This window comes from Nicotiana tomentosiformis, chromosome 6, assembly GCF_000390325.3.
Source record: "Nicotiana tomentosiformis chromosome 6, ASM39032v3, whole genome shotgun sequence".
NCBI lineage: Eukaryota > Viridiplantae > Streptophyta > Magnoliopsida > Solanales > Solanaceae > Nicotiana > Nicotiana tomentosiformis.
In genome coordinates, this window is record NC_090817.1 from 117,192,808 (window position 1) to 117,264,896 (window position 72,089).

Genomic DNA, 72,089 nt, shown 5'->3' on the forward strand with positions numbered 1-72,089 from the left:
ATAGAAACCCTAGTTAGAAAGTGCGAGCGGTTAGCCTCGGTGGGCAGCATGAGGGGTAGAGGTAGGCCTACGAAGTCTTGGGGAAAAGTTATCAGGCGGGACATGGCACAGCTGGAGCTGACTGAAGACATGGCCCTAGACAGGAGAGTGTGGAGGTCAAAGATTAGGGTAGAAGATTCGTAGTAGTCGAGCGTTTCTCTTTGTCTTACTCAGTTCGCTAGCATTAGTGTTAGTATGATATCTTTTATTCATAGATGGCTATTATTACCTATAGTTTGACTGCATTCTTAAATTCGATCTTATTTCATCTTGCTGCTATTCCTACTTGTTGCAATTACCTTTTCTTTTTCCGTCGTTCTCTACTCGAGGGTCTATCGGAAACAGCATTTGCTCTTCCAGGGATAGGGGTAAGGCTGCGTACATCTTACCCTTCCCAGACCCCACTTGTGGGAAACTACTGGGTTTGTTGTTGTTGTTGTTATAATAAAAGCATGAAAGTCTTTAGCGAAATGTCGTTCGTCTTTTTTACCCTTTTAAAATAGAGTTCACACTAAACCAAATAGTCATTTAATTATTATCCTAATATTTTAAAAGAAACTAAAATTTCATTATTGGATTTTTCCAAGTACGAAATCCTAATATTAAGAACTTTAAAATATATATTATTTAAGAGAAATAAGAGTATTACATTTCTTTTCCTTATATATCCTCACGGTAATTTTCATAGAAATATGTTCACATTGATTCTTCTTATTAGGGAACCTATAATTCTAACAAAATGTTTCTATATATTGTTACTACTAAAGCAAGAGATTTTATACCTAATTAAATATTTATTCTAATTATTAAATATAGTTTTCAATATTACATAAACCGATAAAGAGATTAATAGTATGCTCGAGTAGGAGAAAAGGTCGAAAATAATTTGTTTCTTCTATACTATCATAAAAACATGAAATCTCAGCAAATAATTAAATCTTTGAATTAATAAAGCAGCAAAAAAGTCGATTTAATTCTATTTCAAAATTATTATTTAAGTAAACTTAGTTTCCAAGTTGATAAAACTCTTAAGGTACACAAATTATTTTATACAATAAGAGCATTTGCCATGAAAGAAATAAGAAAATAGAGAAAAATTTATTATAATATAGTATTAAAAGTTAAATGGCTAAAAATTCCTAACATAAGAAAAACGATATTCAGAAAAAGTTTCCATTATCATTTTTCTTTCTTTTATATTCATTTCAATAAATGATAGCTTCCTATATTTTTCATGTTGTATTATATTATTTTTTGTAATTTATTATTAGCTATTTAAGACTTTATATTGTTATTTATTAATATTTATCTAGGAGCAATATAGTTCTATCTCTTCACTCACAAATTTTTAAAAAGGCCAAAAGATTCAAATTCTTCAATTTGTTTTATTATCTTTGAATAATTATTGTAAAGTATTTTTTTCTTTTATTTGTTTATAGTATTTGGTAATAAAGATAACAATAATTTTTATAAGATATATATTCCATGTCTCATAAAGCATAATCTAACATATAAAGACTTATGTGGAGTATGATTTCTTCATTTAATGACTTAGTGAAATTAACATTCATTATTTTTAGAAACTTATATTTTTTTCTTTGATATTTTTTCAGTAACTCAAATACATTATTTAATAATATTTATATAATTATTAAAAATTACATATTTATTAATATAGGTACACGCACAAAGCGCGTACCCCAAAACTAGTCATGTAAAAAGTATCAATAAAGATTTACTCTCAATCCAAATATGGCTTCACGGGAGAGAGAATATACTAGAATTGTCAATTACTCCTCTAATTTCTTATATATATATATATATATATATATATATATATATATATATATATATATATATATATATATATATATATAACGATTATTATTTGAAAATCAAACAATATTTTCTTTGATTATAACTCTTTTAAATATTTTTAATTGTTTGACCAGAAAATATTTTAAATTGTTTGAAATTAGAATATATTCTATTTTTTGAGCTCTACTAAAGTACCTACTATCCCCTTCTTTTCACGTGATATAAGGTAATTAGGGGTCATTTGGTAGGGTGCATAAGAATAATGTTGAATAAGGTGTATTAGTAATGTTGGTATTAGTTATGCTGACATATTACTTATCCATTGTTTGTTTTGATGTATTAAAGCATTGCACAATTTTTAAAAGAATTGTTTGTTTACAAAAATACCCTCATAACCAGTCCAACACTTTATATTTTTTTAAAAAAACATATGTTGACCAATGTTTTCATATGAAAATAATTTTAAAAAATGTATTTGATTTGTCAATCTATTTTGTAGTATAGAACTAGATATTTATTTATAAAAAAGAAAATATGCTAAGTATTTATTTATCTACTAGGGATATAATTTTATTTCTCACTTTCTTGAATTATTAGGCAAAGAAGTTTGTATTAAAAAACAAAAATAAAAATTAGTTGATTATAAGTGCATTCCAGTACGTAGTAGTAGAGTATAAATTTATAAATTTACAATGAAGAAATTAGTAGAGTATAGATATAAGTAGCGGGAGCAACTTCAGTATCAAACTTTACAAACTTGCACTAAAATAATAGCATATTTTAATCAAGCATAAATTTTGAAGGGCTATTTTATCTTTAACTAAGTTAATGCATGTATTATATCCCATTGCATTGTTAATACCCTATTAATATCAAATATGGTGTATAATTAATGCTTTCATAACTAATGCATCTGTTCAAAGGTACCAAACATGGTATTATTACAAAGCTAATGTATGCATTATTTTATAATGTATCCTACCAAACAACCCATTAAAGTATTTGTATATCTCAATCTAACGAAAACATCTGAAATAATGTAAAGAATGACGGTGTCATGTAAATGAAATGCGATGGATCAAAATTATTATTTGAGGAGTTAATTTTTTTTTGAGAGAGACTTACACAAATATACAAACCAACACACTATATTGCACTTACCTAACTATATTCTTAGTTTTTATTTGCACAGCTAATATGTTTTTTTTGTAACAAGATTTATAAATCTTTATAAATTATTATACAATATTATACACTTATTATTAATAATGTATCAACCTTATCTAAAAATATATATTATTATATAAAAGGTATTTATATACACGATTATGAAATGCAGTATAGGGTACTAGACTTCACTTTTAAAAGTTCCAAACTCCAGCATCGTGTATTGGGATTTTATATATAGAAATTTTTGAACTGCAGGAACAAATCAAGAGGTTTGAACTGATAAGTGTTCAAATCAATAGTCATTCCTGGAGTTTTTCCATGTTTTACTTAGAGGTATTTTGTCAAAATTTTATTTTCGTATTAAAGAATGACTACTTTACCAATACAATTTAAAAGCTAGCCAAACTCAAATAAATGACCCAAAAAGTGGTCATCCTAGCTAATTATACCCTGGACATTGCGTGAAAACAAAAAATATATACAATTCCCAGATAACACGCATTAAAGGAAAAAAATTCCACTTTCTTGCAATGATGAAATAATATTATTTTTTTGTTAATATAAGCTGCAAATTCAAAAAGAGGTATCCCGCATACTGTAATCGGCGAGCCATATCTTCGTTAAATTGGGTTGTTTTTTCACAAGTTAATTTACCTAGACGAAGGGTGTGTTTGGTATAACGAAAAATATTTTTCGTGAAAAATATTTTCCAAGAAAATATTTTCTTGAAAAACAAGTAGTAATCTTATTCATTTTTCGGTGTTTGGTACGCAAATTAAGGAAAATATTTTCTCAAGAGTATTCATAAATAATTTAGATACAATAAACAACAACAACAACAACCCAGTAAAATCTCACTAATGGGGTCTGGGGAGGGTAGTGTGTACGCAGACCTTACCCCTACCCCGAAGGAGTAGAGAGGCTGTTTCCGAAAGACCCTCGGCTCAAAAAAAAAATAAAAAAATAAAATGACAAAAAGGAGACAATATTAGTATCACAACAACAATCATAGGATAAATAGGATCACCATGAAATCCAGAAGGGTAATAAACAATGAAACCATAAACTTTCGAACCAACAACCTTCCGAACCCACAAATTTCATAAACTTCTGAATCGCTAAACTGTCGAAATCGTAAAATTTCGAACCCGTAAGCTTCCAAATACATAAACCTCCAAACTCATAACTTTGGAACTCGTAAAATTTCGAACATGTAAATCGAAAGATAAAAAAATTAAACTGAAAATATATATAAAAAAATATTTTTTTTCCGGGGGTGGAGGGTGTAGAAAAACGAAAAACAAAAATTTGAAAATACTAAAAAAAAAAAAATGAGGGAGGTGGATGGGGTAGTAGGGTGGGTGGTAACGGGAAAAAAAAAATTGGAGAGAGGGCATGGGGTGGGGTTAGGTGGGTGGGTTTGTGAGGGGATAGAAGATTGAGATGGAATTTTGGAAAATATTTTCCCTTCTCTTGATAATGAAAATATTTTCCTCTAATTAGAGGAAAATAATATCATAAGACAAATGTTTTTCAAAACATTTAAAATTTTAAACCAACCATACATAAAAAAAAAATTAAAAAATATTTTCATTCGTACCAAACACACCCGAAGCGCCAAATTCCTTTTTTCTTCGTGCTTTACCTAATGAAGAGGAAACCAAAAGAAAGAAAGAGACAAGAAACTGTCCTGCCACTAATTTGATGCAGACGCTTGCTTTATTCAAAGAAAAAGAAAATGAAATAATACTAGGTGAAGTACTCTTCATTTGGCACAACGAAGATTAGTTTTCAAAAAATGTTTTCCATGATCATATTCTTACAAGAAAATGATGTTTCCATATCAAAAGTTTTATAATTTCCTCCCTTATAAACAAAAGGCATATAACTTCTTAAAATATTTAAATTCATATTACTTGCTGCAACTAATACTTACAACTGTTAATCCTTATTAATACAAGATTTTATGCAAATATTAAACTATTTACTAATATTATTAATAATCTTCCATGTAGATTCTTTCCGAAAAATATTCACTCACCAACCAATTAGAAAATAATTTTGCCGGAAATAGGGGTGGCTCGAGGGGAGGCTAGTAAAGCAAACTTTAGGCCCCCTAAATGTTGGGCCCCAAAATATTTTTAGTTGTGGATTTACTATCTTATTTTCGTTTAGACAATATTGAAATTTATAGAAAAAAAAAATACTAAATCCTTATAAAGAAAGACTGTTTATTTTTTAACAATAAAAATATTTAGAACTTTGAATTAAGATACTCAAATCTTCATATTGATAAATAACATTATTTTACAGTAAGATCAAACGTAACCAATTGTAAATACGTGGCTAACATCTTATTAACTTAAATTTTCTTACCAATGTGAATATTAATATTATATTTTATAAAATAACTACACTATAGACAAAAAGAAATAAAGAAAAAAAGAAACCAATGTAATATTACATACTATATTTTACAAGATAATTATACTATTAAAAAAAATCAAGGCCCTTAATTAAAGTTTGACTTTAGGCCACGCGTTTTATTGAGACGCTTTTGGCTGGAAAATATTATTCACATACAAAATGAGCCACACCGTACTTATTATAGAAAAAGATCAATTTCCTCAAGTTATCAAAACATCACCTAAAAGTAATATTTACAAAATTAGGAAATTGAAAAATTATTCAACTTTAAAATAATAATAAGGCAGAATACATAATTTGCCTCGAAAGCTTGAGACCAAATCTCTTTGACAGAATTCTAAAACAAAAGTACAAAACAAAATAAAAGAACCTCTTATACACCAAGATGTCTAATAAGCAGCTCGTCTGTGCTCGACTACTTTTTCTTAGAAATTGTATCACACACCAATTAATAGTCACTCGCTTCTTCTATTCTTGATTTATATTTTTCTTTTGGAAAGGGAGTACATAATTATATGCGCATAATAATTACACATCCCAAATCAATGGAGTGTTGACCCAAACTCCTATGCAGGGTTCGGCACGTGATCCGTTTCATATAATTCTCTCTGGTTTTTACACATTGACATATCACTAGTACATGATTCACTTTTTCACTTGCAAATAAATAAATAAATAAATAAAAAGATCGAGATTCACATGTAAACTGTAAAATCGTTTGTGCAGAGTTCACATATATATCTTTCCTTCTTGTTTGTTGAGCCAAATGTAGTTTGTGAGCAAATCTATGCTCATTCACAGGGCATCTCCGATCCTTGCATTATTGTTTTTACATCAAAATGATGTAAACACCAAAATGGTGAAAGTTAACTCCGACCCATTACACTATTTTTTATATCAAAAAGAAATATTATTTTTATATTTTTCTCCCTCTTCTATATTATATTATTTTCTTTATAAAACAAATCCTTTTTGTGAGAACCTAATTTTTGCCCTAATATAAAATTACTCCTAAAAATTCAAAAAATAGCTTTAAATTATTTTTCTATATTTTTACTTAATTTGCTTTGTACGTATTCATGTTTGATGCATTTTTTTATGCTTTAAGTTGCATTTTAAATCCTAAAGAAAATACAAAAATATTTTGAATCTTTACATTTTTTTATAATTTTGATTGCATAATTAATTGCATTTGTAAAACACTAAAATACCAAAAATACATTAGTAACATTGCATGCATTATTAGTTAATTAAATTAATTAATTAAAATAAAAAAAAAGGGTCATTAGGTTAATTCTGCAAATCAGTTGGAATTAGAAGTGTTCCATAAATTGGCTATTTTTGAAATTAAAAGAAAGAAGAAAGGAGAAGCTTGTTTGGAAAATTGGACTCAAAACAATTTTCATAACCCAACAGCCCTCATCCCAATTCTCCTTCAGCATAGCCCAATTTCACCCCATATACCCGGTCCAATTTCACTACCCGAAACGACGTAGTTTGGCACTGAAACTACGTCGTTTCCTAGCCTCTCCCTCATCTCCAACTGTCACGATCCAATTTCACTTATAGGTCGTGATGGCGCCCAACACTACGGTTAGACAAGCCAACTTAATAAATTAAGTATTCATTGACAAAATTTAAAACCAATATAAATAATAAAACCCAAATTCTGCCAATGTATGTGCCAAGACCTGGTGTCATAAGTGTATGAGCATCTAGTAGATTATACAAAACCTCAAATACTGTCTGAAATAAAAATAGACAGAATAAAAGAAATACAAAGAGAGACACTAGTAGCTGCAGAACGGATCAGAGAAACAGCTCACCACTATGCCCCTGGATAACGTGGGTGTAAGACGATAGGTCCTCCACTAGTACTTGCCTCAGTTCCTGCACAAAAAGTGCAGCAAGTGTAGTATGAGTACGTAAACAACGTGTACCCATTAAGTATCAAGCATAATCTCGAAGTGGTAGAGATGAGATGGCCGACTTTGACACTCACTATGAGTCAATAATAATAATTGAAATACAACTAGGATATTTAAATCAGCATGATTTATAGAATTTAAAATAATTTATTTAATCAGCGGAAATAATCAAATTTCTTCAAATACAACAATTCTCAATATATTAATTAAATTCCTTCAATTCAAATAATTTTTAATTTATCAATTAAATATCATTTACAGAAATAACAATTAATTCTTTAACAAGCAAGAATAATAATTCATTAAATTCCAAGGATTTTCCAATTTATCAATTAGCTTCGCAAGCTGAAATAAGCTATTAAAGTATCGTATAATTATTATTATTATTAAGCATGATTTCTGCCGAGGACGTACGACCCGATCCAGAGTGTCGTGTACATTGCCGAGGGACGTGCGGCGCGATCCATAGATGCATCTATCCTGCCGAGGCGTTCGGTCCGGTCTACAAGAAAGGAGGACATTTTCTTATGTATCTCCGGAAGGAGAGTATATTTATTATGAGATAAATTCGGGAGGAAGAATAATTTTTTTTTAATAATTAATTGATTTAAACAGAAAATCAAGCATATGAGATTTTAATCCTTTAATATCTCTATCTAACAATTCACAATATATTCATATATATCAATTTGATATTAATAAATCAGGGAATACAGTTTACACAAGTAATTCATGCTTTGAGTCCTAAACTACCCGGACTTTAGCATTTATAGTAGCTACGCATGGACTCTCGTCACCTCGTGCGTACGTAACCCCCGCAATTAGCAATAATTATTCAATTTAATCCCTATGGGGTAATTTTTCCCTCACAAGATTAGACAAGAGACTTACCTCGTCTCAAAATCCACTTTCCGATTATTGCGTCGCGTAAAATTCTTGATCCAATGCCGAAAAACCCGAAACTATCCAAAAGTTATATAAAATAATTAATATATGTTCAATAATTTGAAATTCATCTATTAAATAAATTGCCCTATCCAAAATGGTAAAATTTCTAAAATTTACCTGGGCCCACGTGCTCGGATTCTGGAAATTTTCGGATAAAAACGTTACCCATAATCTCAAAAACTCAAATATATAATTTCTATCCAATTTCATAACCATTTTTGTGGTTAAAATCTCATTTTTATAAAAATCTAGGGTTTTCACCTAAACCCTTGATTTCTAAGATTTACTAGTTATAATCTACCCATAATCTATGTATTTAACTTAAAGGGTGTAGAATTAACTTACCTCCAAGTTGTTAGTTGAAAACTCCTCACAAAGAGCTCCAAAATCGCCCAAGTATGGAAGAAAATGAGCAAAAATGGTGAATTCCCGTACTTTTAAGCTTTCTGCCAAACAGGTCTTTTGCACCTGCGGAAGTTGGAACGCACCTGCAGCTCCGCACCTGCGAAAAAATCCCCGCAGGTGCGAGTTTCACTTGCCTGGCCAATTCTCGCATTTGCACACAAAGCTTCGCACCTGTGCGTTCGCAGGTGCGCAAATCGTCCGCATCTGCGGTGGATTGCCCCTTCCCTTTTCCGCTTCTGCGCTCAAAATCTCGCATATGCGAGTGCCGCGCCTGCGAGCTTTTGTCGCACCTGCGACTGGCCAAGCGCAGGTGAGATTCTAACAGTAGCTGGGAGCTTCAGTTTTGGCTCCCAACTTCCAACTTGGTCCGAGCCTCGTCTGATTGACACTTGGGGTCCCCGGGACCCTACCCGAACATACCAACAGGTTTGAAATCATAAAACGGGCTTGATCGAACTCTCGGAATGTGTAAAACATCATCAAATCTAAGAATCATACCCTAAACCAAATTGATTCAAACTTAAGAATTTCAAGTTCTTCAATTTACTTCCAATGCGCCGAAATATACTTAAACTACTCGGAATGACACGAAATTTTGCATGCAAGTCTTAAATCATTATATGGAACTATTCCCAAACCCGAAATTACAAACGGACTTCAATTACTCAAAATCCTACTCCAAACCAAATTTAAAGAATTTTAAATCTTCAAATAGTTAATTTTTACTATTAAGCGTCAAAACGCTCTCGGGTTATCAAAAACCCGATTCGGACATACGCCCAAGTCCAAAATTATCATACGAACCTATTGAAACCATCAAATCCCGATTCCGGGGTCGTTTTCTCAAAATATTGACCGAAGTCAAACTTGGCCTTTTAAGGCTAATTTAAGGAACCAAGTGTTCCGATTTCAACCCAAACGCTTCCAAATCCCAAACCAACTATCCCCGCAAGTCAATAATCATCAAAAGCACATACGGGAAATTTTATTTTCGGGAACGAGGTTCTAAAAGTTAAAATGACCGATTGGGTCATTACATTCTTCACCTCTTAAACAAATATTTGTCCTCGAACGGGTTTAGAATAATACCTGGAGTGCTAAATAAGTGTGGATATTTGCTCCGCATGTCCTCCTCAGCCTCGCAAGTCACTTCCTCGACTGGTTGGCCCCTCCACTGGACCTTTACTGCAGAAATCCTCTTGGACCTCAACTGGCGAACTTGTTTATCAACAATGGCAAATGACTCTTCTTCATAACCCAAACTCTGATCTAGCTAAATTGTGCTGAAGTCCAACACATGTGATAGGTCAGCATGATACTTCCGGAGCATAGATACATGGAAAGCCGGATGAACTCCCGATAGTCTGGGAGGCAATGCAAGCTCATAAGTAACCTCCCCAACTCGTCTCAACACCTCAAATGGGCCTATAAATCTTGGGCTCAACTTTCCCTTCTTCCCGAATCTCATAATTCCCTTCATCGGCGAAACCTTCAAGAGAACTTCTTCACCTACCATAAATGATATATCACGCGCTTTCTGATACGCGTAACTCTTCTGTCTGGACTGTACTGTACGAAGTCGCTCCTGAATCAACTTTACCTTTTCCAAGGCATCCCTCACCAAATCAGTACCATATAACTTAGCCTCACCGAGCTCAAAACATCCGATAGGTGAATGGCATCGACGGCCATATAAAGCCTCAAATGGAGCCATCTCGATGTTGGATTGGTAACTGTTATTATAAGCAAACTCGTCCAAAGGCAAGAAACGATCCCACTGACCTCCAAAGTCAATCACACTTGCCCTGAGCATATCCTCTAAAATCTGAATTGTCCGCTCTGACTTCCCGTCGGTCTGCGGATGAAAGGCTGTGCTGAGCTCTACACGGGTCCCCAACTCACTCTGTACTGCTCTCCAGAAATGTGAAGTAAACTGAGGACCTCAATCTGATATGATAAAAATTGGCACACCGTGCAACCGAACTATCTCTTGAATATAAATCTGGGCCAACCTCTCTGAAGTATACGTAGTCACAACAGGAATAAAATGTGTCGACTTGGTCAACCTGTCAACAATCACCCAAACTGCATCAAACTTCCTCAAGGTCCGCGGCAACCCAACTACAAAGTCCATAGTGATGCGTTCCCATTTCCATTCTGGTATAGTCATCTGCTGAAGTAGGCCACCTGGCCTCTGGTGCTCATATTTAACCTGCTGGCATTTTAGACACCTAGCTACATACTTAACTATGTCCTTTTTCATTCGTCGCCACCAATAATGCTGCCTCAAGTCACAATACATCTTCGTAGGATCTGGATGAATAGAATACCGAGAACTGTGTGCCCCCTCCAGGATTTTTTTCCTCAGTTCATCCACATTAGGAACACACAGACGATCTTGGAGTCGCAGAACACCATCTGCACCAATAGTGACTTAGTACCACCTCGTAGTACCGTTTCTCGAAGAACCATTAAATGTGGGTCATCATACCGGCGATCCTTGATCTGATCAAATAGTGAAAACTGAGCTACGACACATGCAAGAACTCGGTTGGGCTATGAGATATCTAGTCGCACAAGTCTGTTGGCCAAGGACTGGATATCTAAAGCTAATGGCCTCTCTTCTGTTGAAATGAAAGCCAAACTACCCATACTCTCCGCCTTTCTACTCAAGGCATCTGCAACTATATTTGCTTTACCTAGATGATATAAGATAGTAATATCATAATCTTTTAGTAATTCCAGCCATTTGCGCTGCCTTAAATTTAAGTCCCTCTGCTTGAACAAATGCTGCAAACTGTGATGATCAATAAAAACTTTACAGGACATCCCATAAGGGCGTGAACAATCGCAGCTAACTCCAAATCATCTACCGGATAATTTTGCTCGTGGGGCTTCAACTGACGTAAAGCATATGCAATAACTCGCCCTTCCTGCATTAATACATAACCCAAACCAACGCGTGAAGCATCACAATACACCGTATACAACCCCGGACCGGAAGGTAACATTAACATTGGTGTTGTAGTCAATGTTGTCTTGAGTTTCTGAAATCTTGACTCACAATCATCGGACCATCGGAACTGAACACCCTTCTGGGTTAATTTGGTCAAAGGTGCTGCAATAGATGAAAACCTTCCACGAACCTACGGTAATAACTTACTAAACCCAGAAAACTGCTGATCTCAGTCGCTGAAGTGGGACGATGCCAATTCTGAACTGCCTCAATCTTTTTGGGATCAACTTTAATACCTTCGCCCGATACAATATGTCCCAAAAATGCTACAGACTCAAGCCAAAACTCACATTTAGAGAAATTAGCATATAGCTTTTGTTCCAGCAATGTCTGAAGCACTACTCTTATATGCTGCTCATGTTCCTCCTTGTTGCGCGAGTAGATCAAAATGTCAACAATGAAGACAATGACAAACGAATCAATATATGGCCTATATACCCTGTTCATCAGATCCAGAAACGCTGCCGGGACATTAGTTAAACTGAAAGACATTACCAGAAACTCATAATGACCATATCTAGTACGAAAAGCAGTTTTCGGAATATCCGAATCTCGAATCTTCAATTGATGATACCCCGACCTCAAGTCGATCTTAGAGAACACCCTAGCACCGTGCAACTGGTCAAATAGATCATCAATACGTGGCAACGGGTACTTGTTCTTAATAGTAACGTTGTTCAATTGGCAATAATCAATACACATTCGCATTGTTCAATCCTTCTTTTACACAAATAATACCGGTGCATCCCACGGCGATACACTCGGTCTGACGAACCCTTTGGCTAGTAACTCTTCAAGTTGTTCTTTCAATTCTTTCAATTCTTTCGGAGCCATGCGATACGGTGGGATAGATATAGGCTGAGTATCTGGAGCCAAGTCAATACAGAAATCAATATCACGATCAGGTGGCATACCTAAAAGATCTGAAGGAAATACATCGGAGAACTCCCGAACTACTGGCACTGAATCAATAGTCGGAGTCTCTGTAGTAGTATCCCGAACATAGGCTAGATAAGCCAAACAACCCTTCTCAACCATGTGTTGAGTCTTTATAAAAGAAATAACCGATTAAATGAACTAACCGACGAACCCTTCCACTTCAGCCTAGGCAAAGATGGAATAGCCAAGGTAACAGTTTTGGCATGACAATCTAGAATAACATAATATGGAGATAACCAGTCTATACCCAGAATAATTTCAAAATTGATCATCTCGAGCAATAAGAGATCTGCTCTAGTTTCATAACCATAGAATGTAATAATATAGGACCAATAGATCCGGTTCACAATAACAGAATCGCCTACAGGAGTGGACACATAAACAAGAGTACTCAAGGACTCACAAGAAACACTGAGGAATGGAGCAAATAGAGACGACACATATGAATACGTGGATCCTGGATCAAATAATACTGAGGCATCTTTGCCGCAAACAGAAATAATACCTTTAATCACAGCATCCGAGGCCTCTGCATCTGGTCTAGCCGGAAAAGCATAGAACCGAGCTGGAGCGCCAACTGGCTGGTCTCCGCATGGCTGACCTCCACCTCTAGGACGACCCCTACCCACCTGTCCTCCACCTCTTGGTGGTCGGACTACTGGTGGAGAAACTGGTCAGGTAAGCATAGGCTGCTGACCCTGCTGTACTAGTCTACCCCGAAGCCTCGGGAAAAACCTTTGCATGTGACTGGGATCCCCGCACTCGTAATAACTCTTCGGTGCGATAGGCTGCTGACTAAGTGTTTGGCCCTGGGGAACTGAATACCCACTGGGAGGACCCTGAATAGCTGGTAGGCGGTAGGAACTCTCTGGTATAGCACTGAGATAAGGTCGCACTGGAGCACCTCGAGGAGGTGGTGGCGCTGGAAATGGGGGTTTGCTGGACTGCCCCCTCACGAACTGACCTCTGCCCCCAGACGGAGCACCTCTGAACTCTCCAGAGTACCTAAACCGCTTATCTCTCATAATCTGCTCTCGGCTCCACTGACGCACACCCTCAATCCTCCGGGCTATCTCCACAACTCGCTCATAAGAAGTACCCATCTCAACCTCCCGAGCCATAGTAGCCTGAATACCAGCATGTAAATCGGCTACAAACCTCTGCACTCTCTCCGCCTCAGTATGGAGTATCATAAGTGCATGGCGAGATAATTCAAAAAACCTCGCCTCATAATCAGTCACTGACATCTGACCCTGCTGGAGCTGCTCAAACTGAAACCGCAACTCTTCCCTCTGAGAGGGTGGAATACACCTGTCCAGGAAGATACAAATGAACCTGTCCCAAGTCATGGGAGGAGAATCTGTTGGTCTGCCAAGAACATAAGACTGCCACCATCTACGGGCTCTGTCCTCTAGCTGAAAAGTAGCAAAGTCTACCCCATGAGACTCCAATATCCTCATGTTGTACAGTTTATCCTTGTACCGATCAATGAAATCCTGGGGATCCTCATGTCGCTCACCCCCAAAGACAGGAGGATGTAGTCTAGTCCATCTGTCCAATAGTTTTTGAGGATCGGTGGCTACAGCTGGCCTGGGCTCAGGTGTAGCTGCTACCATTGGCTGGGCTCCACCCACGGTTAGTGCACCCTGGGACTGATATACAGCACCAACAAAAACAACCCTAATTCCCTAAAAAGAGATTAGATGAAGAGGACCCCTCCCACAAAAAAAGAAACCTAGCCGCCAGAGAACGGACTCCCCTCCCTGGCCGTTTCCACCATCTCCAGATTGGACCCTTCCCCCTTACTTAAAAAAAGGGAGAATTACACAAAAAATACAGTCCACCCACATACATTGCAATAGAATAACCCAGTTACAACTTTGCAAATTTGTAGCCCATTAACAATAGGCCAAAGTTCGAAAAATGAGCATTTTTCTTCTTATTTTTTTTTTTATTAAATGGATCTTCAAGCACGAAAATTGGGTGATTTTTTATTCTTCTTCCCCAAGTTTGTATATATTCCTATTCCATCTACAAAAAAGCAAATTAATATATAATACAACTCGAGAACCCTAAATTTTCTTCTTCTCCAAGTTCCAAATAGCAGAAATAAAAAATAAAAATTGAAAAATTATTGCACATGATTTGGGAGATAAATCAACAAGAAAAGTTATTTTATACATAGATTGTTCGAGAAAAAAATAAAAATTAAACATATGAAAATTTCAATTTTAGATTTAGCTACACATGTGCATTACATGTATAATTATGTATAACTTTGTATAAACTTGTATATACAATCTCTAATAATGTATACCAAAAAAATAAGACAAAGAAGAAAAAAAGAAGAAAGTGTCAAACTTCCATGGATGCATATTATACACGTACAATGTATATACACACTTACACATGTGCATTACATGTTTAATTATATATAACTTTGTATAAACTTGTATATACAATCTTTAATAATGTATACCAGAAAAATAAGACAAAGAAGAAAAAGAAAAGAAAGTGTCAAACTTCCATTGATGCCTATTATACACGTATAATGTATATACACACTTATACATTAAAAATATAGATAATTTGTATAACATTGTACGCATATATACACACTTATACATCTTTGTACAATATCGTATAAGTGTGTATAAATATTATCCATACAATATTTACATTAGAAAACACCTTATGTCCATCACTACATTATAGTTTTGGGTGGTTACTGGTGTTGAATTTTCCCGGCGAGGTTTTAGCATTCAAATCTGGGCTTTACCAGTAGCAAAGGATGATACAAAAACTGAGAAAAATAAGAAAATACGAGACGAGATCATCGGAGATGCTCTTTTAGGCAATGTCTGATAGTTTTAGGCAAGATCTAATAGTTTTTGGACTGATAGGCTAAATTTATTGTGGTTACTTAACCTCTTGTCATCAATTAACTCAAAATTTAAAACCTAATTGACATTGAATATGAGGATTAAAGAGCCCTTGTGCTAAAAAATAATTAACACGAGTGTGTACAAAATAATTCTGTAATTTTTAGGGAGAAAGAAGAGAGAGGCGAGTGGAGAGAGATTGAGTATTTTGGGAAAGAAGAAAGAAGAAAAGAAAAAAAAACTAAAGGGTGTCTTTAATAATGGGCTAAAGGCCGAAAAGTTTCCTTCAAATTTTATACAATCGGACTAAACCGCATAAGGACTTCAAAGCTAGGCCATTAGGTTGGGCTCTTGGGCCAACTGACAAGAGCTGTAATTCTTCCAAAAAAAAAAAAACTGGCAACCATTGTCTTCTTCTTCTTCACCTAGCTAGAAGTCGCCACCCCCATAATCCTACCTCCCTCTTTTAGAACATGCATCTGTAGACACACACTCATTCAGAGAACGAAGAAGCACATTTTGCTAGCATTTGGTGTCGATTTTTTCTGGTTTTGCTGAAGAAATTGTGTTGCTGTTATCCTCTGCTGAAAGCTTGAAGTTTGGCTCCTATTTCCAGCTCTTGTTTGGTCATTTAGCACAGTTTTACTGCGTTTAGGTATGTATATATTCGTCTATTTTTCATTTTAAATCTATGAATGAAGATTTGAGTTACTCAAGCCATATTTCCTGATTGATTTCGAAGATGTGTCACTGAATCCGATCATATTTTCATCTATTTTAGTTTGTCGCTCACTTTGGCTTGAATGCTAAAACTGGAATTATTCTCTGTTTAAGTGTAGTTTTGCTATATGTTTTATTATGCTTGGTTTCTCGTGAATTTATCACCGGATTTGCCTTGTCGTTTCTATCTTAGCTATTTCTTCGACTGATTATTTTAACTGATTACTTGAGCTGAAATTAGTCATTGATTATTAGATATGAATTGTAGGATTTTGAAGCCAAATGATTTTGTGTCTGTTTCAAACAATTGAAAAGTGAAAAGTGGTGAAATTGTTGTGTATTGAATATGAATATATAGAATCTAGTTTTGAGCAAAACAATTACTGGAGATTTCTTTGTCAGCAACCTTATCCAAACTCAATTTGTATAAGGATAGTTTATAGGTTGTTATTAAAAATTTTGAGCTATAATTTTGTGTAATGAGTTTTCAACTTGGTCGAATCATGTGTTAACGTCTAGAGTAATATGCTTTAAAGACAACTTTGAAATCAGGTTAAAATTCAGTTTAGTGCACTATTGGGCTTTTGTGCCCATGAGTTCTCTGGCCAAAACTCATAAATGACTAGCTGGGCCGAATCTTGTCAATAGATAGAATAGTAAGAACTTTAAAGTTGTAAATAATTTCTAGTGATTAAACTTATCTTTTTCCCACAATGTTACTTTCATAAATCATGACCTTACAACAAATCTCAAAGTTAGCTTAGGCAAATAAGTAATGAACATCGTAGCTTGCTTTAGGCGTGATTAATAAATCATCGTGGCTATGGGTACGGTTCCCGTGACATGGTCACGATACGTAAACCCAATTCGGGTGTGCATTTCATGTGACCCGATCACAACTTCGAATAATAATAATAAATATGTTGTAAATCACGGGTTTGTTTCACGTGGCACAGTTTGCAATGTGTACCCAAACAAACGAGTGCGCGACATCGCGACTTGTTCAAATTAATTTCATAAATATTAAAAGTAGTTAGAAAGTTAAAAATGCACAATAGGTTTCAAATATGTATAAATCAGATAATTAAGCCAATTATTAATAGTTAAGCGACCGTGCTAAAATCACGTAACTAGAGAATGCCTCACACCTTCTCTAGGGTTAACATAATTTCGTACCTGATCTTATGGTTTTCGCAGACTTTAAACAGAGTCAAATTTCCTCGATTTGAGATTTAATATAAAACGGTGACTTGGGATACCATAAATTATTCCAAGTGGCGACTCTGAATAAATAAATAAATCCCATCTTGAATAATATCACTTAAATTGAAAAAAACTCCCTATCCCCTCGGGATAAAGGAGGCGTGACACTTTCTTTTTTTTTACATATTTATCCCATATAATTCATAATTCTTTCTTATATAACCATTTAATATAAAGTTATTTTATACCTTTAATTTTGAATAATATAAATTATAAGTAAATATTATACGTCATACATATTAATGTATAATTCAAATAAAAATGAAATCATTGATAAGATATAATTAAATAAATATTACATTATGGTAAAATTTAATTTAATCTTTACATAAACATCAACTTACAAGATTAGTATATTGTTCCATAAATGCTCTATTAATGCATTATAAAGTAGAAAATGAGCATCTTTGTGCATTACAGTCGCTAATGTATTAAATATTTATTTTTATGATAATTAATGAACATTGTGTTGTTTATCAACAACACATTATATTTCAGATTTTGCACTTTTTATTTTTTTTGATGGTTACATATTTTTATACAATTATAACTTATAATAAAATTAACTTATAATTTTATATAAAAATAAAATATACGAAAATTAGTTTATAAAATTATACACCAAAAGTAAAATATAAATTAATATTATAAAGATATTACATAAAAACTATAAGTAATTAAAAAATTATAATATCTCAATAACTATATTTTCGCAACTTTTTAAAATACGAATAAATATAAGCAGTAGTCTAAAAGAGGAACATTTGCATAAATTAGCCTAGATCACAAGTACGGGACTTGGGCTTCCTAGATGTGGATGGCTTGTATGGATCGTGTGTTGTTTTGGCACGAAATTACACCCAATAACCTTGAAAATGGATAGTATTAATTTTTTAACCCTCGCTTGTCCTATGGTCAAACCTTTAAAATATCAAAAGTTAAAAGTGTTGCCCTTGAACAAAACGAGGGACAACACCGATTAAACTTGAAATTCTACCCATGAATAAGCATGGTCAAAAAATAAGGATCACCCACTTCCAAGGCCATTCTTGTAAATCACCCTTTCTTATTGGACCAGTCTCTATAAGGAAAAATTGTCATCCTATGACAACACATAACATGAATTGGTAATTGTTTAGCATTATATTAGGCTTGGCAAAGATAGCCCCAAACAATTGGCATTATATAGCCAAACGCTAAAAAAACTACTCTCTTATGTATTCTTTCTCAAACATTTGGCTCCAAATCGTCTGCTCTCCCCCCCCCTCTTCGCCGCTCACTTCTCTTCTTGTTCGTTGCATCCCTCCCCCCTTCTCTCCTTGTATTTTTTCTTTTATCTCTTGTCTTTCGCTCTCATAGTTTAGCCAAAATTCTTGTAAATTATGCAAAAAAATGAGTGGGATGAAAAGGTAAGGTTGATCTCACATCAGAGAAAATCAGAAGCAAAAACTAAGAAAGAAAAAAAATACATTTCAACTTTGTTTTTCTTCTCTTTTTTTTGTTTGGATTGAACGAGTGGGTGTGATTGAAATTGGTTGAAAATACCTAAACGAGGCTATATATAAAATTTGAGCAAGATTAGAAGTAATTTATACTGGTTTCAGGTAAAAAAAATCAGATCTAAAAATCCAACTGCGATATGTGTATATTACGTTGTATATCGTGTACATCGGTGTATATCATACACATGTTTTTAATGACGTCTATGTATATCACTTTGTATATCGTGTATACAAAAGTTTTTTATGGACGCCCGTGTATATCACATTATATATCGTATATATAACATAAATTTTCATGGATATATACAGATACATATGATATACATGAGATATCACTGATGTACATAGAGATATACACATGATACAATAGGGGATACACATGTGAAGTCATCTTGAACGTGAGTTTTCAATTTGAAATGTGATACAAAGAAGGAAAATAAAATTTTAATATAATTTTTTTGATATACACATTATTATTATGTTATACACTATAATATACACAATATAATTATTAATGTGTTATATATATATATATATATATATATATATTTGGATATACAGATAAAAAACTAAAAAAATAATTAAAATATATTTCGAAGTTTTTTCCGATATTACCGAAGGAAATGGAACCTAATTTCTAGGACGATGGTTGCTATGAGAGAGATGATTTTAAATATTTTTTACTATTTTTAAGAAAAATAATTTTGATGGGGCTTATTTTTAGGATAATGATTGACCATTAGAAGAGAGATAACTTTAGGTTATTCTTCGTCAAAAAAAAAAAAAAAGAATAACTTTAGAGCATACCATATGCCAAATCCTAAAACCTTAGTTTTTTCATGGCAATTATTGGACTAGTTGTCATGCCATGCCAAATTCCCCTCTCTATAAGTACTCTCACAGGCCCATCACAGCCCAACACATGCAACAACTTCATTCTACTGCAAATGTAACGAAGAGACCTTCCCTATAGCAGACCTTAAACCCTACTATGAAGCATTAAACCCCTAATTTGCCGCTTCTAATCTGCCAGAAATTCGCCGGAAATCGCCAAGCGCCACCAGAAATGGCGTCAATAGTATCAGAAACGGTTCCAAAATTCACCGCTGAAGCACTCAAATCCGCAGCTAAACAATCTGAACGTTGCCATATTGTTCCTCTCCGCCTTCGTAGAGCTATCAAAAAGTACCTCCGAGGTAAAGTTTCAACCCTTTTTATTTTTTATTTTTTATGCACGTTTGTTCAAACATTGATTTCACTAGGATGTGCCTGTTTAGAGTTTTTTTTGCTGAAATAGTCCCTCAATTATTACATTTCATACTCAAAATATCACCGTTGACATATTTATTCCTTCAAGCATGCAAAAGTTGAAATTGGCAAAAGGATTAATTTGTGAAACTCGGTGCATGTGGAGGCAGCAGGTACCATGTGGAGTTAGTCCAGCTTGTGCCCGGACACCATGGTTGTAAAAAAAGATTAATTTGTGACAATGGTGGTTGCTTATTGGTTAGTCAAGTTCTTGCGTTAAGATTTAGAGCTTGGTATTCCCGGTACTAAGAGCTTGATAAGTGTTTGGTTTAACCTTCATTTTTGTCTAGAGTTGTACTGATTTTATTTTAATGTGGAGCGGATATAGAATTCATGCTGAGAATATCTGCGAATAACACGGGCTTAATAGGGATTTGTATTCCAGTGCTAATGAACACCATGTTGGTTGACCCTTTTGTTCTCTCTGAAATTATGGCATATAAGATATCAACGAATAAAAAAGTAGTAATTAGTAACACTCATCGATTCCCTTCACATTAGCAGTCTACTATGTCATATTCAAGTCATTGCCAAGTACAACTATGTTTCTTTTGCTGCCATACCTTTTCTTGGTTTTGCATCAGCCACCACTTTTCATATGCTTCAAAAATTGATACCTTTTTGTGAACAGAATTTATGTTGTTTGAGTTTACTGTGATATTGTATGTCGAAGGAGATGAGAAAGCTTGATTTGGAATTGTGTGTATGTAAGGTACGGGAATGAGACTCTCTTTCAGGACTTATAAGACTTTCAGGAGTTTGAAATTCTATTTGGGGTTGGCTCAATGAGACCCATTATGTAGCAGAGTTTAATCCCATAGGTGTGAAATCAAAAGTTCTCAATTTATGTTTAAAAAGATTTTTTTCTATCAGAGGTGATATTTCGAGGATAAAGTTAAATTAAGAGTGATACTTGTGGGATTATTTTAGGCCAAAACTGTGCCCTTTTCTTCACATCCTACAAATGGCCCCAAAGAAAGCGGAATGGATGAGATGACTTGTATAGCTGACCCTAACTAATTTGAGATTGAGGAATGGTTGAATGATTGATATGCTTTTATTTGCTCTCATCTTAAGTTTTATGCTTGGGTTGGGCCTATCATTGCGTAGTAAGAGGAGAACTCAAATGGTTAGAGATTGCGGGCATAGTTGATTAATGATTGAGTATATGTTTCTATTTCATCTCTCGCTAAAGTTTTGTGTTTGCGCTTGATCTACTTATGTAAGAGCTAGGATGCCCACCCCAACTAGTTTAGGATTGACATGCAGTTGATTGACTGATTGACATGCTTTTGTGTGATCTCACTCTAAAATTTTGTGTTTTGGCTGGGTATACTTATTGTGAAGCAGGAAGAGCCGGCCCCAACTAGTTTGGGGTTGCGGATAGTTGGTTGACTGATTGATGCAATTCTATTAGATCGCTCTCTAAAGTTGTGTTTCGGGTGGATCTAATTTATTGCAGAGCAAGAGGAGCTACATATGAAGAGAAAAGTGTTGAGGTTATCAGAATCATTCAGCCAAATAAAGGAAGTGAATTTGATGCTGCCAACCTCCACATCCAAGGAGCTCGTTGAAGATCCTCTGAAGTCTGTTGAATGTTCACAGCGGTGGAAAATTAAAAGCGCCTATGGTGACATTGGCCTCAAGTATAGGGAGGATGAAACAGTGGCCTATGTGGCGTCCCGTATGCCTGCTGTCTACTCTGCTCTTTATAGAGTGCTTAGTGAGGTAAACAAATATGATATCTCATTGAAATGATTTTTTACATTCCTATTTTGTCCTTTCAGATGAATTTTCCAAAATTTGAGTTTTGAAACATGAATATGAATTTGGTTGCGAAAAGTGATTGCTTTGATATGATTTTACTTTAGGTTCGTAGAAGATTGCCTGGGTTTTCACCAGCTAAGGTGTTGGATTTTGGGGCTGGGACTGGTTCTGCATTTTGGTGAGAAGATTATTGATATTGTATTTAGTTGATTTCTGCTGGTTAATTGTCATACCTATATGTTAATATCTGTTGACCCTTTGGTTTAATAAGTTGTTGAATTGTGTGGTTATGCAGGGCACTTAGAGAAGTGTGGCCACGGTCGTTGAATAGAATTAATTTGGTGGAGCCATCACAGTCCATGCAGCGTGCTGGACAGAGCCTTATAAAAGGTACATTCTGGTGTTCTATGGACTCCTTCAGATCTGGAAAAGTCTGATACTCTTAGGAAGCATTTTTTTGAATCCTAATTATTAGCTATTTACTGCCTCGTTGATCAGCTAGTTAATTTTTCTGAGTCACTGGCTTATGTGGAAGTATGTCTATTGTGCTGTTTTGATGTGAAAGTATATCAAATCTGTTCTTCAGACACAACGTAATACAATTCTATGTGTACATATTTTTATAAAGCTGATGCAACTTGTTCCAGCCTTGCAAATTGTCCTCTTATCAGAGTATAGAATTTGCCAACAAGAAGAAGATTTTGTATGCCTTGAGCTTTTGTCATGTTTATATGAAGGAGATTCGCTGAGATTCACAAGCCGCGACCTAAGATGTCATATCTTGGAGTCATTTGCTGTTATCCGTGGGACTTAATGTGCTGCTTGATATTGTGGCCTGTTACTGTTGTACAATAAAGGAATATCTAGACCTGTGGTTAAGGATTGCTTTCTTGTTTCTCTCTCTCTAGCAGTTTTGAGTGCTTTACTTTTCATGAGTGCGAACCTATAACCCCTTTACATATATTTTTATTACTATTCTACCGCTGTATTTAGAAAAGCTGATAAAGGTGGCAAAATATGTCCTGTAATTGCTGTAGGTCTTAAAAATTTGCCACTCATTCAAAGTTATGGAAGTATTCAAGCACTCTCTCAGGATGTCAAAAAGAGTGACAGACAACATGATCTTGTGATTGCTGTAAGTACAATTTTGTTGTGGTTTGCTCCTTAGATTTTGTGTAGGGGCTTCTCCAAATTATAATACTTTATTACTTCATCAAACTATGAAGTATTTCTTTAATGTGTTTAATCTTGTCATTGTTAAGAATATATGTTGTGCTCTGTTGCATCATGTTTTGATTATGGTGCTGATTAGTCTTAAATTTTGTTTGATTGAAGTCATATGTACTTGGAGAGATTCCATCTCTGAAGGACAGAATCACGGTTGTGCGGCAGCTCTGGGAACTGACAGGAGATGTTCTGGTAGGTTTTGAAGTCCATATTTCAGCAGTCCAAACCCCTTCCCCCATCCGCCTCCTATTCCCCCACCCACCCACCCCAAACAGAAAGCGGGAAGAGCCTGCTATTCCATTTCTCCTACAGACTTATTGTTCGTGCATCCAAGTGGCAGGCTTTTTCATCAAGCTTCAACAGTTAGTCGATTCATTATGTTTGTGTTATCTGAAGTTTCTGATGGTTTAGGGAAGTTCTTCTGATCTTCAAGTACTATATTATATGCTTTTCTTCAAAGTTTTCACATACTATTGATGTTGTTAGTTCTCAATTCGCCAGTTCAAGTTCTATCTGAAACTGATAACTTGATCAAGATCTTGGAATAAGATGATAATTAGTTTGTCTTCTCTCTGTATTAGAAAAAGATAGAGGGGAAACCTCATTTACACGGCTGTAGTTCTACTAAATATCTCCTCCTTATCTCTCTATCAAAAATCTTCTTTTTGTAAGAGAAAAAGCTATTTCCTCTAACAATATACTGTTGAGCAGGTCTTGGTTGAACCAGGAACACCACAAGGATCTAATATTATATCTCAAATGCGATCTCACATTTTATGGATGGAGAAAAGGGTAAAGTTCACTTTTTTGGTTTTTGCTTGGACGGCGGGGAGGGAGCTGGTTTATTCCAAGTTGGGATGTTTATTCTAAATGATCTTTTTCCCTTTGTTCTAAAATGGTAATTTCTAGAGAAGCCGCAAACTAGAAGATGCATCTGGCAAAGAATGTAAAGCATTGACGACACTAAAGAATGGGGCATATATAGTTGCACCAGTAAGCGTAAAGTTTGTAATGAAACTACCTGAATAGATTTGCACTACTTTTCTATCTCAATGAATTTGTTCTTTTGTTTGCAGTGTCCGCATGATGGACGTTGTCCTTTGGATAACACTGGAAAATATTGTCATTTTGTTCAACGCTTGCAGAGGACAACATCACAACGTGCCTACAAGGTTTGCCTCATATTCCTTTTCCCTACAAAATGTGCACTCTGAATTTGATGAAGTCTCCGTTTCCTGTGTAAGCTTGCATTTTCTTTTTCCCAATACATGGGTATTAATCATGTTTCTGATTCCGTTTCTTTCATGGTCTGTTAGCGGTCGAAAGGTGAGCCTCTACGTGGCTTTGAAGATGAAAAGTTTTGCTTTATCGCTTTTAGACGAGGACAACGGCCAAGGCAAGTTGTTCATCAAGAATACAACATGCCATTAGTTAAGTTGTTTTTAGCTTGTTATATCATCACAATTGTGAAATTTCATTGTTTTTGTTTCACTACCTTAAGCTAACCTTTAATTGAACTTATTGTTTCTTTCAATTAGGGAGCCTTGGCCACTGGATGGTATGAAGTTTGAGACTTTGAAGGAGCAGCATGCCAGAAGAAATCCAGAGGATTTAGAGATTGACTATGGTATTTGCTTATCAGTATTTTGATCTTTGATTTGCTTTGCCATCTAAAAACTTTTATATTTATCTAGAACCTGCTGTTAACACATTACAAAATAGTGACACTTTTCCTTTTATGTCAGAGGACCAGTTCATCTCAGAAGATGAGGATGTTCAAGATGAAGATCCAATCTCCTATGATTCCGATGTTACAGAAACAGACGCCATTACTGAAAATGATGATTGGGAGGAAGAAGGCGAAGAAACAGCCCATGCTAATCTTGGTAGTGGTTGGGGAAGAATCATATACAATCCTCTAAGAAGGGGCAAGCGGGTTGAGATGGACATTTGTCGATCAATGGATCGAGAAGGCACTGAAGGCTCGTTTGACCGAATTGTTATTACAAAGAGCAAAAACCCAACATTGCATCATCAGGCTCGAAGATCGGTCTGGGGTGACTTATGGCCCTTTTAGATTTCGTTAGAAAAATGGCCCTCGGGGCTTTGGTCAAGAAGTAAGAGCGCAACGCATCATGTCATGTGTGAATTATGCGCACGTAATGAGTCCAAACCCTGCCGAGCTCTACATGGAGATTCGGTCAAGACTCCATTTGATTTGGGATGTGTTGTTTATTATTAGGCTCATGTGATTATGTACTCCCTTGCCAAAAGAAGAATAGTTTTGTTACTATTTGAAAAGTGATGATTTTTCAATTTACTAATTTAATGAGTTTTCATATTAGGTGACTTTTTGATAATTTGAGGAAATTGATTTTTTTTTCATAATAGGTATGGTATGACTAAAGTCATTTTTTTATGAAAAATATTTGCTAGAAATTATATTTTCCAATGTGAATTATTTTTTGGAAAAATAAACATAATAGATTATTAATAATATTAGTAAATCGTAGGATATTTGCACATAAATTTGTAAGATCTATTTACTTTTGATCGAAACATTTTTGTTTTGAAGTATTTGATCATGGAAAATAATTTTTGAAAATATTCTTTGTTTTACCATCACCCACAACCAAAAAATATAGACCTTTGTGAGTCATTATTTGGAGAGTAGCATGTACTTCACCTAGTATTATTATATCATACTCTATTCGATTCATAATAAGTGATCCTTTGGTCTTTTGGCCTTTTTATTTTTGTTCAAAATAAGTGTTCTTTTATATAATTAAAATAAATTAACTTTACTTTTTAAAATTTGCCCTTATTTACATATATCAATCGGTCAAGTTAATAATACGTAAATTTTAAATAAGAATAATTTAGTTAAAATTCTTATTTATTTTTTAAGAATTACTAGTATTTTATCAAGGGGTCCGTCAAAGACAAGAAAACTCACTTATTATGTTTTTTCTTTGAACAAAAAGAAGCAAGAGTCTGTATCAAATTTAGAGGCAGGACAGTTTTTGGTCTCTTTCCTTGGATATATTTTGTTCCTTTGTACTTGAAGGTAAGCATCCTCCACTTTCAATCAAGAGGTTGTGAGTTTGAGTCACCCCAAGAGCAAGGTGAGGAGTTCTTGGAGGGAAGGATGCCGAGGGTCTATTGAAAACAGTCTCTCTACCCCAGGGTATGGGTAAGGTCTGCGTACACACTACTCTCCCCAGACCCCACTAATGAGATTATACTGGGTTGCTGTTGTTGTACTTTTCAAGGTAAGGAATGCACCAAAAAGGAAATTGATTTATCGAAGATATGAGCTCGCTAATTACAGTATGGGGGGTTCGGATTTCGGAATACAATCAAACCTCTTTATAACAATATCCTTATATAACAGCAATTCGCTATAACATCCACAAATATCTGAAACAAACGAGATTGTTATAGAGATGTTTGACTCTATATTTTTTAATTTTGCAGCTTATTTCAACAGAGGATTTCTTATCAAGTTACAAATCTATCCAAAAAAGAAAATCATCATGTTAAGAAACTAGAATTTTCTTCCTTTATTGTGTGTTATCTCGTTATTTTACTTCTGCTTACGGTCATATTATTTTTGAGTCGAGGGTCTATCAGAAGCAGTCTCTCTACCTTCACAATATAGGAATAAAGTCTGCGTATACACAGCCTTCCTCAAACCCCACTTGTAAAATTACATTGAATATATTGTTGATGTTATTGTGATCAAACTATCCAATTAATGACGGAAAAAATCAAGGAGCATTTTCTCTTGAACGTTACATGGCACGTATTTGAACACTTAGAACTCCAATATGAATATCGAATACTACAACTATAACAACAACAATAACAAATTCAGTATGATCCCACAGATGGAGTTTGGAGAGCGTAGTGTGTACGTAGACCTTATCCCTACCTGAAGAGGTAGAAAAGCTGTTTTCGATAGACTCTCGGCTCAAGAAAAGGTGGCAAGGAAGAAGAAGAAGAAGAAGAAAAAGAAGAAGAAGAAAGAGGGGTAAGAAAGAAAGAAAAGGGAGACAAAAGACAATAAGGAAAAAGGGGAGAAAAAGTAGCATCAAATAGTAACAATGAGAGAACAACAATTTTCAATAAAATGGGAAAAAAAAAGTAACATCAAATAGTAACAATCGCGGAGCAACAATTTCCAGTAGCAATTTTCAGAAAGAAAAAACAAAAAAACAAAAGGACATGGTAGCTAAGTACCAGAAACAATAACAAACTAAAGGAAAGTATCTTTCAACCAACAAGAATACTACTAGTACTACTGGTAAATCTATGAAAAAATCATAACTATCCGTCAACCCATCACCTTAATCCTCGTTCTTTACACATTCTTATCACCGGACGGAAAGAAAACATTAAGGTAAAAAGATAATCACAACTCTTTTGTGTGGTACAGTATGCAGCCTTTTACCGTATGATATCGATTTATTCCGTATGAACACATTAGTTTTGTCTATTCCTTTAAGTTTTAGGAACATCTTGATATTTGAATCAAATTGAGTTAAAGAGCTGATCTTTTACTGTTTTAACCATAAAGTGATTTCCAATGATTTGTGGTCACTGTTGTCCAGTTAACTATGTGGAAAATAATTATCAAAAACTTGACATTTATATTTAAGGTAAAAGTGAAAAAAAAAGTCTTCTGAATTCTTTTTCTTTTGTTTACGAGGACCTAAAATCCAAAAATTGCAGAGAGGCTGCTTATATTGTGTCTGCTTTTATATTTATGCACGTTTTCTTAACACTTCTTTCGCTTCTATTATTGCTTAGCTCGAATTAAATAATTACAAATATTTGTCAATAACTCAATGGTACACTTCTACCCCACATGCTTAGAGCCCGTTTGGAAAATTTTACTTTTTTTCGAAAATTTTACATTTTTTTTCGAAATCAGTTTTTGGCCATAAATTTTCAAATTTTCACTTGAAGATGAATATTGAATTTTTTCGAAAATTTAAAAAACTCCAAAAAACTGTTTTTCAAAATTTTCACTTAAATCACTCACAAAACTTAAAAAATAATCCAAAATTATATTCATGTCCAAACACAACTCTAATTTTTAAATAATATTTTCACTTGAAAAAAAGTTTCACTTTTTTCCTGAATTTTACAATTCTTACGTCCATACGCCCACTTAATATCTTTGGTCCTTCAGTTTTTTTTTTTGGAGTACTTATTTACTATCCTGTGTGTCACTATTTTTTGGAAATTACACTTTAATATGTGTCCCACTGGCCTAGAAACTTTAAGATGTGGTTGAAGTTGTCTTAAAACTATGTCACTTAAATATTTTTCTATAAATAGTTAGTTATTTGAAAAATAAGACAATCAACATCTTATAATATGTTACTCCTTCCGTTCACTTTTATTTGGCAGGTATATTAAAAATAAATTTTTATTTTTACTTGTCACTTTACTCATATTAAGAAAAGATAATTTTTTTTCCTGTTTTACCCTTAATTCATTAACCAACATTTCTTGAATAAATAATGTTCAATTATAGTTTTTCAATGCTCAATATTGAAATTAGAGAGAACTCTTCATTATCCTCTTCATTAAACACAAAAGTCTACTAAAGTCAACTTTTATTCTCTTGTTCTTTGGAGTATTTCTTTTTTCAGATTTTTTTTAAAACTCTCTAGTTAGTCCAAAAAAATCTGTGCACATCTATTTGGTCTAATGAGATTTGATGATTATGCCTTGTATCTATTGTTGTTTGAACTCTCATTACAGTGAAGCATGTTTTATAGAGTAATGTTTTGGTGGGAAAATTTTAATTTCATATACTCCAAAAATTAAAATAATGTTTGCCTCCAAAAAAATTGGGTGAAGGATTTTCTGAATGGTTTGGCTCCTAAATTTACTCAATCGTTTGGCTAAAAAAGAATAAGAAATTCAGGCTTTTTGACTAACGAGATGGTCAAATGGATGTATAAAATGTTGATATCTATAAATATAAAATGTACTTGGAACTTCATAGTGGCTCTTATAAATACGCAGTGAATTTAGGTTCAATTATTGAGTACAAATTAATAGGATTATTGTGATAAAATTATCATGTCAATCATTGTTTCTTAAGGGGCGTGAAAAGTTAAAATCTGCCAAGTAAAAATGAACGGAGCAAGTAAATTATAATGATAAATTAAAAGCTTTTACATCAAGGGTGTGTTAGGTATAACGGAAAATATTTTCCAAGAAAATATTTTCTTGAAAAACAAATAGTAATCTTATTCATTTTTCGGTGTTTGGTACGCAAATTAAGGAAAATAACTTTCAAGAGTATTCATAAATAATTTTGATACAATAAACATGAACCCATAAACTTTCGAACCAACAACCTTCCGAACCCACAAATTTCATAAATTTCTGAACCACTAGACTTTCGAAACCGCGAAATTTCGAACCCGTAAACTTTATAATTTCTAAACCCGTAAATTTCTCAACACATAAACCTCTGAACTCATAATTTTGAAAGTTGTAAAATTTCGAACCTGTAGACCGAAAGATGAATAAACTAAAATTGAAAATATATATAAAAAAAAGATATTTTTTTTCCGCGAGGGGATTGCAGAAAAACGAAAAAACAGAAATTTAAAATGACAAAAAAAAGTTAAGAAAAAAAACCTTTTTTTGTGCGGTGGGGTGAGGGCAGCGGGTTGGAGGAGGGTGGGGGGTGGGGGGGTGGGGGTGGGTGGTGCAGAAAAACGAAAAAATAGAAATTTGAAAAATCCAAGATTTTTTTTTTTTTGTGCGGGATGGGAGTAAGTGGTGCAGAAAAACAAAAAAATAGCATTTTTTTTTTTAAAAAGAAGCCTTTTTGGAGAAAGGGGTGGGGTGAGGGTGTGAGGTGGGTTGGTAAGGGTGGAGAATAGGGTGGGGAAGGTTGAGAAAGAGTTTTGGAAAATATTTTCCCTTCTCTTGATAAGAAATTTTTTTTTCTCTAATTGGAGGAAAATAAGTTCACAAGGAAAATACTTTTCAAAACATTTAAGCCAACAAAATATGAAAAAATAAGAAAATATTTCTTCGTACCAAACACGCCCTAAATGAAGAGCTTTTGACGCATAAAAGCAAGAATATAAGGAACAGGTAATTGAGGCAAAGCCACGTGTCATTGATCTCATTTAATTTTTGTACACACAACAAAATTGAACCAAAGACTAGAAAATAACTGCTTCAGTAGAAACTAAACTAATCTACGTCAGCAAAATCTGAATTAGTCGGACCAATAACTTCCTAAACCTACATTAACACTGATCAGAGACATTTACAGGGGAAATTTTGCTCCTTTTGATGATCATCTTGAAGGTAACAATTTTCAGAAAGAAGTAAAAGATATTCTTCATATACTTTCTCCAACATGCTCTCATTCATTAGCATTGAATGTTTGTTTGAAATGCAGCTGTTTTCTTGAATAAGAAATTCATCTAAATTTCCATCCCCTTCAAGTAATTTACCAAAATTTAAGTCCCTTGGAAAGAATGAAACTTCTTCTAATTTCACCTCTTTTTCCTTGTTTTCAACATCAGCTTCTTCAAAATTACTATTTGAGGAACAAGTAGTACTCAATGTAACATTTTCAAAACTATTGTTCCTTGAAAGTACCTCAGAAGAAATCCTGATGGGTTTTGGGGTAAACACTTGAATTTTCTCAACTTGTACAATTTGACCCTCATTGTTTTTGTTGTTGCTCTTTTTGCCTTGTTTTTTTCTTGATTTCTCTTGTTGGGGTCCTTTTCTTGATTCCTTTTTGGAACATTTGGAGAAATTTTTGTGGGGTTTTCGTTCAATTCCAGCACTTTTGAGCTTCTTGATTAAATGGGTGTTCCAATAATTTTTGATTTCATTATCTGTTCGACCTGGTAATCTTCCAGCAATTAGTGACCAACGATTACCCAAAAGAGAATGTAGTCTCACTATAAGATCTTCTTCATCTTGAGTGAAGTTTCCTCTTTTAATCCCTGGTCTTAAATAGTTCATCCATCTTAGTCTGCAACTTTTTCCACACCTAAGTAGTCCTGCGTTTTTTCCCCCATATTTATACAAAATTAATAATTCGTCACTAACGAGCAAGAAAACGGATACAAGGACCGCCGAGGGCAAGTCTAGAGGTGATAAAATCGATTCACTTTATAGTAACTTGTCCAACTCGCCCAAGTTTAAATAGATTGAGTTATGAACCATTTGTTAACTTAACTCAACGAGTTGAACCCGAAATAACATCAAATTATTGGATCAAAACAAGTCCAAAATGTAACTCCAACTCAAACATACAAAATCTAATTTGGCAATTGAAAATTATGTAAAATTGAAAGGAGTTTATAAGCAATAATTACAACAAAAAACTTGATTTTTTTTCCTAGCAAGCAATATAAGAAGAAAGAGAGAGGAGGTTGGAATTTGAATCATGTTAGGCGGGTTGGATTTTTATGTATTATTTAAACTCAAAGAAACTTTGACAAAAATAGTCACGTGTCACGACCCCTTTACTATTTTGACTCAATCGAGGTTTGAACCAACTCGTCCATTTGTCACCTCAAACCATAACGATAAGAAACAAGAAAAAAATGAAAAAAAATACACACATAATAGAAACCATGAAATGGAGTATTAGCAAAGTTTTTTACCAGCATTCTTAGGCAAAGATCTCCATTGTCCTTCACCATTTTCCTTGATATAATTAGTAAGTAACAAATCTTCTTTAGAAGACCATGGACCTTTTCGTAATCCTTCTTTTGCACAACATGGTTTTCTTCCCATTTCTTAATTTCTTTTTATTTTAGTAAATTTTCAGAGTTTTTAGTAAAGAAGAAAACAGAGAGAACTAAGAAGAAGTGAAGATGAGGTTAAGGGAAAAAGGTGGTGGTCTTTTTGAAGCCACGAGGTTGAAATTTACAAGGCATTAATTAATATAATAATAATAATAATAATAATAATAATAATAATAATAATAATGTTGAGAGAAAAATAATTTAAAGTAAAGGACATTCAGATCTAGTTGTTCCTTATTTAATGGGGAATGAGTTGATTGGTTTGTTATTTATAAATTTTGTATTACCCCATGTGCATGTTTTTCGTGGATCTAATTCTGAAAAGTCATGAAAACTCAGATTCATTATCATGTCGTACACTTTAATTTGTTTTTATAGAGAGCCAATCACGTTGTATAGCCAGGATAGGGTCCAAATTAAGATTGTTTTGTTTCTCAAATTTTCATAGAAATAATTTATGGTCGCAGAAGTCGGATCAAGACTTTGAAAGTGGCGGAGGTATCATTGTCGAATAAAATTTTGAGCAAATGGTGAAGCGAAAATCGAACCAAGTGAGAACACTAACAGTCATAACGTGTCTATGAAAATCGATCAATACAACTGTCTAATCTTTGAGTCTTAAGATGCCAATCAAATATGTACCTGTTATTTAAGATATATATATATATATTACCGGGGTCCAATAATCTCCTACCCAAAGGATAGTTCCGCCTTTGGTTGCAGTCAGACATTTTCTTTTGGAAGCACAATATAATCCGAGCCTATATTACAAATAATAAGTTTAATGACTATCGGTGAAATTAACCAGAGTTTTAAATTATGTTTAGACATATAATTCTCACTAATTATAAAAATTCTCATATGTTCAAGAATCACTCTCGCGTTTCACAAATTAATAATAAATTCACTCGTAAATGTTAAAGTTCGTCTATGTTTATTTAATTCTTTTTCCTTTTTCATGTCAAGTGAGTAAAAAACTAACATGTTGTGTTTTCATTATTTAAATGATAAAATTCCTTTTAGAAAGAGGTATTGACAAATTACAGAAATTCATCCCCGAAGACAACCCGTAGTGTGGCACACATGTCAATTTAACTTAAGTTAGAGTAGTATATTTTTTCAGATCCAATGATACATTTTGAATTTTGGGAGTCGACGAGAGTTTTTTTATATTATAACTTATAATACTTTTTATGTAATTTTTAATTATATAGATTTAATTTTAAAAACTCATGTAATAAAAAAGTAATGAATGATGTCGTATTTTTCATTTATTAAGATGCGGTTCAAATCTTCTCAGAACAGCTTCCCTATTTCCCCCCTTCACCTAATTCTTCGTTTTCGTCTTCATCTTCTTGATTCATACGTATATGGTAAACTACTCTTCCAATTTTTGTTGCTCTTCTGCTCAATAAGGTCTCTTTTTTAAATCCTTCAATTAACGCTTTGATTTAATTGATAATTCTTTTGTGTGTGCTCTGTTTTGGGTTTTAGAAGAGATTAATTTTAGAAAAATAGTTTGATTTCTGTTAATTCAAGTCTCTACTTTTCTTCACACACACACACACACAAAAAAAAAAGAAGAAGATAGAAGCAAATCAAGAACCCTCCGTCGGATTATTCCACCACTAAAAATTACTACTCTACTTTGTTACCTGTTAATTCTGATTTTCTGCTTCGTCTTCCATTGGGGCACTGTCTTTCTTGCTAAAATAAGGAAATTCACAGATTAACAAATTCTGTGGTTGGCTTGGTTTTCACATCTGAATTGCACTTGGCCGGAAAAATAAAGAACCCTCCGTCGGATTCTTACGGTGGAGTTTTCTGTTAATTTCGGGTGATAACGATTTAAGCAAGGTTTCTTTCGTTGTGTTTCTTTGTATTTACGTTTTAGTTCTTTGCGGTGAAATTGGTACTCTGTTTTTTGATACCCTTCTTGCCGAGAAAAGGGTTTGGTTTCTTCTTTTTGGTTAATTCCTCGTTTGAAGGATTCTGGGGATTTGAAGGGATCTCTTACTTAAGTCCAGATTTTGATTGGGTGTTTTACAGACTGGGAGTGAGATTCCGGCGAACGAATTCTCAATTCCGGCGAAGTTGAGATTTTATTTAGCCAGTTGTAAAAGTTCTTGTGTCAAGTTCTGATTATCGAATTGAGATTTTTCGACTGCCGCTGTGATTGCTATATTCCGGCGAATGAACTTCTCAATTCCTTTCTTTAACTACGGCGGCTGTTGCTCTTCCGCCACTTTTTTTTTGTTTTTATACCTTTCCGGTGAAATTGACAAATTGCCGAAACTTTTCTACACACGGGTTCGGGAGGCAGCAACATTCAACGGATTTGGAAGCGCGTCCGGACATCCCCAACTGTGATCCAGGTTCCATCTTTCTTAAATTGTATTTGCGCACATCTATTTACTGTTGCCTTGCCGGCAATTTTAATTGGATTGATTGCTTTTTCTAGCTTTTCTACTAGTGTTTTAAGCTTAAGGTTTCATCTATCCATTTTAATTCTGTGTTTGCATAGGGGTAGTTTTTTAGACGTGGTAGATTCATTGTTCTAGTGCCTGCTTGCGTTACTGTTCTCGTAGTAGCTCCTTTGAGTTGTTTTTAGCTCTCGGGTTCGTAACTTGTAGTCCTTCGTTCCCGCTACTTGTTCTTAGTGGTAGTGTTTACCTAATACCTTTTGCTTATAGTCGCGGTAGTGAACGATGTAAGAGTAAGGTCATGTCCTCGGGTGGGGCTGGGGGTGGGGTCCAGGGGTGGGAAGGGGGGGGGAGGGGGGGTAAGAAAGCCTCTAGACTGAGAGTTGGGTCTTGGAACATTGGGATGTTGACGGGGAAGTCTATAGACTTAGGTAAGATTCTCCAGAAGAGGAGGATCAACATAGCGTATGTTCAGGAGACTAGATGGAAGGGTACTAGGGCACGAGATGTAGAGGAGTTTAAACTATGGTACTCAGGAAGCGCCGGGGGTAATAGGTATTTTAGTTGACAATGACCTCAGGGAGCTCGTGGTCGAGGTTATGAGGGTAAATGATAGGTTGATGAGTATTAAGCTGGTAGTTGGTGGGTTTACTGTAAACGTGATTAGTGCATACGCTCCTCAGGTAGGTTTGGACCAGGAGGTCAAGAAGCAATTCTGGGAGGATTTGGACGAGATGATGCGTAGTATCCCGCACACAGAGAGGTTGTTCATTGGCGGAGATTTCAATCGTCATATTGGGGCTAATGCTAGGGGTTATGATGATGTGCATGGCGGGTTCAGTTTTAGGGATAGGAATGCGGGAGGTAATTCACTGTTGGATTTTGCTAGAGCTTTTGATTTGGTTATAACTAACTCGAGTTTTCCGAAGAGGGAAGAGCACCTGGTCACTTTCCGGAATTCAATGGGCAAGATTCAGATTGATTATCTTCTCTGCAGGAAATGCGATAAAGGTCTGTGCACTGACTGCAAGGTCATCCCAAGTTAGTACCTCACGACCCTACATAGGCTCCTAGTTATGGACCCGGAGATCAAGAAGAGCAGGGGGAAGAGGGCGGGATGCAGGCAACCTAAGATCAAGTGGGGTAACTTGACCAAGGATAAAGCTCATGAGTTAGGGGAGAAGTTGTTGGCTATGAGGGCCTGGATGAGTAGGGGGACGCGTCTAGTATGTGGATCACGATTGCGAATTGCATTAGGGTAGCTGCTAGAGAGGTCTTAGGGGTCACGAATAGCTCTCCTGGGGGCCATAAAGGGGACTGGTGGTGGAATGGAGAGGTTCAAGGTAAAGTGGAAGCTAAGAAAACTGCTTATTTGAAGCTAGTGGAGAGTACAAACGAGGAGGAAAAAAGGACTTATCAGGAGTGTTATAGAAAGGCAAAGAAAGAGGCGAAGTTAGCAGTTACGACGGCTAAGAACGCGGCGTTTGCTCGTTTCTACGAGGAGCTCGGGGGCGAAGGCGGGGACAAGAAGTTGTACCGGTTGGCCAAGGTGAGGGAGAGGAAAGCCTGTGACTTAGACCAAGTCAAGTACATCAAGGACGACGATGGCAAAATGTTTATGGACGAGACACTTATTAGGAGAAGATGGCAGACATACTTCCATAAACTGTTGAACGAGGAGGGGGATAGGCGCATTGTGCTGGGTGAGTTGGAGCACTCCGAGAGTCGGCGGAATTTTGGATACTGTAGGCGGATTATGGTAGAGGAAGTGGAAGGGGCGATGCGTAAGATGTGCAGGGGCAGAGTGACGGGACCAGACGAAATACCGTTGGAATTCTGGAAGAGCTCGGGGCGAGCAGGTTTGGAGTGACTCACTGGGCTATTTAATATTATTTTTTAAACGAAGAAGATGCCCGAAGAATGGAGGTGGAGTACGATGGTTCCGCTTTACAAGAACAAGGGTGATGTCCAAAATTGCAACAATTATAGGGGTATCAAGTTGTTGAGTCACACTATGAAGGTTTGGGAGAGGGTGGTGGAGGCCAGGGTGAGAGGGTGCGTGTTTATTTTCGAGAATCAGTTTGGATTCATGCCGGGGCATTCGACTACGGAAGCGATTCATCTGGTAAGGAGATTAGTGTAGCAGTACAGGTAGAGGAAGAAGGATTTGCATATGGTGTTTATTGACCTTGAGAAAGCGTACGATAAAGTTCCGAGGGAGGTCCTGTGGAGGTGTTTGGAGGTTAGCGGCGTTCCGGTAGCGTACATTAAGGTGATTAAGGATATGTATGATAAAGCTAAGACTCGGGTGAGGACTGTGGGTGGTGACTCAGAGCATTTTCCTGTGGTGATGGGGTTGCACCAGGGATCTGCTCTTAGCCCATTTTATTTGCCTTGGCGATGGATGTAGTGTCGCGACACATCCAATGAGAGGTGCCTTGGTGCATGCTATTTGCCGATGATATAGTGTTGATTGACGAGACGCGTAGCGGAGTTAACGCGAGGTTGGAGGTTTGGAGATAGACCTTGGAGTCTAAAGGTTTCAAACTGAGTAGAACCAAGACAGAATACTTGGAGTGCAAATTCAGTGACGGGACCCATGATGCAGACGTAGAGGTTAAGCTTGATGCTCAAGTTATCCCCAAGAGAGCGAGTTTTAAGTATCTCGGGTCTATTATCCAGGGTAACAGGGAGATTGACGAAAATATCGCACATCGCATCAGAGCGGGATGGATGAAGTGGATGCTCGCTTCCGATGTTTTATGTGATAAGAATGTGCATCAAAGACTTAAGGGTAAGTTTTATCGAGTGGTGGTTCAACCGGCTATGCTGTATGGGGCTGAGTGTTGGCCAGTCAAGAACTCTAACGTGCAGAAGATGAAAGTAGCAGAGATGAGAATGTTGAGATGGATGTGTGGGTGTGTACCAGGAGAGATAGGATTAAGTATGAAGCTATCCGGGACAGAGTCGGAGTAGCTTTCGTGGAGGACAAGATGCTGGAGTCGAGGCTGAGATGGTTCAGACATGTTAAGAGAAGAAGCATTGATGCTCCTGTCAGGAGGTGTGAGAGGTTGGCCATGGAGAGTTTGAGAAGAGGTTGAGGTAGGCATAAGAAGTACTAGGGAGAGGTGATTAGACATGACATGGCGCCGCTTCAGCTCACTGAGGACATGACCCTTGATATGAGGGTGTGAAGGTCGATGATTAAGGTAGAAGGTTAGTGGGTAGTTTTTAGTTGTTCACCGATAGTCTTAGTAGCATGCATGTCCCTTCATATTCTTAGATTTTTATTACGTTATGTGGTTTTGTTCGCCTCAAGTATTGTATTCCCTGTTGCTATTATTTGGTACTACTTATCCTTTATCTCTCCCTTTTTCTTTTCTCTTCCTTCCTTGCTTTTCTCTTCTTCTTCTTACTCTTCCTGAGCCGAGGGTCTATTGGAAACAACCTCTCTACCTGCATTAGGTAGGAATAAGGTCTGCTTATATACTACCCTCCCCAGATCCCACCTGTTGGGATCATACTGGGTATGTTATTGTTGTACTCTTGGTACACCTTTGATTGTTAAGGTGTGTCTACGACAGAAAAATATTCTAATTTAGCAATATAATATATTCCTACTTAATATATTTGAAAATTGAAACTCCCACATGGGAAAAAATTAAAAAGAATAACAGCTCAATCTGAAATGTCTAGGTCTTTTTCGAGGGCGGATCAATCTAGCTCACAGACACTGCTTCGTCAGAAATTTTATTACATAAGCATATACAGATAGTAAGTAAAATAAAAATATTAAAATAAATATAAAAATTGATACCACTTGTCATTATAATAATTTATTTATTTATTTTAAAATGTTAGCAATACAGTTTATGAAAAATCAGGTATTACGTAACTCTTTTAACCTAGTCCCCTGTTTGCTTCTTGACTCTGTTTTGTGGCCCTGTTTGGGGACAGACAAAATTAGTAGTACTACAATGTAGACGTGCCAATGAATCCACTCCACTTAAACGACATTATTAAATTTTAGAGAAAATAAAGAACATTTCAGTAGGAAATTTTTTAATTTATTTTCTTCAGATTAATTAGGTCGATATATTTCAAACATCAATAATTAGGTTAAAAAAGTTTTCAGAGGTTTATGTGCAGATACCAAGTGAAATTATCACAGGTTATGGTAGAATGGTAAATAATTTTTTATCTTTAACAAGAGGTCTCGAGTTCAACCTTTAGTATGTAATCGTCTTTGGTAGAAAATTAAATTCTTACTTTTATAAAAAGGAATTTTTCAGTGCAAATTCGAATTAATCGGCGTAAATATCGGAGACTAAATGAGAAGAAGAATAAAAAAATAAATACCAAATGGAGCCATGATGACACATTATGGACTAACAAAAGTGTGTACTAGGTCAGGGATTTGTGGCATAATATATATATATATATATATATATATATATATATATATTATTTATTTATATTTGAATCTCTAGATCCAGACTAAGAGATTATTGGAAAACATGTAGTGACGAATAAATATACCAATTAGAATCATTATGATGAGTGGTGAGTCTGGTGATTATATATCGTTTTCTAATTTAATTCTGTTTTCTTTGTTTTTCTTTTTGGATTTTGTTGTTCTCGTATTTTTCTGAAAGCACCAAAGTTAAAGTATAATTCTTTTCTCATAGAAAGATATTATATATTTTTCTTTTCAGCCGCCCTAACGTGGGTGTTCACGTTTCTTACATAAAATTAATAGTTAATTCCTAGGTCTCAACGTGTATACATTTTTCACATTTTAGATCATCTTTAAGTATTTAACACCACAATAATATTGTTATAGATAATTATCTCAATCTTAAAGAATTCAAGTTCATTTAACTCAATTAACTTTAATTTTTAAAGAGAAGTTTCTATAAGTGGCAGAGCCATATATATTTCAAACGGCGTCAACCGATACCTCTTCGATGGAATATCACACTGTGTAATAAGGTAATTTTTTTGTGTGTGTATACATACTACATATTGACACCCCTTGGTCTCTTTGTGAGTTTATTTCTATATATTTTACCCCCTTAGTGGAAATATTTGTTCCGCCACTTATTTCTACAATAAATAACTTTGAGTTTGAACTATACATATAATATAGTAATAGACAAGTCAAAATAACATTTTGAAGTACGTGTTAAATTAAATTAAGTTGTATAAAATGAACAATAGAAGTTTTATATTTTATAAAACTCAAAAATAAGTTTGGATCCATTAGGTTTTTTCGAATACAGTTTTTTTCTTAATTTCTTTGCCTAGAAAACATACCAACATCGAGTTCTAAAATAGAAAATAAGTTTGATTCTCTGAGATTTCTTAAATTTACAAATATGAAAATATTTTTGCTAATTAAACAAGAAGCCAATGTCAGAGGGTCTCAGAAAGTCGTTCGAACAATGCTAATATTCGATTTTAAAGACTGGTTTTATAGAGATCTAATCGTGTCAGCGCGGTAATTTTAATTATTAAATGGTCATTTAAAAAAAATATAATATTTTGTGGGAGAATAAAGTTAAGTACTAGTATTAGTTAATAAGTCGAGCAAGAAATTGAAAGGAATTCTTGGCAGCCTAAACAAAGAAAATTTATGTTACTTCAATCATATTAATGAGATTTTTTCATTCCTATACACTATATGAAACTTTATTATTAAAAATATCCATGTTTACTTAATTACCCGGCCTGAACACGTTTTGTCTACAAATTCTATACAACAACAACAATAACAACAACAACAACCCACAGTATAATCTCACTAGTGGGGTCTGGGGAGGGTAGTGTGTACGCAGACCTTACCCCTATCATGAGGTAGAGAAGCTATTTCCAATAGAAACTCGGCATACTTCCCTCCAAGAACTCCCCACCTTGCTCTTGGGGTGACTCGAACTCACAACCTCTTGGTTGGAAGTGGAGGTTGCTTACCATCAGAGCAACCCCTCTTGTCTACAAATTCTATACAATTATTTAAACTAAAATCCTTTATGCAGTAGCATTCCTTTTTTAGAAACGGGATTTTGGGATAGCGTAGGATTCTACCGAGATTTTTGCAACGCAATAATCGCAATGAATTAAGCCTGCAATTAAGCCGTTTTTCTCACTATTTCGATACTCTGCTTTTCTCTATCTAATCTGATTTTACAACTATAAGCGAAACAATTATCTACAATTGTACTGAATTTCGCTAAATAATGTCGAAAATAGCTATTATGCTTCAGCTAAATGGTAATTGGGATAGCTTTGAGAGACACAAAGATTTTAATGTCGACGTAATTGTAGTCAGCGAAGATTCAAATTATAGTCAATTGAATTCTGCAATCGCAGAGCATCCAATGATCGATACATCAGAAAAAATCATCGAAATCAAATACATTGTCAACGAACATTGTCCTCCAATGGAAATTCAGAACGATATGAGAGTTCGAGTATACATGGAGACGAAAAAGGAAAACAAAAGTTTAGGAATGTATCCACTATGTATAACAGTGCGTGATTTCGATTTGGAATGCAATTTCTCTAATTCGAACACAATTGCAGGTTTGCTCTGTTATATAAGTGGTGATGTTTGTTTATATTTCATGCGTTCTACACTTTTTCTACAATATTGCTACAAAAAACTACATAACAAGTGTTGTTCAACTGTTATGAATATAGAAGTATTGAATTTCACGTGTTCTATAATTTTACTACAAACTATCTATAATATATGTCAGAACTGCAGTTAGCTTTAATTGATTATAGGTTCATCTGGAACACTGAAGTTGATTTATATGCCAACATCTCCGACGATAGTAGAATATGAAAGTATCATCATAACAGAACATACGCCAAGTGTTATTGAAGTAGGCCAAGTATACAAAGACAAGTAAATAATTGCCAGTGCAATAAAGCACTTTTCTGTCATGAACAAGTTCCAATTTAGGGTGAAAAAGTCTAGTGCTAGAAGGTAGGAACAGTTCAATGGTCAAAAATTATATCTTATTTAATTTGTAGTTTATTTATATTTTTTTTGTATAGTTTGTAATATAATTGTATACAAACTGTAGATAATTTATAGTTTTTTTGTATATAAATTGTTAAATATAAGATTTTTATGCTTAAACAACCTATTATTTTTTAGCTACATTTTTCATAACATTCTTTAAATTATTTTTATTCTGTAGCTACTACCTGTGGTATATGGGATAATTGTACATGGCACTTCAAGTCTACCAGCATAAATGATTCATCATTGTTCAAGGTTCGAAAATTCAACAGCTTGCACACATGCTCTTTGATGGACAATACATACATACAACGCAAACCTACCGCCATGGTAGTTGGTAGCATGATTATACCAAAATATGCGGATCCTAAGACAATTTACATACCAAAAGACATACAAATTGATATATTGTCTGAACACGGCGTGAACTTAACATACATGCAGCTTGGAGAGCAAAGGAAAGGCTTTGAAATTTTTGAGAGGTCATCCTGCTGACTCCTATAGTCGATTGCCTAGTTATTTGTATATTCTGGAGAAGACTTATCCGGGGTCGATAGTTAAATTGCAGAAGACTGACGATGACTGTTTTTTGTACGCATTTGTTGCACTTAGTACGTCAATCAAGGGGTGGAAATATTGTAGGCCAGTTGTAGTAGTTGATGTGACCTTCTTGAAGTCGGCATACATGGGAATAATGCTAACAACTAGCACAATGGATGCAACATGTATTGTAGATTTATTGTAAAAATATTATTGTAAATTTATTTTTTGTATGTATTTTTTTCCTCTACAGTTTTATTATGAAAATTAATTTTTTTTTTGCCACATATGATAGGTAGCATATTACCACTGGCATACGCTGTTGTTGATTCAGAAAATGACGCATCATGGAAGTGATTTTTTGAGAAATTCAAACATGCATATGGTGAAAAACCAAATATGTGTGTTGTTTCAGATCAGAATGAGAGTATCTTGAAGGCAACATCTATTGTTTATACCGGCATGCCACATTATTCTTGCATGTGGCATATTTGGACAAATATAAGGTCAAAGTTCAAGAAGGGTCATCTAAAGTTAAGCGAATTGTACTTTGCCACGGCACGATCATACACGCTTGATGAATTTAATGAAAGAATGTCAAAGATGGAAGAGGTTGACACGCGTGTTAAAGTATATCTATACGATATTGGCTATCACAGATGGTTTCGAGTACATGCTACGATGAACAGAACTTGGACGATGACATCAAACATTGCAGAGTCATTGAATGCGGTAACAAAAGATACAATAGAGCTACCCATAGTAGAACTATTAGAGTACATAAGGACTCTTCTTAAACGTTGGACTAATGAAAAGTTATTGAAAGCAAATGGTACATTCACATACCTTGGGAAAAATACAACAAAGATTTAGAGGACAACAAGACATTATCGCAGAAGCTGAGAGTAAGCTATATCCAATAACATCGGATCAATTATTCCATCAAACTAAATACATACAGTCATTGTAGATAAAATATTGAATAATTATAGTTATTTTGTATATGTTTTTGATAAGTTGTTGTGTGTTTGTAATGAAATTGTAGGTGGGGGCTTCAACAGATTACATCCATAGAGTGATAGATGTCATGAAGCGCTATATAGTTTGTCTTCAAAATAAGAGATGTAGTTGTGGACAATTCCAGTTTGATGAACTTCCTTGTGCACATGCTTTGGCTGCTTTAAGGCACGAGAATGAATCTTATGAAAACTATTGTTCTCCTTATTATACGAGGGAGAGCCTCTTGCATACTTATGAAATACCAGTAGACCCGCTGCCTGATGAAAGCAAATGAAATATGCCACAACATATAGCTGAAAAAGTTGTAATTCCACCTACCGGGAAAAGACAGCCAGGAAGACCTCAAAAATAAAGATACAAACCATATGATGAAGTAAATGCAAAGAAGTACAAGGTTTCATGTGGCAACTGCGGAATAGAAGGGCATAACAAAAGATCTTGCAAGAATGCTCCCAAGAGGAAATAAAATTTGATAAAGTCACCAGATATTTGATAAAATATGTTGAGGTGTTCAGGAGAATTATAGTTGAGGTGTAATTGTGTTGATAAATTGAATAAAGACTGTTTCCTATAATAAAATATTTTCAACTCTTAATGCAGTTGGTTTGTATTTGTTTTGTTTAGTTACTGAGTGTATTCATTTCAGACTTTCATAACTTGATTGGATTATGCATTTTTTTGTATCTATAATACACAATTGTAGTTAAGTTGTAAAGGAATTATATGCTAACAATAATGAAATCAAGTACTAATAACTTTCAACCAATCAAAAAAAAAAAATAACAGATGTTTCCTATTGTAAGTAGTAGTATCCTGGATAAAATAACAAAACATAGGGTAAAACAATTGTAGCATAAATTTGCTACAATTAAACTTCAACTGACTTGTTCTTAGGTAACAATTTGTCTATAACTTTACTATAAAAAATAACTACAACTAAATAATTTAACTACAATTTTTCTACAGAAAAGGGCAACTAATTCTTCTTCTTCCGGACTTGTGTTCTCTCGTTCACAGCTGATGCACCTTTTCTTCTTGCTAATCTGCCAGTCACCTCGCTCTCACTAATTGCACCAATATCTTGCTTCTTCCTAGAATAATCCCAAAGTAGCGCTCCATAGCATCTACGATGTTGATCAATATCAAAAAGGTCTTCTTTTGAAACTGCTAGCTCTCCAATGCTGGGATATTCTGCAAATGCCGTAACGTAAACACCACATTCACTGCAAAAAAAAAAAATTAGGGAAAATATTTAGCATTCAGTGTAAAAAAAAATCTGTTAAATAGATAGAAGGAAAAGAAGCTTTTTCATATAGTGATCCCTCTTTTTGCTGGGGTATCTCACCGACCAACCACTGAATGTCAAGAGGGTCAGTAACACCTTTTTCAATATATGCCTTTGTGTTCTTGAAGTTGATATATGGACGCTTGCCATAGAAGCCGGTGCATGACAAGTATAGGGGGATCATAATAACAAACTTGTTGACGACAGATTCAACAATGTTGTGATTTCGTGAAGAGATCATAGAATCATAAACGTATAGAACCCTATCGGTAATGTCAAACACATCCAACAACCAATGAAATTTTTCTACAATGTTGATGGGCATAATCACAAAATCAACTTGATCCCATGCAACATTTGCGAGTAACCTGTACCCCAATATATATATTCTGATATGACATCCTGGGGTTTGACAATAACAAACTTCTTTTCGGCAGGAGCATTGATGTACCTCTGATAAATTTGTTCAATTCTAGTCTTGAACATACAATCAGTGGTTGTAAACCGTATCTTGTTTTGAGGACCATACTTTCCTCTCTTTCTCAAATAGTATAAAATAACATCAATGTGCTACAGAAAAATAGATTTCATTAGTTCTCAATGCTTCCTACAATTTAACTACAATATATCTACAAAAGAACTACAAAATCTGGAGATGGCAGAATAATACAACTAGTCATTAAATTTTGACAGGGTATGTGTTTACCGAGTCGTTAAGGACTTGCCCGGAATGTGCCAAAGTATAAAATCACTCCTTTTTATCAACTTTCTCTACTCCAAGATCATACCACGGCTTAAGCTGGTTATCTTTTAGAGAATAAGGTGCCTTCCTCCTATTTAAACACATAGCAATTTAAATAAATATGTAGATTCAAGTGAAAATCCAAAAGACGAATGCACTCGAAAATATGAACAAATTGTATAAACTAACCTCTTTGAAAGTGTATCGGTACCAAGGTACAACCACTTGTTGAATTCTTCCAATAAGTCAGGATCAACATCTTCGTCAATAACCCCAGTAAATAGATGCTTGATGAGAAAAATTGGAGGTCCAACAGAAGTGCTCCCACCAGAACTGTAAAAAGGGAGAAAGGGGGATCAGGCATGCTTTCCAGGCTGCCTTGTTCTTCCTTGATGCATAGGGGTTGTTTCATATTCGTTAAGCTCGCCGAACTTAACAATCTCGGAGAAGTTCTCTGGCAGCCCAAAATCATCAAGTGTAACTTCCCTTTTCTCAGATCTGGAGTCGTTGTCCTAATCACCTACATTAACGTAGTCGGTTGGTTCACCTCCTTCTTCACATCAATCATCTCCTTCTTGTATAACATTCTCTTCTTGAATGGGAGATTGTATTTTTGTCTCCTTCTCCTCATTCTTATATTCTCCTGGAATGCTTATTGTAGATTCCTATTTTGGAGATTCTGCAGGCATAACTTCCTTCACTGTTATTGTAAATATATTTAACTTAATTAAATTGTAGATAATTTGTACTAAACATTAACATCACTGCATACAAATTTTAGTTTAAATGTAGTAAATTTATTGAAATGTTGTCCTGCATTTGATATGCAAAATGTATTATGAAATGTGATGATAACATGTACTAAATCATACCTGCATTCTCTTCATCAAATGCCCATTCAATTGGGAAGATAAATCAATACGTACATGAACATTCTCCTCAATTTCTATGTCATTCACGTGCCCTGTATCTAAGAAAACTATTGGAAATGTAATGCATATTAGTTGATACAAATTTAGGTAATAGGTAGATATATTGTAGACATAATGTAGATATGTATATATATGTAGATATATTGTAGGAATAATGTAGATATATTGTAGATGCCTGTTTTATCACTACTGCCCGAAAAGTGTTGATTGTTCTTTTCTTTTGAGTGCTTATCATTTTTGATAGAACTCCCACCAAACTGCAGACATTTAATTTGTTAGGCTATATACTTTATGAACGATAATATAAACTTATACGTGATGAAAACTGTTGTGTAAAATGAATATATTTCAAATGAAACCTTGGCATCAATGTTATTCTTTTGACTGTTTATCGCCTGCAAAACAGCCTTGATTGAGTCATTGAGTAGCAGACGAATACTACCTAGTTCTTCAAAAATATCTTTCTTGAAAGATCCAAGATCTAAACCAACCTACACATTAAAATATAGAGAGTTAACGAAATAATTTGCATAACATAAATTAAAGAAACCATCTAGGATTATGTATATATATTACCTTGTCAACATCTTTTCTTAATTTTTTTTATATTTGTTTCAGAATATCTTTCTTGTCATCTATTCCAATTGCCTGCTTGTGTCCGGATGGAGATGCAGCATCTATCGGATGCTCGGACTTGGTTTTAACTTCTTCAAGGATGTATTCAATTTTATCTGGCAAATTCATTCTTGAAAGCTCTTCTGGTGCTTCAATTATATTGGTGAACTGAGTGGAAAAAAAATGAGAGTGACTTAGACATAATATGTATAAAAGTTATAGATAATTTGTATTAGATTGTCTGCGCATAAGTGAAAATCATTTACCTTGATCCATGCTGGTTTGATCATTCTATTTTCAATTACAGATAACCATATCTTGTCCTTACTAGCTGACCAACTGAGTATGTGAGGGATAGAATTAGCAACCCTTGTAGCTATATCAGTGTTGACGGTAGAGCAACACTCATACAACCATATTTGCATAGCTAGTGCAAAGCCTCGAATGACATAAAAATGAACAGAAGGGTTGAGCTTGTGCCTAACAGACTGAAGCAATTGTGTATAAAATTCACTACCCCATGCTTAGTTCGCATACTGTCCTGAGTCCACCAAATAAAACCTAAAATGGTCTATCAACCCTGCATTGTCTTAGTCTGAAGGACAGAGGAAGAATTCTATGAGTTATAGAATACACAACTTGACTGTATCCTCGTCGTTCACCCAACTATGACTGGTTACAATTTGTTTTAAGTATGACTTCTCAACTTTTTCCTTGTTTGGAAAATACTTCTCATTATTTTACTGTCATATGTAGGTGTGTAATCAAAGTCTGTCACTTCCGTAAAATATCTCAGACCACTAATCAGGGCAAACTCTCTCAAACCAAAATTCAGCCTCTGACCCTTTATCTCTGCTGAAAAAAAGTCAGAACCAAATGCATTCTATTCATATTTCATGGGAAAGTGAATTGCTTGATTTTGCATACATATTCTGGTCAAGGAAAGCAAATAACCAAAACATGTCTTCTTAAAAAGCTTTAAACTATTTTCAGACAGTAAATCCTTGATTTGGCCAGGAATAGTGGGGTCGGATAATGTCTGAAACCTAATGATCCCATAATCAACATTAGGAGGTGCAAAAAATGGTCCATTCTGCAGCAAAAGGAAAAGAAAGTTATTAAAACAAGGCTCAAAACTAGAAAACAAAAGAACTACATTTATAATACAATTTATCTATAATCAGATAAACAGATCAAAACAGAAAATAAAATAACTACAATTATATTATAATTTATCTACAATCTTTAAACAGAGTCAAAACCAGGCAAAACTTTTATATAACAATGTATCTACAAAAAGAAATCATAAATCTCCAATAAATCTACACTATGTAGACAAATTTTCTACAACTACAAAAACAAAAATTATGTTGATTCATAAGAATGAGAACAAAGTTTTTTAGCTTTAAAAAAAATATATTATTGAAACTACTAAATTTTTACCTTCACCAAAGACGGTTGGGGAACAGTTTTAGAAGATTTTTGAACTTTCTTCTTTTTTAAAGGTTTTACATTAGGAGACACTCTAACCTTTTTTGCAACTTTAATGACAACTTCTTCTTCGACGAAATCATCATCGAAAGCAATCTCTTTGCCTTTCCTTTTTGCAGATTTGACAGATATCAACGATTCACCAGCACCAATATCGTGATTTTGTTTTATACGAGCTTCTGCCCTAGCTTCACGAGGGGAAAGCCTGGGCTTGTTCTCTTCTTTTACATAAGCTGATTTTGAAACCTTTTTGGGTGAATTCTCTAAGAAAACACCCAAATCAAATGTAGGAATATCGGCTCCTTTATCTTTTTTAGGGCTGATCTTTGAAGCTATTTTCTTCTTCATTGAAAATCAAGCAAAGCACAGACGTTAATGGAGGTGATATTTTGAAGAAGAGAGTAAAAATTTAGAATGCTTTTTGAAGAAGAGAGGAAATAGGCGTTAATGGAGGGATTCTGAAGTTTGTAGAGAGAGAATCGTGTTTGAGTGCGGGGGGGGGGGGAGGAGAGAGAGAAACATGGGGGAGTGAAAGATACGTTAGAGTGATTTTAGGATACTAATTACTATCATTAATTGCCTTAAAATGTACATAAATGGTAATTGGGTATATAATATGTAATTATATTAAAACTTGAGTAGGGAGGGTAATATAGTTTCATATAGTGTATAGGAATGTAAAATTGTCACTTCTTTTCTTTTTTCTTTTTTCCCTTTTGAGAATTTGTTTCAAGGAGTATATATAAAAGTCCGAATCAAACTACATATAAATATATAGTTTTATATTTACTTTTAAGATTTTATATAGAATTTTTTTAAAACATATCTAGAAATATTTGAGATTCTTTTACGTGATATAATATTTAATAAAATATGAAGTGCTCCATATTTATTAACTTTAATTAATGGGTTGTATCATGTATGATCACTTTCTTATCAAGTGTTACTGAAATGCGTCAATCTATTTATTCTTCCATATTCATATGTCAAGATCTATTAAATTTTTATATCTTTTTTGAAGTGGTTATTATTATTTAGGTATCATATTGATTTTTATGTTCAAATTACTAAATTCGGTTAACCTTTAAAGTGTACATCAACAAAAAATTATTGTCAGACGACTAAATAATAACTATCATGTGTTACTAAGTAGATTCTCCTATAAGAATATTTAATAATATGTTTGTCAATTTTATTAATTTTTACTAAATATATATTTACTTATAAAAAATTTAACAAAGTAAGATTGAAATAATATTTAAGTAATAAAAAATCCGAAAAACCTGCCAAAACCGAACCAATCCAAACCGATATAGTTGGTTTGGTTTGATTAAAAAATGAACCAATCCAGTCCATGTACACTCCTAATTGTACCATACCATCATGTGTTTTTGATACATACTATATTTCCGGTTTAAAAAATGAAAAGTGAAACAAAATTTGCGGATTTGAGTCATGAGTATGGAGTTGCCTTTTATTAGAGTGTTTTACCCTTTACATGAGAATATTCGATACGAATCTAGATTTAATCTGACACCGATGCAAATATCCAACATTTCTTCCAAACAAATAAAAGAATATATATAAGCCAATTGACTGATCAAGACTATTACAACTTGTATTAAGTGTAATATGCCCCTCCAATCCTATACTAGTAACCTAAGGAGCAAGGATCTTCTCCCCTTTGCACCATTTTGGTGACAAAGCCAAGAATTGCTATTAATTTACAAACAAAACCAGATTTCAAAAACAAATTGGTAACCCATAATTGAGAAATGTTCTAATACATCCATCCCATCCAGCAGTGACAACAAGAAGACCCCATAAATGAGGAGAGCTTAATGCACCTTGCCAAGCACTTTTCAAGAACTTGTACTCAGATTTGCAGACTGAAGGGGTGACGGTTACTGGGCTCGAATTAGGCAGCTTCTCCTCTGGCCATGTCACGGTGCCCTTAGATAGAGAGTCTAAGAAAAATGCACACCCCAGGGAAAAACAATCTGAAGTCTTTGGCAGCGAGTTCTCGTTGACATTACCATTTTCTAAAACGCTTGTAGGTAATATTCCCGGATTGGTTTTGAACCCGCACCAAGGTATGACAACTGATGCATTGTTGGAAAAGAAACTCTCTGATGACCGGACATGTTTTGGTTTGTTTGTAGTTGTCCGACCCTGGTTAGTGTAGTTCCAGATATGAACATTTGAATCCTCAGTAACTGCGAGAATGTGTTTCCCGTTTGAGGTGAAAGATGCAGGAAATTGGCTTCCAGAATTTCGGATTCCTGGAAATGCAGCAAATATGCAATCGATTACCTAATGCAAACTAGCTTTCAACCATTTAGCTGTCTAATCTATGTTGAAGCTACACTACGTGAAAAAGTTAGAACCCCCATCCTATGCAAGCAGGAGTAACAATAATTTTTTCGGGAATATACCTAAATCTTACAAAGGGCAAGTCTAAGTTGCAGTTGGAGGCACCCTCAACAATGATTTTTTTTTTTTTTTTTGTGTGTGTGTGAGATAGAGAGAGATAGAGAGAGAGAGAGAATAAGAGTTTAGACCCCATGAGAGGCAAAAGTAAAAGAGGAAAAAGAGAAGATTCAGAAACAAATATGCGTCCGTATCTACTACATAAAAATGACAGTTGCCATCCATGGACCCCACAACGCCCCCTGCACCAATTAAAAGCAATAAATTAACAGAACTGCATTAAATGATATGGTACTATATTTTAAAAATGTAACAGCAATGCAATCAAACCTTTCCATCGGGACAATAACATACAACAATCACTATTTCTTTTACATCAGTCCAATCAATTACTCGGCAACCATGCACCTCCCAGAAACGTACTTTCCCATCTATTGAACCACTAATGAAAAAGTTATCATCCGCTGGATTGAATTCTACACAAGTGACTGTACATATAACACGACATTTAGAGATTGGTAACAAGATCATCTACCAACTGAAAGATCATAGGAAATACTTCAATATGAAAAGTAAGTGCAAGCTCACCATAATTATTATGTGAATAAACGCCAAAGCATTGATCGTGCCCTACTTACCAGAGACGAGCTGTTTTATCAACTGAAGATGACAGAAGATACTGCAGAAAATGATGTCCATTACAAGAATTACAACGTGTTCACATTCGAAAATAGTCTAGGATACCACAAAAGACATACTTGAACCAGAAAGATATTATACTAACCCCATTTTTGGACCATGAAAGGACCAAGAACTCACCCTTGTGTTCATGGAACTCATGCAATGGCTTCTCCAATATCCGGAAAATCTTTGGCAGGAATACGACACAAGCTGATTCCGATGACTTTTTCATGATTTTTGACCCATTAATTTTCTCTCTATTGTCGTTCAAAGAAGCTAGTTTTGACATATGAGTCAGTGAGAAATATAAACAAGATGGGTGGCTATCCTGAACATTCAAGTTACTTGGAATTTCATCTGCAATCACCTTCCAAATGCGCACCATGCCATCTTTGCCGGCACTTGCTAGATATTGGCCACAAGGACTAAACTTCATTGTTGAGATTGAGCCCTCATGTGCTAAGAACTCTTGCCCTGTGTAAAGTGAGGACAGTTCTTTTGACTCCTTACTATAAGTGTGGACCCGAACTCTATGAATATGATTTCCTGGCTTCAAATTGGAATCCTTAGCCTTCACTTTGTCTCCTATTGACCTCACCTTATTATGGGTTGCAACAGTGAACTTTTGAAGCCAACTCTTTTTAGTTTTTGTCTTAGCATCAACTGTATTAATTCCATCTGGTACTCTCCGCAGAAGCTTCTGAACCAAAGGCGATGACCCAAGAGTTCTCTGAAATTCTTCAGCAGTGAACAACCTGTTCGAACCTACTTCACGTACTTGGCTAAGTATACCATCCCCACCAAATTCATCCACAACAAACTCTACTCCGCTGTCCAAATTCCTAATTTTGCAATGCAATCTTGCCTTTGTTGCATCATCATCATCCTCCAATTCCAAAGCTTCATTAGACTGGGAAGAGTGAGAAGACCGACCTAAGAAATAACTGTTTCTAGAATCTGAATTCGCCAGCACGGTCTCAACGCTATCCCTAATTCTATTTACATCACCCTGTTCATGTACATCAGGTCTGACCCAACTCGAATTCGAACCTATCCATTTCAAAAATCTATCACGACGCTCATCAACACTTTCTAAATCCTTATTCCAAAACTCATATCCTAAAACACACTCATCACCCCCTTCACGAGTGCACGCCTCATTGGAATCAGAATACAAATCAGAGACAGAAGTGATGTCATCATGGCTATCAAAGAAACGTTCTTCTTCACTGTCACTACAACTTCCCATCATTCTTTGAACTCAAACTACAAAATCCTTGAAAGAAAATAAAAATAAAATCAGAAAGCAGCCATTTAATCAATTAATCAATTAAGCCTCAACCCCAAACTAATGGGGTCAACAATATTAATATTCCGTGCTGGCCGAAATTTAAATTCCCAATCAACTATTAAAGACAACTCAAAAACCAAACACAAATTTTTTAACCAAACAAAAGAAATCCACATACATAATGAATAAATAAGAAAATGAAACAAAATTGAGTATCAAAATCCACAAACATGAGCATAACAATCAAAAGCTAAGGTCTTGTAAAAGACTAATAAGTGTTAAACCCATCATCACAAATATTAGAGAATAATTCATCATAATTTGAAAAGGGGGTTAAAAAAATACAATCAATATGTGGTCAACACACAAGAAATAACTAAAATAATATGCTAATCAATTCTCCAACTAAAATGACAAAAAACCACCATTTTCAGCATAAAGAGACTTTTCCTACCTCAACTGCCATGAAATTAACCTATCATCACAAGTACTAGAATAATTCATCATAATTTGAAAAGGGGTTCATAAAATATACTAATCAATAAATGGTCAACACACAATAAATAACTAAAACAATATGCTAATATCGTTCTCTAACTAAAATGAACAAAAATTCACCCTTTTCAGAAATAAAAACAAGATTTTTCATTCCTGAACTGCCATGAAAATTGTGAAAGATCCCTAGAAATCAGTTCACATAAAGGCTGATCTACTATAATTAAAATCAAGACTGAGCACAAAAATTGGACCGAGTAAGAAAATCTCAAAAAAAAAGGAACCGATTTCGACGAAAAGGCAAGGCCACAAGGAGGAAGGTGAGTCGTTTAGTTATCTCTCTTTGATTTTCTTCTCTCTATTTTTGGGTGTCACTTTCAATTTTGAGGAACAAAACCAATGCCACTATATATGTATATGTATATTAATTAGGTGACAGTTTTAACCCCTGACATGATGTGTCCGTTCAACTAACAGTTGTAAATATTGCGATTTTGGGTCGTTCTCCGGCAGGTTGCCTTCGAATGCGAAGCGTCAACTGTTTCTCTATAAAAGCATCCTTCCTTTGTCCTTTTTCTACTTTCCGATCAAACCGCTATCTTCGAGCCATCAACCATTATCAGAACCTTCATCAAATCTTCAAATCTTCATCTTGTTCTTCAATCTTCATAGCAATCTCCAGATTTCTATCAACATTTCTTCAAATCTTCATACCCTTTTCTTCATCTTCAAATCTCATCTCTCCAAAACTTCGTGTTTATTCTCCAAACTTCAAACTTGTTCTAAATTGACAATGACAAAAACATCGAAAACTGTTCCTCAACAAGTTGCCTCTTCATCTTCTTAGCCGGCCGCTGGTACTGAAGGGGTCTCCCCAGAGGTGGTGGCCCTCGAAACGACTTCTCCTGTTGCGGCTGTTAACGAATCGCTCGCTAAGCCTCCTTTGTCGGTGTTTATCCCCGGGGACCGCTCAATTGCTACCGACTTCAAGGTCGAGAATCCTTCACGCAAAAATAACCGGGGGCGAAGGGGTCTCGAGATATACATGTTCCGTGACCGAGGACGTTCTTCTCATATTCCATAAAGACTGCGATTGGGAAGGCAAGGACGTAGTAGTCCCCGGGCCCGATGACGCCGTTACTACCCGTGTGAAGGGGTACTTAAGTGTTTACATTTATCCCTTCACCCTGGGCCCGTTGGATCCGAACGTCCTAGATTTTTTGCAAGAGGTACGAAGCTTGCCTCGGGCAAATCCATCCTTCAATGTGGAGGATTGTGACCCTCCTCCGTTACTTCGTGAACAAGACCGAATCTCGCAGGTTCACGATCAACCATCTGCTCTGATTATACAGTCTCCTGATGTTCTGAGGGATCAGGTGGCATGCCGCAACCGTGTCATGTTAGGATCGGGTTGCACGTCGCAACAATGTCATAATTAGATCAAGTTGCACACTGGTTGCTGGTTCTGGTGTTGTTCTTCACGTTTGCGAGGAGCCTCTCGCGTTCTTGAAGAAGGATTTTGCTGCTGGGACTTTATTATTCGTGTTCGCGAAGAGGCTCTCGCGTTGGCGAAGAAGGTATTTTTGTTGTCCGCTGTCTGACTTCGGAAGCTTATATCTCTCAATCTATAACAAATTTATGAGTTTGCACATTTATTGACTAGTTTTGGAGCGTTGGGCTTCAGTTTGAATTGTTGGAAAGGCTTTGGAGACAATTATGGATATTCAGAGCGAGGTAAGTCTCCTTTCTAACCTTGTAAGAGGGAATTTACCCATAGGTAAAATAATTCAATATGTGCTTCTATTTGTGGGGGCTACGTACGTACGATGTGACGAGAGTCCGTGCATAGCTACTATTATACTTATGTTCGGGTAGTCTAGGACCAAAATCACGTTATATTTGCGATGCTTGCATCCTACTTGTTAATTTAACCGTTTAAAACATATTGAAACTTGATAAAGGAATTTCAAAAGGTTAAACTTTACCTACTTGGGTTTTGGACGGGTCACTTGACCGTTAATGAGAACTGATATTTCTTTGAACATCAAACCTAAATAAATCCTTGATTTGGCTGTCTGAATGTGTTTATCTTTTGTGGAACGGGCTGAACGCCTTGGCAGATTAAATAGATACATCTATGGTTCACGCCGTTTGATCCTCCCTCAGTGCACAATTTAAATATTATGTTAGATCGGGCCGTACAACCTCGACATAATTTGCGCATGACTTAATTGATATGTTTTGGAATTATTAATAATTGATATGGTCTCATTGGCCGGAGATATAAATTGTTAAAAGATGAAAATAAATTTGGAAATCCCCTATTAACAAAAGAATTATTTACCTGCTTCATGTTATTGAGTTTACAGTTGCCTTATAAAATCCATAATTTATCATATTATCGGTATATTATTTTTGGACCACTAGTAAGTGTCAGAGTCGACCTCTCGTCACTACTTATTCGAGGTTAGACTGGATACTTGCTAGGTACACGTTGATTTACGTACTCATACTACACTTGCTGCACATTTTTGTGCAGGTGCATATATGTCTAGCAGCCTTGCAGGCGCAGAGGTGCGGTCAATGCTGAGACTTAGGTGAGCTACATTTTCATCTATGATCCGCAGCCAGCAGAGTCCCCTTCAGAGTTACTTATGTATTTTCCTATCTAATTTGTATTCTGGACATGTGTTGTATTTTATTTTATCTTCCTAGTTGATACTCATGCACTTGTGACACCGGGTTCCGGGATGATTATGGGTTATTTAGTATTGAAATTGGAAAACGTTAATGTTATTCCTTAAAGTTAATTTATCACTAGTAAATTGAAGGAAATTTATATTTTCAGAAATACTAAAATAAGAATTTAATTAACTATTTAGCGTTGGCTTGCCTGACAGTGGTGTCTAGCGCCATTACGACCTTTAATGGGTTTTGGGTCGTGACAACATGGTATCAGAACACTAGGTTCACTTAGGTCTCACGAGTCATGAGCAAGTCTAGTAGAGTCTTGCGGATCGGTATAGAGACATCTGTACTTATCTTCGGGAGGCTACATGACTGTTAGGAGCACTTCCCTTCTTGATTCCTCATTGTGCGATTCGATTCCTTTGAGGCTTATGCCATTGCTTCTTTCCTATTAAATCTTATACGACGTGAAACGCTTGTTACAAATCGGGAATCAAGAAATTGTAATGATATTATAGATGTGGTGCAAGATGTTTCTCCCTACTTATTTGAATGGGCTAATGTCATCGCCTTGCGGAAGAATGTTCTATCATTCCAGCTCGGTAGCGGTATTTCTGATGGTTTTGAGGCTATGCATAGATTGATAGGATGTTCACAAGTTGTTATCACATAGTATTGATGTGATGGTAGGATGCTAGTCCATGTGTCAAGGAAATGAATGATTTGAAAGGTGGTTTTTCTTAATGTGTGATTCAGTGGTTCAGTGTTTTATTTCCAACGGAGGGAAAGGTAATCAGACTAGGCTTGATGGCCGCCGTAATTTGATTTATTTAGAGGTATTCGGTTATTATGGCTTGTTATGTGTAGATGGATTCCGGAAGGGACATGGTGGTTTAGATCACTATTTGGGGTTGTATTTTCTGCGAATATGAGGATTCAGCCGCGTATTGCAATGGTTCTCCTGAAATGAGTTAAGTGAAAGGCTCCTATATGATAGAGTGTTTATTCTATTAGTGGTTCAGGAGTTATAAAAAAAATAATAATTCTTGTGCTCGTGTGTATTGCCATGATTAAGTGCAATGGGTAGCATAGGAATTGGAAGTTGAGGATCGAGGTTGCGGTTCGGTATTGATAAGAATGTCACAAGCTCGGACGAGCAGGAAAGGATTCAGAGGTTTAAAGCAAGCTGGTATTATCTTCAGCGTCACCTAAGATTGGTGTCATGTGTAGGAGGGTTTGTGTATTGATTTGCGGGTTCTTGATTCGCTTTACGACATTAGTATGGCCGGTGGTATGGATGTGCAGATTTGTTACCTGACGCGGAAGGTCATGGGAGCATATTCCACGGGAAGATGGTATAAGTGTGACAGGTAGTCACTTAATTGATTAAGGATGGAAAACCAAGTATGGAGATTGTGGTACTATTGCTAATGTGAGAATTTATGCCTGAAGGGCTCTCAGTTAATTTGGTTGTGGATTGTGGAAGATTGTTTTTGATTGACGGTTGTTCTTATGTATCGTGAATAGGTCATCGTGGGTCCTTGAAGGGTTATTAGCTCAGCGCGGTACGATTAGAATCATCTTGAGGTCCGTGGATGGATCTAAATATGAATGTGGGCTCTATATTGGGCCGGATGTGTTCATTTTAGCATAGCGTTGTTTTCGGAGGGGTCTTCGGGCCTTGGATGATATTTCTGTTGTCGACTTTTCCGTGTAGTCTCTATTGTGCCATGTGGGTTATGAGGCGGTTTGATTATTCGCACTCGTATTGAGATCCCGTGTAAATTATGGTGTTGTGAGAGCAGAAAGGCTCTCAAGATACATGACATTTATTGCACCTTAGTTGTGCTTGAGTTTCGCAGCATATGGCGCTATTCGTCTCCCCAGGATTTGTATTATGCACTTGGTGTGCTTATGGTTGATATGCGGGCATTTCATGATTATAAGCGTTATGGTTCGAGGTGTGTTTTCCTTAGATTATTAAGTGTGGATCGGATGGCATGCCGCCACGGGTATCATCATAGGTGAATTAGGTGGCACGCCGCAATAGCGTGACGTTGAGCACAATTCCCTATATCTATTCTTGTGTGTTTTGTCCCTCATTTGCTGAGAAAGATTCATGACATCTTTTCAGTTGTTAAATTAGTTACGCGGGTTGAGTAGTTCTTTCCAGAGTTTATTTTTCCTTATGTATCACATTCGAGTTTGTAGCTTCTTGGCGCATTGTTGGCATCATACGAGATCTTGGTCAGTGTTTGAGGCAGCTTATTGCCTGTGTAGCTTATATTGGATGAGACGAGACTATTGGACCTGAAATCAGTATAATCAAATTTATATAAGGTATATTAAAGAACAAATATCACTATTCAATTCAGAATGAGGTAATGGTCATCGGTAGGAGGAGAGACTCCATGATTTGTTAATTCGGCAAATGGTTATGAGTTTCTATGCATCTCCTTCATCGTGGCAGTATTTCGAGTATTGGAGCAGGGATTATATGTGTTATGGGGTGTATTATGGGCTGTAGATTTGTTAAAATTTAAAGCTATTAGGCTCGGAGGATGTTATTCTGGGTAACCAACTTATGTAGTGCATGGGGTGATTTCCGCACAAGTGCACAATCATGTTTTTGTACAGTGCGTAGTGATTGGTACGGTGTTCGTGTGTTAGAGTCATGTCTTGTAAAGGAATTCAGAAGTGGGAACTTGATTTTTCTAAAGCTTGTTAACTAAGGTTATAGGGAGAGTTTTTAGTCTGGTTCGAGCTAATGTGCTCAACTGAGTTGTGGTGGTACGGGTAGGTGCACGAGGTGTTAAACAGTGATTTTGGACAACTCCGAAACAGTCCTTAGCACGTTCGAGGACAGACGTATGTTTAAGTGGGAGAGAATGTAACGATTTGATCGGTCGTTTTGAGCCCTGACGCGTCATCCGGTGGTTCGAGGCCTTGAGTTGCTTTACTTCGGGTGTTATGACTTGTATGTGTGGTCGGAATTTAATTTCGGGAAGTTCGAAGTTAGTTTGGAAAGAAAATTCTAAATTTGGAAGCTTTAAGTTGGAAGAGATGACCAAACTTTGACTTTTGAGTAAACGTCCTCAGAATCAGGATTTGAAGGTTCCAACAGGTTTGTATGATGATTTCAGACTTGGGCGTATGCCCGGATCGGATTTCGGATGAATCGGGAGCGTTTCGGCGCCTATTGTGGAAGTTGGCATTTTGGGAAAAGATTTCATAAATTTGGGTTAAAGTGTATTTCAATGTTATCGATGTCCATTTGAGATTCCGAGTGTGGGAATAGCTCCGTATGGTGATTCTGGTCTTAGTAGCGCGCCCTAATTTGGAGGTCCGTAGGTAATTTTAGAGTTATTTGGCGAAAGTTAGAAATTTAAAGGTTTTTAAGAAGTTTGACCGGGAGTGGACTTTTTGATATCGGGGTAAAATTCTTGTGCTCCTGTGTATTGGCATGATTAAGTGCAGTGGGTAGCATAGGAATTGGAAGTTGAGGATCGAGGTTTCCGTTCAGTATTGACAAGAATGTCACAAGTTCAGACGAGCAGGAAATGATTCGGAGGTTTAAAACAAGCGGGTATTATCTTCAGCGTCACCTAAGATTGGTGTCATGTGTAAGAGGCTTTGTGTATTGATTTGCGGGTTCTTGATTTGCTTTACGGCATTAGTATGGCCGTTGGTATGGATGTGCAGACTTGTTACCTGGCGCGGAAGGTCGTGGGAGCATATCCCACGGGAAGATGGTATAAGTGTGACAGGTAGTCACTTAATTGATTAAGGATGGAAAACCAAGTATGGAGATTGTGGTACTATTGCTAATGTGAGAATTTATGCCTGAAGGGATCTCGGTTCATTTGGTTGTGGACTGTGGAAGTTTTTTTCGGATTGACAGTTGTTCTTATGTATCGTGAATAGGTTATCGTGGGTCCTTGAAGGGTTATTAGCCTAGTGCGGTACGATCAGAATCAGCTTGAGGTCCGTGGATGGATCTAAATGTGAATATAGGCTCTATATCGGGCCAGATGTGTTCATTTCAGCATAGCGTTATTTTCGGAGGGGTCTTCGGGCCTTGGATGATATTTCTGTTGTTGGCTTTTCCATGTAGTCTCTATTGTGCCATGTGGGTTATGAGGCGGTTTGATTATTCGCACTCGTATTGAGATCTCATGTAAATTGTGGTGTTGTGAGAGCAGAGCGACTCTCACGATACATGACATTTACTGAACCTTAGTTGTGCTTGAGTTTCGCAGCGTATGGCGCTATTCGTCTCCCCAGGATTTGTATTATGCACTTGGCGTGCTTATGGTTGATATGTGGGCATTTTGCGAGTATAAGCGTTACAGTTCGAGGTGTGTTTTCCTTAGATTATTAAGTGTGGATCGGGTGGCACGCCGCCACGGGTATCATAGGTGAATTGGGTGGCACGCCGCAATAGCGTGACGTTGAGCACAATTCCATATATCTATTCCTGTGTGTTTTGTCCCACATTTGCTGAGAAAGATTCATGACATCTTTTCAGTTGTTAAATTAGTTACGCGGGTTGAGTAGTTCTTTCCAGAGTTTATTTTTTATTATGTATCGCATTTGAGTTTGTAGCTTGTTGGCGCATTATTGGCGTCATATGAGATCTTGGTTAGTGTTTGAGGCGGCTTATTACCTGTGTAGCTTATATTGGGTGAGCCGAGACTATTGGACCTGGAATCAGTGCAATCTGATTTATATAAGGTATATTAAAGAACAAATATCAATATTCAATTCAAAATGAGGTAATGGTCATTGGTAGGAGGAGAGACTCCATGATTTGTTAATTCGGCAAGTGTTTATGAGTTTCTACACATCTCTTTCATCGTGGCAGTATTTCGAGTATTGGAGCAGGGCTTATATGTGTTATAAGCTGCAGATTCGTGAAAATTTAAAGCTATTGGGCTCGAAGGATGTTATTATGGGCAACCAACTTATGTAGTGCATGAGGTGATTTCAGCACAAGTGCACAATCATGTTTTGGTACAGTGCGTGGTGAATGGTACGTTGTTCGTGTGTTAGAGTCAGGTCTTGTACAGGAATTCAGAAGTGGGAACTTGGTTTTTCTAAAGCTTGTTAATTAAGGTTATAGGGAGAGTTTTCAGTCTAGCTCGAGCTAATGTGCTCAACTGAGTTGTGGTGGTATGGGTAGGTGCACGAGGTGTTAAACAGTGATTTTGTACAACTCTGGAACAGTCCTTAGCATGTTCGAGGACGAACGTATGTTTAAGTGGGAGAGTATGTAACTCCCTGATCGGTCGTTTTGAGCCTTGGCATGCCATTCGGCAGTTCGAGGCCTCGAGTAGCTTCACTTTAGGTGTTATGACTTGTACGTGTGGTCGAAATTTAATTTCGGGAAGTTCGGAGTTGGTTTGGAAAGAAAATTCTAAATTTGGAAGCTTTAAGTTGGAAGAGTTGACTAAACTTTGACTTTTGAGTAAACGTCCTCAGAATCGGGATTTTAAGGTTCCAACAGGTTCGTATGATGATTTTAGACTTGGGCGTATGTCCGGATCGGATTTCGGATGACCCGGGAGCATTTCGGCGCCTCTTGTGGAAGTTGGCATTTTGGGAAAAGATTTCATAAATTTGGGTTGAAGTGTATTTCAATGTTATCGATGTCCATTTGAGATTCCGAGTGTGAGAATAGCTCCGTATGGTGATTCTGGTGTGAGTAGCGCGCCCTAATTTGGAGGTCCGTAGATAATTTCGGAGTTATTTGGCGAAAGTTATACATTTAAAGGTTTTTAAGAAGTTTGACCGGGAGTGGACTTTTTGATATCGGGGTAAACTTCTTGTGCTCCTGTGTACTGGCATGATTAAGTGTAGTGGGTAGCATAAGAATTGGAAGTTGAGGATCGAGGTTGCGGTTCGGTATTGACAAGAATGTCACAAACTCGGACGAGTAGGAAAATATTCGTAGGTTTAAACCAAGTTGATATTATCTTCAGCATCGCCTAAGATTGATGTCATGTGTACGAGGCTTTGTGTATTGATTTGCGGGTTTTTGATTCGCTTTACGATATTAGTATGGCAGGTGGTATGGATGTGCAGACTTGTTACCTGGCGCGGAAGGTCGTGGGAGCATATCCCACGGGAAGATGGTATAAGTGTGACAGGTAGTCGCTTAATTGATTAAGGATGGAAAACCAAGTATGGAGATTGTGGTACTATTGCTAATGTGAGAATTTATGCCTAAAGGGATCTCGGTTAATTTAGTTGTAGACTGTGGAAGTTTGTTTCGGATTGATAGTTGTACTTATGTATCGTGAATAGGTCATCGTGGGTCCTATAAGGGTTATTAGCCCAGCGCGGTGCGATTAGAATCGGCTTGAGGTCCGTGGATGGATCTAAATGTGTATATGGGCTCTATATCGGGCCGGATCTCTTTATTTCAGGATATCGTTGTTTTCGGAGGGGTCTTCGGGCCTTGGATGATATTTCTGTTTTCGGCTTTTCCATGTAGTCTCTATTGTGCCATGTGACTTATGAGGCGGTTTGATTATTCACACTCGTATTGCGATCTCATGTAAATTGTGGTGTTGTGAGAGTAGAACGGCTCTCACGATACATGACATTTATTGCACCTTAGTTGTGCTTGAGTTTCGCAGCATATGGCGCTATTCGTCTCCCCAGGATTTGTATTATGCACTTGGCATGCTTATGGTTGATATGCGGGCATTTCGCGAGTATAAGCATTACAGTTCGAGGTGTGTTTTCCTTATATTATTAAGTGTGGATCGGGTGGCACGCCGCCACGGGTATCATAGGTGAATTGGGTGGCACGCCGCATTAGCGTGACGTTGAGCACAGTTCCCTATATCTATTCTTGTGTGTTTTGTCCCGCATTTGCTGAGAAAGATTTATGACATCTTTTCAATTGTTAAATTAGTTACGCGGGTTGAGTAGTTCTTTCCATAGTTTATTTTTCCTTATGTATCGCATTCAAGTTTGTAGCTTGTTGGCGCATTGTTGGCGTCATACAAGATTTTGGTTAGTGTTTGAGGCGGCTTATTTTCTTATGTAGCTTATATTGGGTGAGACGAGACTATTGGACTTGAAATCAGTGCAATTAGATTTATATAAGGTATATTAAAGAACAAATATCACTATTCAATTCTGAATGAGGTAATGGTCATTGGCAGGAGGAGAGACTCCATGATTTGTTAATTCGGCAAGTGGTTATGAGTTTCTACGCATCTCATTCCTCGTGGCAATATTTCGAGTATTGGAGGAGGGCTTATAAGTGTTATGGGCTGCATATTCGTGAAAATTTAAAGCTATTGGGCTCGGAGGATGTTATTATGGGCAACCAACTTATGTAGTGCATGGGGTGATTTCAGCACAAGTGCACAATCATGTTTTGGTACAGTGCGTGGTGAATGGTACGGTGTTCGTGTGTTAGAGTCAGGTATTGTAAAGGAATTCAGAAGTGGGAACTCGGTTTCTCTAAAGCTGTTAACTAAGGTTATAGGGAGAGTTTTCAGTATGGCTCGAGCTAATGTGCTCAACTGAGTTGTGGTGGCACGAGTAGGTGCACTAGGTGTTAAACAATGATTTTGGACAACTTCGGAACAGTCCTTAGCACATTCGAGGACGAACGTATGTTTGAGTGGGAGAGAATGTAACGACCCAACCGGTCGTTTTGAGCCCTGGCGTGTCATTCGGTGGTTCGAGGTCTTGCGTAGCTTCACTTCAGGTGTTATGACTTGTACGTGTGATCGAAATTTAATTTCGGGAAGTTCGGAGTTGGTTTGGATAGAAAATTCTAAATTTGGAAGCTTTAACTGGAAGAGTTGACCAAACTTTGACTTTTGAGTAAACGACCTCGGAATCGGGATTTGAAGGTTCCAACAGGTTCATATGATGATTTCATACTTGGGCATATGTCCGGATCGTGTTTCGGATGATCCGGGAGCTTTTCGGCGCTTATTGTGGAAGCTGGAATTTTGGGAAAAGATTTCATAAATTTGGGTTGAAGTGTATTTCAATGTTATCGATGTCCATTTGAGATTCCGAGTCTAGAAATAGCTCCGTATGGTGATTCTGGTCTTAGTAGCGCGCCTGGATGTTAATTTGGAGGTTCGTAAGTAATTTCGGAGTTATTTGGCGAAATTTAGAAATTTAAAGGTTTTTAAGAAGTTTGACCGAGAGTGGAACTTTTGATATCGGGGTCGGATTCCGATTTCGGAAGTTGGAGTAGGTCCGTAATGTCAATTATGACTCGTGTGCAAAATTCGAGGTCAATCAGATTTGATTTGAAAGGTTTCGGCATTGAATGTAGAAGTTTGAAGTTTTAAAGTTCATAAAGCTTGAATTGGGGTGCGATTCGTGGTTTTGATGTTGTTTAATGTGATTTGAGGCCTCAAGCAAGTTCGTGTTATGTACCGGGACTGGTTGGTACGATTGGACGGGGTCCCGGGGGCCTCGGGTGTGATTCGGGGTGGTTCCGAACCAAGTTTGGGTGTTTTGATGCTGCTGGTTGCTGGTTCTGGTGTTGTTCTTCGCGTTCGCGAGGAGCCTCTCGCGTTCGCAAAGAAGGATTTTGCTGCTGGGACTTTGTTCTTCGTGCTCGCGAAGAGGCTCTCGCGTTCGCGAAGAAGGAATTTTTGTTGTCCGCCGTCTGACTTCGGAAGCTTATATCTCTCAATCTATAACGAATCTGGAGATGATCCAAAAATAAAAGTTGTAGATCTTGGTGTCTAGTTTTCAAAAAGGTAAACCATTCATCATTTGGAGTTGTGTACAAATAGTTATGGGGTATATACTACAGACTGTCAGGGAAGAGTTTGGAAATCTCTGCTGCACATGGCTGACTTTGGAAGCTTATATCTCGTAATCTACAATGAATTGGGAGATGATTTACATATGAAAGTTATAGTCCTTGATGTCTAGTTTTCAGAAAGTCAAACCATTTGTGAGTTGGAGTTTTTTACAAAAGGTTATGACCATTATACTAGAGGCTGTCAGAACGCGAATGCGATGGGGGGCTCGCGAACACGATGAATGGTCGCATGGGTAGTGTATAAGTTTGAAAAAATGGGTTTGGCTCATTTCATCTCATTTCCTCCATGGGAGCCGACCTAGGAGTGATTTTGGAGCTCCATCTTCATCATCTATGTTAAGATAAGTGATTCCTACCTATTGCAAGTTAAATACTTGGTTTATATTCGAATTTAGGCGTGAAAATTCATGAAAATTTGTAGAAATATGGGATTTTGAAGAAAAACCTAGAAATTGGTATTTTTGGATTTTGGCCACGAATTTGGTCATGGGATTGAGAATAAATTATATATTTGAGTTCGTGATATTATGGGTAATATTTATCTTCGAAAATTTTCAGAATCCGCGCACGTGGGCCCGAGGGTGATTTTTATCGACTTTTCGATCGGGGTTAGAAACTAATATAAATTGGATTATAATGAGTATTTGAGTATATATTTATGGGTTTGCACATTTATTGACTAGTTTTGTAGCGTTGGCATTGGTTTGAGTTGTTGGAAAGGCTTTGGAGCCGGTTATGGAATTTCGGAGCGAGTTAAGTCTCCTTTCTAACCTTGTAAGAGGGAATTTACCCCATAGGTGAAATATTTCGATATGTGCTTCTATTTGTGGGGGCTACGTATGTACGATGTGACGAGAGTCCGTGCGTAGCTACTATTATGCTTATGTTCGGGTAGTCTAGGACCCAAATCATGTTATATTTTTGATGCTTGGATCCTACTTATTAATTTAACCGTTTAAAGAATATTGGAACTTGATAAAGGAATTTCAAAAGGTTAAACTTCACCTACTTGGGTTTTGGATGGGTCACTTGACCGTTAATGAGAATTGATATTTATTTGAACATCAAATCTAAATATATCCTTGATTTGGTTGTCTGAATGTGTTTATCTTTTGTGGGACGGGCCGGACGCCTCAACAGATTAAATAGATGCATATATGGTTAGCGTCGTTCGACCCTCCGACAGTGCACGATTTAAATATTATGTTGGATCGGGTCGTACGACCTCGTCATGATTTGCACATAACTTAATTGATATGTTTTGGAATTATTGATAATTGATATGGCCTCATTGGCCGGAGATATAAATTGTTAAAATATGAAAATAAATTTGGAAATCCCCTATTAACAAAAGAATTATTTACCTGCTTCATGTTATTGAGTTTACAGTTGCCTTATAAAATTCATAATTTATCATATTATCGATATATTATTATTGGACCACTAGTAAGTGTCGGAGTCGACCTCTCATCACTACTTCTTCGAGGTTAGACTGGATACTTATTGGGTAGATGCTGATTTACGTACTCATACTACACTTGCTGCACATTTTTGTGCAGGTGCATATATGTCTAGCAGCCTTGTGGGCGTAGAGATGTGGTCAATGCGGAGACTTAGGTAAGCTGCATTTCCATCTACGATCCGCAGCCAGCAGAGTCCCCTTCAAGGTTACTTATGTATTTTCCTATCTAATTTGTATTCTCGACAGATGTTGTATTTTGTTTTATCTTCCCAGTTGATGCTCATGCACTTGTGACACCGGGTTCTGGAATGTTTATGGGATATTTAGTATTGAAATTGGAAAACGTTAATGTTATTCCTTAAAGTTCATTTATTACTACTAAATTGTTTTCAGAAATACTAAAATGAGAATTTAATTAAGTATTTAGCGTTGACTTGCCTGACAGTGGTGTCCGGCGCCATCACGACCTTCAATGGATTTTGGGTCGTGACAACATGGTATCAGAGCACTAGGTTCACTTAGGTCTCACGAGCCATGAGCAAGTGTAGTAGAGTTTTGCGGATCGGTACAGAGACGTCTATACTTATCTTCGGGAGGCTACAGGACTGTTAGGAGCACTTCTCTTCTTTATTCCTCATCGTGCGATTTGATTCCTTTGCGGCTTATGCCTTTGCTTCTTTCCTATTCAATCTTATACGACGTGAAGCGCTTGTTACAAATCGGGAATCGAGGAATTGTAATGATATTATAGATGTGGTGCAGGATGTTTCTCCCTGCTTATTTGATTGGGCTAATGTCATCGCCTTGGGGAAGAGTGTTCTGTCATTCCAACTCGGTAGCTGTATTTCTGATGGTTTTGAGGCTATGCATAGATTGCTAGGATGTTCACCAGTTGTTATTGCACAATATTGATGTGATGGTAGGATGCTTGTCCATGTGTCGAGGCAATGAATAGTTTGAAAGGTGGTTTTTCTCAATGCGTGATTCAGAGGTTCAGTGTTTTATTTCTAGTGGAGGGAAAGGCAATCAGACTAAGAATGTTCAGGTTTGGGGTTGATGGAATAATGAGGCTTGATATTTTCGAGCATGGTAGAGTTCTCAATTGTGATGTGGTGGCATCGCCTTGTTAAATGCGTTAAGGTTCGCCGGTGTTATGCCTTCTTCAAATCGCCTTTGGGGCGGAGTATTATGAATGGTGCCGGGGAAGCGGCTGCCAGATGTCGCAGTGTGTTGTGGTTTAGAATCAAATTAGTTATCCTAATATTGATGTCTCGAGAAGGATGATCTTCTAAGAGGTTTAGAGTTGGTGGCGACTCATGTGTCGGATGTTACAAGGATAGATTCGGGTTTGGAGCAACAATTTGGCAGCAAAGGACGAGGAAGGACATGTGGGAGGTGTCTTGCGGTGGTTGAATTGTTAGGAGGTCAAGTGTGAAAAGTAGAAGCCGAGTAGTTTCTTAAAGGAGAGGGTTTGACCAAAGTGGGAGAGTAGCATATGGGTTTTGTGGCTGCACGCCTTGAGGAAATGTTTAGAGTGATTTGGGGTTCATGGTGGGCAGTGACTAGGTCTACAGGCTTAATTTGGAATATTGGTTGTGATACGGAGGAAGGTTGGATACGACGGAAAGGAGTTGCATGATATGAAGAAGTATACAACATGACTTTGGATTGGAATGCATTGTCGCACCTTTAGTTGATGTCCATGAAGAGTGAACGGACTTGTGCAGCTGGTGAATGAACACATGCTCAGGATGGTTTATTGGTTTCGTTGTAATTGTACTCGGTGCATCGTTGTTAGAGGATGTCGGCATGGAATTTCCATATGTGGGTTATTTCCGGTGAGCAGGTTAGCGGTTGCGTGGTGTTAACGAGGCTTTTGCGAAGAATTCTACTGGCTATCCAGTAAGAGGTCAAATATGTAAATGTGGCTAGTGATTCAGAATGTTCATGAAATGTTTAACATAAGGATTTCAGAAAATTTGGTGGGTCGATTATGCGAGATTGTGTCAATGAGGGATAAGGAGTCTTGGTGGGTTCCAGGGTTATTCAATGGTAGTTTCAAGTTAAGTGGGAGAGCCTCACCGTCTATGATTTGATTGCGTGATTGTCTACTTATGAGGTTTCTGGTTATCGGTGTATTGATGGGTTATTACGACTAAGGAAAGAAAACATCAGTGGTAATTTGAGTAGAGGATTTGGGGAAAATGTGTACTATATTTGGCCTTATTGATTCATGTTCAGGCTTTGGGAAGACTCAGAGTTTATGCTTCATGTTGATTTAATGTACAAGGAAAGGAATTCAGCCGGTTGCTTCTTTGAGAGGGTGTTCATGTGCTAGCAGGGCCTTGGAGTTTGATCATGTTTGAGAACAAGTCAGAGTGAGTGACTCTCAAAAACGGTCCTAGTGGATTCAAAAGTTAAAGTGCAGTGCCTAAAGATTCGAGTCCATAGTATGGTCAAGTATCGAGCTTATGTAGAGGAGTTATCAGAATGGGTGTACAAGTTGAAGATGCGAATATGCGCACAAGGAGGGTATGAGATGGTTCGTGGGTTTTGAGGCAATGTGGGCTCGTGAAATGGAGTCACTCAGGGCGAGCACAGATTGAGTTTGATATAATTTGAATGGAGCTAATGTTATTTCTAAGGAAAGCCTAGAGTAAATTAGAAGAAGCCAGATCAGTTAGCAATGGTTGAATTGGCATGATGGTGGCAATGATCAGTTCCTTCAGCGTGTTAAGTTATGCCGGTGGTTGTGGCAGTACGTGCTAGGCTTGACGGCCGCAGTAATTTGATTTACTTGGAGGTATTCGGTTAGTATGGCCTGTTATGTGTAGATGGATCCCGGAAAGGACATGGTGGTTTAGACCACTACTTGGGGTTGTATTTTCTGCGAATATGAGGATTCGGTCGCGTATTGCAATGGTTCTATTGAAATGAGTTATGTGAAAGGCTCGTATATGATGGAGTGTTTATTCTATTAGTGGTTCAGGAGTTATGAAAAAAAATATATTCTTGTGCTCCAGTGTATTGGCATGATTAAGTGCAGTGGGTAGCATAGGAATTGGAAGTTGAGGATCAAGGTTGCGGTTCAGTGTTGATAAGAATGTCACAAGCTCGGACGAGCAGGAAAAGATTCGGAGGTTTAAAGCAAGCTGGTATTATCTTCAACGTCACCTAAGATTGGTGTCATGTGTAAGAGGCTTTGTGTATTGACTTGCGGATTCTTGATTCGCTTTACGACATTAGTATGACCGGTGGTATGGATGTGCAAACTTGATACCTGGCGCGGAAGGTCGTGGGAGCATATCCCACGGGAAGATGGTATAAGTGTGACAGGTAGTCACTTAATTGATTAAGGATGGAAAACCAAGTATGGAGATTGTGGTACTATTGCTAATGTGAGAATTTATGCCTGAAGGGATCTCGGTTCATTTAGTTGTGGACTGTGGAAGTTTTTTTCGGATTGACGGTTGTTCTTATGTATCGTGAATAGGTCATCGTGGGTCCTTGAAGGGTTATTAGCCTAGCGCGGTACGATCAGAATTAGCTTGAGGTCCGTGGATGGATCTAAATGTGAATATAGGCTCTATATCGGGCCGGATGTGTTCATTTCAGCATAGCGTTATTTTCGGAGGGGTCTTCGGGCCTTGGATGATATTTCTGTTGTTGGCTTTTCCATGTAGTCTCTATTGTGCCATGTGGGTTATGAGGCGGTTTGTAAATTGTGGTGTTGTGAGAGCAGAATGGCTCCACGATACATGACATTTACTGAACCTTAGTTTTGCTTGAATTTCGTAGCATATGGCGCTATTCGTCTCCCCAGGATTTATATTATGCACTTGGCGTGCTTATGGTTGATATGCGGGCATTTCGCGAGTATAAGCGTTACAGTTCGAGGTGTGTTTTCCTTAGATTATTAAGTGTGGATCGGGTGTCACGCCTCCATGGGTATCATAGGTGAATTGGGGGGCACGCCGCATTAGCGTGATGGTGAGCACAGTTCCCTTTATCTATTCCTGTGTGTTTAGTCCCGCATTTGCTGAGAAAGATTCATGACATCTTTTCAGTTGTTAAATTAGTTACGCGGGTTGAGTAGTTCTTTCCAGAGTTTATTTTTCCTTATGTATTGCATTCGAGTTTGTAGCTTGTTGGCACATTGTTGGCATCATACGAGATTTTGGTTAGTGTTTGAGGCGGCTTATTTCCTGTGTAGCTTATATTGGGTGAGACGAGACTATTGGACCTGAAATCAGTGCAATCAGATTTATATAAGGTATATTAAAGAACAAATATCACTATTCAATTCAGAATGAGGTAATGGTCATTAGCAGGAGGAGAGACTCCGTGATTTGTTAATTCGGCAAGTGGTTATGAGTTTCTACGCATCTCATTCATCGTGGCAGTATTTCGAGTATTGGAGTAGGGCTTATAAGTGTTATGGGCTGCAGATTCGTGAAAATTTAAAACTATTGGGCTCAGAGGATTGTAATTATGGGCAACCGACTTATGTAGTGCATGGGGTGATTTTAGCACAAGTGCACAATCATGTTTTGGAATTCAGAAGTGGGAACTCGGGTTTTATAAAGCTTGTTAACTAAGGTTATAGGGAGAGTTTTCAGTCTGGCTCGAGCTAATGTGCTCAACTGAGTTGTGGTGGCACGGGTAGGTGCACGAGGTGATAATCAGTGATTTTGGACATCTCCGGAACAATCCTTAGCACGTTCGAGGACGAACGTATGTTTAAGTGGGAGAGAATGTAATGACCCGACAGGTCGTTTTGTGCCCTGGCACGTCATACGGCGGTTGGAGGCCTTGAGTAGCTTCACTTCAGGTGTTATGACTTGTACGTGTGATCGGAATTTAATTTCGGGAAGTTCAGAGTTGGTTTGGAAAGAATATTCTAAATTTGGAAGCTTTAAGTTGGAAGAGTTGACCAAACTTTGACTTTTGAGTAAACGACCTCGGAATCGGGATTTGAAGGTTCCAACAGGTTCGTATGATAATTTCAGACTTGGGCGTATGTCTGGATCGGGTTTTGGATGACCCGGGAGCATTTCGGCGCCTATTGTGGAAGTTGGCATTTTGGGAAAAGATTTCATAAATTTGGGTTGAAGTATATTTCAATGTTATCGATGTCCATTTGAGATTTCGAGTCTGGGAATAGCTCCGTATGGTGATTCTGGTCTTAGTAGCACGCCCAGATGTTTATTTGGAGGTCCGTAGATAATTTCGGAGTTATTTGGCGAAAGTTAGAAATTTAAAGGATTTTAAGAAGTTTGACCGGTAGTGGTCTTTTTGATATCAGGGTCGGATTCCGATTCCGGAAGTTGGAGTAGGTCCGTAATATCAATTATGACTTGTGTGCAAAATTCGAGGTCAATCGGATTTGATTTGATAGGTTTCGGCGTCGAATGTAGAAGTTTGAAGTTCTAAAGTTCATAAAGCTTGAATTGGGGTGCGATTTGTGGTTTTGATGTTGTTTGATGTGATTTGAGGCCTCGAGCAAGTTCGTGTTATGTACTGAGACTGGTTGGTATGATTGGACGGGGTCCCGGGGGCCTCGGGTGTGATTCGGGGTGGTTCCGGACCAAGTTTGGGTGTTTTGATGCTGCTGGTTGCTGGTTCTGGTATTGTTCTTCGCGTTCGCGAGGAGCCTCTCACGTTCGCAAAGAAGGATTTTGCTGCTGGGACTTTGTTCTTCGTGTTTGCGAAGAGGGTCTCGCGTTCGCGAAGAAGGAATTTTTGCTGTCCTCCGTCTGACTTCGGAAGCTTATATCTCTCAATCTATAACGAATCTGGAGATGATCCAAAAATGAAAGTTGTAGCCCTTGGTGTCTATAACGAATAACGAATTTGGAGTTGTGTACAAACAGTTATGGTGGATACACTATAGACTGTCAAGGAAGAGTTTGGAAATCTCTGCTTCACATGGCTGACTTTGGAAGCTTATATCTCGCAATCTATAATGAATTGGGAG

At 36.5% G+C, this 72,089-nt stretch overlaps 3 protein-coding genes, 2 long non-coding RNA genes and 1 pseudogene across 8 annotated transcripts; 2 read left to right on the forward strand and 4 right to left on the reverse strand.

Moving 5' to 3' along the window:
* The first annotated feature begins 15,933 nt into the window (after positions 1-15,933).
* Positions 15,934-25,703, forward strand: LOC104101809 (rsm22-cox11 tandem protein 2, mitochondrial-like). Of its 3 annotated transcripts, none has more exons than XM_009609332.4 (13): positions 15,934-16,227; positions 20,091-20,253; positions 21,828-22,093; positions 22,237-22,310; positions 22,428-22,522; positions 23,170-23,267; positions 23,468-23,551; positions 24,071-24,151; positions 24,269-24,352; positions 24,436-24,531; positions 24,676-24,794; positions 24,898-24,986; positions 25,105-25,703. In XM_009609332.4, the coding sequence occupies exons 2-13, from the start codon at positions 20,124-20,126 to the stop codon at positions 25,434-25,436; spliced, it is 1,548 nt and encodes a 515-aa protein (XP_009607627.1). In that variant the 5' UTR covers positions 15,934-16,227; positions 20,091-20,123; the 3' UTR covers positions 25,437-25,703. The 3 variants fall into 3 exon arrangements, with proteins under 3 accessions (XP_009607627.1, XP_018628163.2, XP_070033823.1); XM_018772647.3 differs by lacking the exon at positions 15,934-16,227 and adding an exon at positions 19,939-20,006; XM_070177722.1 differs by lacking the exon at positions 15,934-16,227 and adding an exon at positions 19,943-20,006 and having other exon boundaries at positions 24,676-24,759; positions 24,902-24,986.
* A 4,791-nt stretch (positions 25,704-30,494) lies between these two features.
* On the reverse strand, positions 30,495-32,267 carry LOC104101810 (transcription factor MYB7-like). The gene is made up of 2 exons (XM_009609335.3): positions 32,029-32,267; positions 30,495-31,419 (listed from the first exon to the last, which is right to left on the reverse strand). The coding sequence occupies exons 1-2, from the start codon at positions 32,159-32,161 to the stop codon at positions 30,659-30,661; spliced, it is 894 nt and encodes a 297-aa protein (XP_009607630.1). The 5' UTR covers positions 32,162-32,267; the 3' UTR covers positions 30,495-30,658.
* Positions 32,268-34,030: 1,763 nt separating this feature from the next.
* LOC138893401 (uncharacterized) lies at positions 34,031-34,917 on the reverse strand. Its single transcript, XR_011408815.1, has 2 exons — positions 34,500-34,917; positions 34,031-34,134 (listed from the first exon to the last, which is right to left on the reverse strand). It is a non-coding gene; the product is annotated as an uncharacterized lncRNA (long non-coding RNA).
* LOC104091440 (uncharacterized) lies at positions 34,128-43,762 on the forward strand. 2 transcript variants are annotated; one of them, XR_011408814.1, is made up of 4 exons: positions 34,128-34,547; positions 41,804-42,350; positions 42,461-43,070; positions 43,211-43,762. It is a non-coding gene; the product is annotated as an uncharacterized lncRNA (long non-coding RNA). The 2 variants fall into 2 exon arrangements; XR_011408813.1 differs by lacking the exons at positions 42,461-43,070; positions 43,211-43,762 and having other exon boundaries at positions 41,804-42,452.
* A 318-nt stretch (positions 43,763-44,080) lies between these two features.
* Positions 44,081-48,687, reverse strand: LOC104091441 (uncharacterized). Its single transcript, XM_070177723.1, has 7 exons — positions 48,290-48,687; positions 47,026-47,852; positions 46,721-46,927; positions 46,504-46,635; positions 46,085-46,401; positions 45,402-45,891; positions 44,081-45,303 (listed from the first exon to the last, which is right to left on the reverse strand). Exons 1-2 carry the CDS (start codon positions 48,596-48,598, stop codon positions 47,643-47,645), a joined length of 519 nt encoding a protein of 172 aa, XP_070033824.1. The 5' UTR covers positions 48,599-48,687; the 3' UTR covers positions 44,081-45,303; positions 45,402-45,891; positions 46,085-46,401; positions 46,504-46,635; positions 46,721-46,927; positions 47,026-47,642.
* Positions 48,688-49,796: 1,109 nt separating this feature from the next.
* Positions 49,797-53,545, reverse strand: LOC104091442 (uncharacterized; annotated as a pseudogene).
* Between the last annotated feature and the right edge of the window lie 18,544 nt (positions 53,546-72,089).

Bases quoted from the DNA above. Each gene is read 5' to 3' on its own strand.
- LOC104101809 (XM_018772647.3), top strand. From the start codon at position 19,980: ATGCAACAACTTCATTCTACTGCAAAT. The intron at 24,532-24,675 runs GTTTGCCTCATA...ATGGTCTGTTAG, and splicing joins CATCACAACGTGCCTACAAG to CGGTCGAAAGGTGAGCCTCT. The intron at 24,795-24,897 runs GTTGTTTTTAGC...TCTTTCAATTAG, and splicing joins TACAACATGCCATTAGTTAA to GGAGCCTTGGCCACTGGATG.
- LOC104091441 (XM_070177723.1), bottom strand. From the start codon at position 48,598: ATGAAGAAGAAAATAGCTTCAAAGATCAGCCCTAAAAAAGATAAAGGA. The intron at 47,853-48,289 runs GTTAGAGTGTCT...CTTTTGCTGCAG, and splicing joins TCATTAAAGTTGCAAAAAAG to AATGGACCATTTTTTGCACC.
- LOC104101810 (XM_009609335.3), bottom strand. From the start codon at position 32,161: ATGGGAAGAAAACCATGTTGTGCAAAAGAAGGATTACGAAAAGGTCCA. The intron at 31,420-32,028 runs GTAAAAAACTTT...GAAAAAACGCAG, and splicing joins ATCTTTGCCTAAGAATGCTG to GACTACTTAGGTGTGGAAAA.